At 44.8% G+C, this 72,089-nt stretch overlaps 1 protein-coding gene across 1 annotated transcript; it reads left to right on the top strand.

The window, feature by feature from the left end:
• The first annotated feature begins 25,421 nt into the window (after positions 1-25,421).
• Positions 25,422-63,539, top strand: TMEM26 (transmembrane protein 26). Its single transcript, XM_029061589.1, has 6 exons — positions 25,422-25,612; positions 47,467-47,545; positions 52,441-52,563; positions 54,785-55,005; positions 56,898-56,974; positions 62,862-63,539. The coding sequence occupies exons 1-6, from the start codon at positions 25,422-25,424 to the stop codon at positions 63,275-63,277; spliced, it is 1,107 nt and encodes a 368-aa protein (XP_028917422.1). The 3' UTR covers positions 63,278-63,539.
• The last annotated feature ends 8,550 nt before the right edge of the window (positions 63,540-72,089 follow it).

Raw genomic sequence — 72,089 nt, 5'->3', positions numbered from 1 at the left:
TGCTTTAAAGTAACGGTAAAGAGTTTCTGCTTAGTCCTACCTACCGTTGCCTGTCTTTTAAACATTTTTCTATCAGTCCCACGAATACTAGGCTGTATTTTATTTTGTTCCCTTGTGATTCATCATCTAAATCAATCAACCTATCAGTGGTAAGTTTTGAGCCCTTTCCTGTTCAGAGCACTGTATTCAATGCTTGGAAAAAGTATAATAAACAGAGGATGGTAGGCACGTTCCTTGCCTACAAGCCTAGAGGAGGTGTTTGTATCATGGGAGAAAAGAAAATTATAAGGTCCTTTAGGGCAGGGATCGTGCCTACCAACTCTACTGTGTGGGTAGAGGAAAAAGCAAGATCTGAAAGTTAGAGGACCTGGATTCTAATCCTGTCTATGTCACTTGCCTGCTGTATGATTTTGGGCAAGTCACTTAATTTCTCTGTTCCTCAGTTTCTTCATCAGCAAAATAGGGATTCAGTTTGGGTTCTCCCTCCTATTTAGACTGTGAGCCCCATGTGGAACAGGGACTGTGTCTCATTCATCCATTCATTCAATCATATTTGTTGAGCGCTTACTGTGCGCGGAGCACTGTTCTAAGCACTTGGAAAGTACAATTTGGCAGCAAATAGAGGCAATCCCTACCCAACAATGGGCTCACAGTCTAGAAAGGGGGAGACAGACCACAAAACAAAACAAGCAAACAGGCATCAGTTGTACCTTCCAAGCTCTTAGTTCAGTGCTCTGCACATAGTATGTGCTCAATAAATACTATTGAATGAATGAATAACATCAATATAAATAAAATGATAGATATATACACATCATTAATACAAATAAATAGAAATAATAATAAACATGTCCATATATACACAAGTGCTGTAGGGCAGGGAGGAGGGTAGAGCAGAAGAAGGGAGTCAGAGTGACGGGGAGGGGAGGAGGAGCAGAAGAAAAGGGGACTTAGTCTGATTTAGTTGTCTTGTATGCTCCCGGGCACTTAGTGCAATTCTGGGCACATAGTATACACTAAACAAGTACCACACTTTTGAATTATAATTAGTGAAGGTGACCTGTCTAATCCTTTCCCCCTCCAGCCAAGTAAAACATAGCTGTGTGGTAGGCCCAATATTTTCCATCTATCCTATGAGGCCATGCTTGGGGACGCAAGCAGCCACCTGCAAATTGAATTTGAAATCTCTTGTAATCCACCAGGTAACACTTTCAACTCAACACTAAGAGCAGTATCAGAAATCTTGGTGGCACTTGTCTAGTTTCATTTTAAAATGAAACAGCTTTGAAAAATCCCTTCACACTGTATCTTTTAAAAGACATGAATTGCATAACTACATATCAGAGCAAAAAAACTATCAAAACACTCAATCAGGTAAGGAGGAAGTGTTGATGTAAGCAACAGGGATGGAAGAATTGTCAACGCTTTCCCCACTTTTCCCTGCAGGTCTAGCGCCTCAAGCATTATAATAATAATTATAATGTTGGTATTTGTTAAGCGATTACTATGTGCAGAGCACCGTTCTAACCACTGCGGTAGATACAGGGTAATCAGGTTGTCCCACGTGAGGCTCACAGTCTTCATCCCCATTTGACAGATGAGGTAGCTGAGGCACAGAGAAGTTAATTGACTTGCCCACAGACACAAGTGACAGTGCCAGGATTTGAACCCATGACCTCTGACTCCCAAGCCCGGGCTCTTTCCACTGAGCCACGCTGCTTCTCATTCTGAGGTTTGGCAGGAGTCTGACAAGGGAGAGTCCGGCATGACCTACTACTCCATTTAAATGATGGCAGTGGCTGAAGAATTCTGGTATCACCATTGCCTGTTGGCATAATGATAATAATAATAACTGTGGTATTTATTTAGTTTTCACTATGTGCCAGGCACTGTGCTAAGCACTGGGCTGGATACGAGCAACTCAGGTTGGACAAAGTCCCTATCCCACATGGGGCTCACAGTTGAATCTCCATTTTAGAGATGAGGGAACTGAGCCCCAGAGAAGTGAACTGACTTGCCCAGGGTCACACAGCAGACAAGTGGCAGGATTAGAACCCAGGTTCTTCTGACTCCCAGGCCTGTGCTCTATCCACTAGGCCAAGCTACTCCTCTATCATACAGAACCCCGTCAAGACATTTGGGAGCTCTGGAGGCCATGGGGCTGTCTGATGTCTTGGCAATTCCCACTCCCTCTTTCATTCATTCATTCATTCATTCATTCATTCAATAGCATTTATTGAGCGCTTACTATGTGCAGAGCACTGTACTAAATGCTTGGAATGGACAAATCGGTAACAGATAGAGACAGTCCCTGCCCTTGACGGGCTTACAGTCTAATCGGGGGAGACGGACAGACAAGAACAATGGCAATAAATAGAATCAAGGGGAAGAACATCTCATTAAAGCAATAGCAAATAAATAGAATCAGGGTGATGTACATCTCATTAACAAAATGAATAGGATGATGAAGATATATACAGTTGAGCGGACGAGTACAGTGCTGAGGGGAGGTGACGGGAGAGGGGGAGGAGCAGAGGGAAATGGGGGGGAAGGGGGTTTAGCTGCGGAGAGGTGAAGGGGGGGAGCAGAGGGAAAAGGGGAGCTCAGTCTAGGAAGGCCTCTTGGAGGAGGTGAGCTTTAAGTAGGGTTTTGAAGAGGGGAAGAGAATCAGTTTGGCGGAGGTGAGGAGGGAGGGCGTTCCGGGACCGCGGGAGGACGTGGCCCGGGGGTCGACGGCGGGATAGGCGAGAACGGGGAACGGCGAGGAGGTGGGCGGCAGAGGAGCGGAGCCTACGGGGTGGGCGGTAGAAAGAGAGAAGGGAGGAGAGGTAGGAAGGGGCAAGGTTATGGAGAGCCTTGAAGCCTCTGAGAAGCAATGTGACCTAGTGGCTAGAGCACGGGCCTGGGAATCAGAAGGACCTGGGTTTCACTCCTGCCTCCACCACTTGTCTGTTGTGTGACCCTGGCCAAGTCACTTCACTTTCCTGTGCCTCAGTTACTTCATCTGTAAAATGAGGTTTAAGACTGTGAGGCCTACCTAGGATAGGCACCGTATTCAATCTGATTAGCTTGCATCTACCCCGGCATTTAGAACAGTGCAGGCACATAGTAAGCATCTAACAAATACACCTACAAATTTTCTAGTGCCTAGCCTAGCGCTTACTATGGTGCCTGGCACGTAGTAAGTGCCTAACAAATACTATTAAAAAAAAAGACCAACATGGGATGGAAACTCCACTCTCTGCAGAAGTGAGAAGCAGGATGTTCTAATTGAGAGAGCACAGGCCTGGGAGTCAGAAGGTCCTGGGTTCTAATCCCAGCTCCACCACTTGTCTGCTGTGTGACCTTGGGCAAGTCACAGACTGTGAGCCTGTTGTTGGGCAGGGATCGTCTCTATCTGGTGCCGAATTGTACATTCCAAGTGCTTAGTGCAGTGCTCTGCACACAGTAAGCACTCATAGGTACAACTGAATGAATGAAAGAATTTCTTTTCTCTGGGCCTCAATTACCTCACCTGTAAAATGGGGATTAAGACCGTCAGCCTCATGTGGGACAGGGACTGTGTCCGACCTGATTACCTTGTATTCATTCATTCATTCAATAGTATTTATTGAGCACTTCCTATACGCAGAGCCCTGGACTATCCGCTTGGAATGCACGATTCGGCAACAGATACAGTCCCTGCCCATCGACGGGCTTACGGTCTAATCGGGGGAGACAGACAGACAAAAACAATAGCAATAAATAGAATCAAGAGGATGTGCATCTCGTTAACAAAATAAATAGGCTGATAAAAATATATACAACTGAGCGGACGAGCACCGTGCTGAGAGGAGGGGAAGGGGGAGGGGAAGGAGCAGAGGGAAGGGGAGGGACAAGGGGGCTTAGCTGAGTGGATTGTATCTACAGTAGTGCTTGGCACTTAGTAAGCGCTTAACAAACACCATAATCATTATTATTATTAAGCAGTGGGTGTGTAGAAACTGAGACTCATGCGATCCAAAACCCCACTCGATCAGAAGCCTGATGCCTGGCTAGTCACCCTACAATCACAGCTCAGCGCAGGACAGAAATCTGCCTTGAGAACTTTGGGACACTAAGGAAGCAGCACGGTTTGTTCCTAATGACTGTTCTTAAGTGGCCAAGGGGCGCCAGAACCGCTCTCTCCCACCACTATTTAACTGCGTATCTTATTTCCGTCATGTAATTTCCCAGTCGCCCTCGTATGTAACACTGTTATTCGTTCTTCATTCTCACCGTTCTGGGTATTTGTCTTCCCCCACTAAGATTGTGTGCTCATGATGGGAAATGAACGGTGGCTGAATGGATTATTTTGTATTTATCCCCGTGCATGGAATGAAGTCAATGTTTAAGGAGCGAAGGAGGCAGCCCGGCCTAATGGGAAGAGCACAGGATTTAGAGTCAAGAGATGTAGGTTTTATTTCTGGCTCTGCCAATCAGTGAATCAGTGGTATTTACTGAGCACTTACTATGTACAGAGCACTGCACTAAGTACTCGGGAGAGTACAAACAAGGTATAGTGGATAGAGCACGGGCCTGGGTGTCAGAAGGTCATGGGTTCTAATCCCAGCTCTGCACTTGTCTACTGGAGAAGCAGCATGGCTCAGTGGAAAGAGCCCAGGCTTGCGAGTCGGAGGTCATGGGTTCGAATCCCGGCTCTGCCATTTGTCAGCTGTGTGACTGTGGGCAAGTCACTTCACTTCTCTGTGCCTCAGTTCCCTCATCTGTAAAATGGGGATTAACTGTGAGCCTCACGTGGGACAACCTGATGACCCTGTATCTACCCCAGCGCTTAGAACAGTGCTCTGCACATAGTAAGCGCTTAACAAATACCAACATTATTATTATTATTATTATTACTGGGTGACCTTGGGCAAATCACTTCACTTCTCTGGGCCTCAGTTCCCTCATCTGTAAAATGGGATAAAGATCGAGACCCACAAGGGACAGGGACTGTGTCCAACTCGATTTGCTTGTATCTACTCCGGCATTTAGTACAGTGCCTGGCACATAGTAAGCGCTTAACAAATACCATCACTATTTTCCCCCCTTCAAAGCCCTACTGAAGGCTCACTCCTGCAGGAGGCCTTCCCGGACTAAGCCCCCCTTTTCCTAGGCTAATCCTTTCCCCCTCCAGCAAAGTAAAACACAGCTGTGTGGTAGGCCCAATATTTTCCATCTATCCTATGAGGCCATGCTTGGGGTCGCAAACAGCCACCTGCAAATTGAATTTGAAATCTCTTGGAATCCACCAGGTAATCAGGATTCAAACTCCCTCCCTTTGCTCTACTCTCCCCCCACAGCACTTGTGTATATATGTACGTATTGAAAATTCTATTTATTTGTATTAATGATATGTATAGACCTATAATTCTATTTATTTATATTGATGCTACTGATGCCTCTTTACTTGTTTTGATGCCTGCCTCCCCTCTTCTAGACCGTGAGCCCGCTGTGGGCAGGGATTGTCTCTATTTGTTGCTGAATTATACTTTCCAAGTGCTTAGTACAGTGCTCTGCACACAGTAAGTGGCCAATAAATTTGACTGAATGAATGAATGAATGTGCCAGGCAGTGCTCTGAGCACCGGGGTAGATACAAGATAAGCAGGTTGGACATAGTCTATTTCCCATAAAGCCCTCACAGTCTTATTCACCATTTTACAGAGGCACAGAGAAGATAAGTGACTTGGCCAAGGTCACACAGCAGACAAGTGGCAGAGCCGAGATTAGAATCCGTGTCCTCCTGTCTCCAGGCCTAAACTTTAACCGTTAGGCCATGCTGCTTAAAGAGAGCTTGCTGTGGGCAGGGAATGTGTCTGTTAGATCGTACTCTCCCAAGTGCTTAGTACAGTGCCCTGCACGCAGTAAGCGCTTAATGAATATGATTGATTGGTTGGTAAGTGCTGTGGGGTTGAGAGTGGGATGAATATCAAATGTCCACTGGTTCTAAGCACTGGGGTAGATACAAGGTAACCAGGTTGTCCCATGTGGTTCTCACAGTCTTAATCCCCATTTTACAGATGAGGGAACTGAGGCACAGAGAAGTTAAGTGACTTGCCCAAGGTCACACAGCAGCCAAGTGGCAGAACCAGGATTAGAACTCACGACCTCTGACTCCCAAGCCCGGGCTCTTGCCACTAGGCCATGCTGCCTCTGTGGGAGATGTGGGTAAGAGAAGCAGCGTGGCTCAATGGAAAGAGCCCGGGCTTGGGAGTCGGAGGCTGTGGGTTCTACCCCGGCTCCTCCACTTGTCTGGTGTGTGACCTTGGGCAAGTCACCTAACTTCTCTGTGCCTCAGTTACCTCATCTGTAAAAATGGGGATTAAAAAAAAATGTGAGCCCCATGTGGGACAATCTGATTAGCCTGTATCTACCCCAGTGCTTAGAACACTGCTCTGCACATAGTAAGCGCTTAACAAACACCACAATTATTATAAGGGGTCGGAGGCAAGATGGATGAGACTGGGCACAATGAGTAACCTGAGAGAGGAATGAAGTCCGCAGGCTGGGCTATTGTAGGAGATCAGTGAGCAGCAGCGTGGCTCAGTGGAAAGAGCCCGGGCTTGGGAGTCAGAGCTCGTGGGTTCGAATCCCGGCTCTGCCACCTGTCAGCTGTGTGACTGTGGGCAAGCCACTTAACATCTCTGTGCCTCAGTTCCCTCCTCTGTAAAAGGGGGATGAAGACTGTGAACCTCGCGTGGGACAACCTGATTCCCCTGTATCCCCCTCAGCGCTTAGAACAGTGCTCTGCACCTAGTAAGCGCTTAACAAATACCAACATTATTATCAGTGAGTGGAGGAAGGAGCAGGTGAGCTGACTGAGCGCTTTAAAGCCGACAGTAAGGGGTTTCTGTTAAATGAGGAGGTGAATGGGCAGCAACTGGAGGTTCTTGAAGATGGAAAGACATGGACTTATCGTTTTTTAGAAAAATGGTCTTCCCAGCAAAGTGAAGTTCGATCTGGAGTGGGGAGAGACAGGAGGTAGGGAGGTCAGCTAGGAGACAGATGCAGTAGTCAAGGTGGGATAGGTTAAGTGCCTGGATCAGCCTGGAAGCAGTTTAGATGGAGAGGAAAGAGCAGATTTTGTTTCAAAGATAAAACTGACAGGATCTGGTACATGCTCCTCCCCCTCTCCCTTCCCCTCCCCTCTGCACTGTGCTCATTTGTGCTCTCACCTTGGCTTCACGGACTCTGTCCTCTCCCGGTTCTCCTCTTACCTCTCTGGCCGATCATTCTCGGTCTCCTACGCTGGAGCCTCCTCCCCCTCCCATCCTTTAACTGTTGGAGTTCCTCAAGGGTCAGTTCTTGGCCCTCTTCTGTTCTCCATTTACACTCACTCCCTCGGTGAACTCATCCGCTCTCACGGCTTCGACTACCATCTCTACGCAGATGACACGCAGATCTACATCTCCGCCCCTGTCCTCTCCCCCTCCCTTCGGGCTCGCATCTCCTCCTGCCTCCGGGACGTCTCCACCTGGATGTCGGCCCGCCACCTAAAACTCAACCTGAGCAAGACTGAGCTCCTCATCTTCCCTCCCAAACCCGGTCCTCTCCCAGACTTCTCTATCACCGTGGATAGCACGACCATCCTTCCCGTCTCTCAGGCCCGCAATCTCGGTGTCATCCTTGACTCGTCCCTCTCGTTCACCCCACACATCCTATCCGTTACCAAGACCTGACGGTTTCACCTCTACAATATCGCCAAGATCCACCCTTTCCTCTCCACCCAGACGGCTACCTTACTATTACGGGCTCTCGTTATATCCCGGCTAGACTACTGTGTCAGCCTTCTCTCTGACCTCCCTTCCTCCTCTCTCGCCCCGCTCCGGTCTATTCTTCACTCCGCTGCCCGGCTCATCTTCCCGCAGAAACAATCTGGGCATGTCACTCCCCTTCTTAAACAACTCCAGTGGTTGCCTATCGACCTCCGCTCCAAACAAAAACTCCTCACTCTAGGCTTCGAGGCTCTCCATCACCTTGCCCCTTCCTACCTCTCCTCCCTTCTCTCTTTCTACCGCCCACCCCGCACGCTCCGCTCCTCTGCCGCCCACCTCCTCGCCGTCCCTCGGTCTCGCCTATCCCGCCGTCGACCCCCGGGTCACGTCCTCCCGCGGTCCCGGAACGCCCTCCCTCCTCACCTCCGCCAAACTGATTCTCTTTCCCTCTTCAAAACCCTACTTAAAAATCACCTCCTCCAAGAGGCGTTCCCAGACTGAGCTCCTCATCCCCCTCTACTCCCTCTGCCATCCCCCCTTTACCTCTCCGCAGCTAAAGCCTCATTTTCCCCTTTTCCCTCTGCTCCTCCACCTCTCCCTTCCCATCCCCACAGCACTGTACTTGTCCGCTCAACTGTATATATTTTCGTTACCCTATTTATTTTGTTAATGAATTGTACATCGCCTTGATTCTATTTAGTTGCCATCGGTTTTTACGAGATGTTCTTCCCCTTGACGCTGTTTAGTGCCATTGTTCTTGTCTGTCCGTCTCCCCCGATTAGACTGTAAGCCCGTCAAACGGCAGGGACCGTCTCTATCTGTTGCCGACTTGTTCATCCCAAGTGCTTAGTACAGTGCTCTGCACATAGTAAGCGCTCAATAAATACTATTGAATGAATGAATGAATGAATTTGTGTATATTTTTATTACCGTATTTATTTTGTTAATGAGGTGTACCTCCCCTTGATTCTACTTATCGCGATTGAGTTGTCTTGTTTTTGTCCCCCAATCAGACTGTGAGCCCGTCAATGGGCAGGGATGGTCTCTATCTGTTCCCGAATTGTACATTCCAAGCGCTTAGTCCATTGCTCTGCACATAGTGAGCACTCAATAAATACTAATGAATGAATGAATGAATGAATGAATGACTCTGTGGGAAATAGTCCCTCCTCATATCAGGCAGATGATTGCTCAAAGCCTTATTGAAGGCAAATCTCCTCCCAGATTGCTTCCCTGACTGAGCCATCCTCTCCTCTTCTCCCACCCCCTTCTGCTTCGCCCTGACTTGCTCTCTTCATTCATCCTCCCTCCCGTCCCCACGGCAGATTCGTATATATCCGGAGTTTTTTTATGTATGTAAGTTAATATCATCTTCCTCTAGATTGTGAGCATGCTATGGGCAGGGAATATGTGTCTGTCGTCGTATTGTACTCTCCCAAGTTCTTAGTACAGTGCTTAGTGGTAGGAGGTAGGCAGAGGAACAGGAGAGCGAAGGAATTGAGTTCAGTGGAGTGGGTGGTGTTGAGGACATCGATCTGCCCATCAAGAGCAGGTAGTTTGGGTATGGAGACCAAATGGTTTCTGCCACTTGCCTGCTCTGTGATTTTGGGTAAGTCATTTAACTTCTCTGTGCCTCTGGGTTGTCAACTATATTGTGATGATAGAATGCCAGTTCTCCTTCCGCTTAGACCTTGAGCCCCTTGTGGGATGGGAATTGTGTCCCATTTGACTATTTAATATCTACCCCAGTGCTTGGCATACAAAACAATAAATACCATCATCATCATTATTTCATAAATAATGAATTTAATATGGCTTTTCACATTTTTCCCGAAGCTCTCCCTTCATTTTCCCAGCATAGGCTTCAGAGCCTTTCAATTTGGACCAAGTATCATGTTAAATAATAATAGTAACTGTGATATTTGTTAAGCAGTTATTATGTACCGGGCACGGTACTAAGCACGGGGATAATAGTGTTGGTATTTGTTAAGTGCCTACTACATGCAGAGCACTGTTTTAAGTGCTGGGGTAGATACAGGGGAATGAGGTTGTCCCACGTGAGGCTCAAAGTCTTTACCCCCATTTTACAGATGAGGGAACCGAGGCCCAGAGAAGTGAAGTGACTTGCCCACAGTCGCACAGCTGACAAGGGGCAGAGTCGGGATAGATACAAAGTAGTCAGGTCCCACATGGGTAAGTAGGAGAGGGAACAGGTATTCATTCCCCATTTTGCAGATGAGGGAACTGAGGCACAGAGAAGTTAAATTACTTTCCCAGGTCACACAGCAGGGACATGGCAGAGCTGGAACCCAGGTCTTCTGACTCCCAGCCCAATACTCTTTCCATTTGGCCATGCTGCCTCTTCAAATAAAATAATTATTTATTGTATTTAACAAATTGAACTGGGAATGGAGTGGGAGAGGAAACAGAATTATCAGGAGACTGCTCTGGTACACAAACTCTGATGTTCAATTGTTGTCTGCTTCTGTGTTTGACTTTCCTGTTAGATTGAGAGTTTCTCCTGGAGAAGTGCTGTCTTTGATTTAAGTCTTAAACTGTATTTAATTTAATTTTTATCTTCTGCAGTGCTTGGTATATAGTAGATTTTCCATACATGTTCTTAATTAATCAATTAATTAATTAAACGGCTTAGAAATGAATTGATCTGCTGCTTTACCCTTCAGCTGCTTGAACTAGCTCTCTCATACTTCCTGTCTCCATCTGAAGGATTTCCTCTCCTAAACACCGACAATCTTCATACAAGGACTTGCATTTTTTGATTGCAAACTTCTTATCAGAGAGAAATGTAGCTTTTAGCCTGATGGGAATTTTTCTGCTAAGCCAAGGCAAGGTTAAAAAAAACATTACAAAAAGTCAGATGACTAAAGGTTAGAAAGCAGAGGGAACCTGCGAAGAAGAAAAGAATGAAAAGAAGGTGCACCTAAATGGATGAAGAGGAGAAAAACTGAGAAGATGGAAAAAAAAAATGGTAAGGAAACTAAAGAGTCAGGCTTAGGAAAGTGAAATGAGCACTAAGAAGAAGGAAACCCCTAAGGGGTCGTGCTTATGGAGTCTAATAATAATTATCATAATAATACTCATCATCATCATAGGACTACACATTTAAAGATAAATTGGTAATGCTCCATTTTTTTCAGTAGGCACCTACAATACTGGGTGTAGAGTGTCTTATTTTGACAAGTCTAGACTGTAGACTAGACTGTAAGCCTGCTTATTATGTTGTACTCTACTCCCCCGAGCACTTAGTACAGTGCTCTGCACATAGCAAGCGCTCAGCAAATCTGATTGATTGACAGTTGACCAGGTCAATAAATTATGATTCGGTGAATTACAGGCACGGCAAATGGACTGGAATATGCAAGAACTCACAAAACTGCAAGACGACATCGACTTTATCAGAGAGCTCATGTTGAGTCCATCTAGTTGATGAACGTCCTTATCAGCCGGCAAATATAAATGACTTATGGGAATAATATTTCAAGGCATAATGACACTACTATATCTAGTATTCTTCTAAGATCTGGGTTATTAAATATTAAATATCAAAGCTGTAAATTATAGTAGCAGCTTTATATAACTAAATTAAATTCAAACAAAACCTAATTTCCTTAATCATTGGCAGTAATCCTCCAGGAACATATGCTATTAACTCAACTACAAATGGCACAGAAATTGTATGACTTCAGTTAAGTTATTTGATATCAAATTCTAATCCAGGGCAGACTCCTCTGTAAATCTCCTACGGGGATTTTAATACTTCTGCAATCATATTGGCTTTTCACTGAGTAGCTAATCTTTTTATGGTGGTTTTTTTCACTCCTCCTTCACCCATTTTTCTCCTTTTTCTTTCTCCCTCTTGCGGTATATTCTCAGACACATTTCTAAACGGAATTCTGGTGGGGCTCCTTGGCGATGTATAGTTTGGGTGCTTAAAGTTCTTTATATGTGAAATTTTTTAAGATATTGTCTAACTGATTGACTCTGCCGGGGGACACGCAAACAACTAAGGAGCAATTATTTGTCCATTTAAAACTCCAAACTGCGAAGGTTGCATCTAATCATTACAATTAGCCCTGTTGTATTATGCTTGAAGAGTTTTCAATGTATAAACTAATTGATAGTTTCCTAAATCTGATTGCTGGATACACTGACTACAGTGGGTTTTTTGGGGTTTTTTGGCCAGCATCCAATCAATCTTTGTAAAGGATCCATTCCAGAATGCTTACAGGCATCCCTTTATATTCTTTCGTTTCCCCTACGCATATGTACTTTGTTGTCTCTCTCCCCGACTAGAATGTAAGCTCCCTGTGGGTAGGGATTGTGTCTACCAACTGTACTGTACTCTCCCAAGCGCTTACTACGGGGCTCTGCACACAGTCAGTTCCAAAAATACCACTGATTGATTGACTGAAGGAGGCTTACCCATTGGATTGTAAGTTCCTCAAAGTCAGGGAGCCAATCCTGTCTTTTACTTCATTCATTCACTAATTCAATCATATTTATTGAGTGCTCACTGTGCGCCGAGCACTGTACTAAACACTTAGGACAGTACGATGTAACAATAAACAGACTTACTGCCCTGCCCACAACGAACTTGCAACATTCTGGAGATGAGCTTTGCTTCTATTATAGTCTCTCAAGTTTCTAGTACAAAGGTCTGCACATAATAGGTGACATCTTCCCCCAGAAATTTGCTTCCTGCAGGGCCTGTTTCCTCCACCTTAGTGGACAGGGAAAACCCGAGCAGCAAGAAGGAGTAATCGTCCAACAAACTGACAGAAAGGATCAAATACATTTCATTTATGTAAAGAGAGCTGGAGTGTCATGGCATCATTTAAACATGCTTTGTACCAAAAATAAGCCTGGGTATGAAAATCACTGCTTTAATGCGAGTTGGATTTCTGCTGGGGTTGCTAAGAGAAGACTATGATCAACATCCTGAAAGCATTTTATTCTGCTTTGAAAATCCTAATGAATTGATTCTGCTGGTTTCTTTATACAAAACCGACCCCTGGGAGTATTAAAACAAAATAGTTGAATTTTCAAAGTTTTCTCAATCCTCAGAGTGTCTTGTTAGTTTAGTCTGACTCTGTAGCTTTATATGGGTCTTTAATTATGACTGTGTATGACTTTGGTTCTGGGTATCAAACTCCGTTGCTTCCCCCTGCCTGTACCTTATTTTAGTGTCTGACTTCCCCTCTAGAGTGTAAGCTCCTTGAGGGCAGGATACGCATCTATTAATTATATTGTAATCTCCCAAATTCTCTGCATAAGGTAAATGCTCAATAGATACTACTGATTGATTTTCAAGCAACATGGATGTTGGCTGTTTACCTCAAACTTTTTTCTACGCATGAGGGATTTCTGACCAATCAGAACTCATCCTCTGGCTCCTCTAGGGGATGAAATGATAATAATAATAATAATAATAATAATAATAATAATGGTGTTTCTTAAGCACTTACTATGTGCCAGGCACTGAACTAAGCACTGATACAAGCAAATCAGGTTGAACACAGTCCCCGTCCCACATGGGGTTCCCGGTCTTCATTCCCATTTTACAGATGAGGTAACTGAGGCCCAGAGAAGTGCAGTGACTTGCCCAGGGCCACACAGCAGACAAGTTGCAAAGCTGGGATTATAGAACCCATGACCTTCTGACTCCCAGGCCCATGCTCTATCCACTATGCCAAGGACTGGGGAGAGAAGAGAGTGGTGAGGTTTGGAGAAGAGGAACAGAGGGCCCAGGAAGGGAGCCCTTGAAGGGAGCCTGTCAGCGCTTCATCCGTCTCTGGGTTTCTCCTCCCATCTGGCTCATTGGCCTAGGACAGCAGCCAGATGGACTTAAAGACTGAAAGGAGGTGGGAAACATGACCTCTTGGCTGGGCGGGGGCTACAGGGTTACCAGGGTTATGCCAGAAGTTCTGGGGCTCTGACACAAATTAGGCCTGGGCCGGGAACAAGCTTCTTAATTTCTCCTAGTGACACCAGCTGAAAGTGGAGAATAACCACCAGGTTTTCTTCCCTTGAGAGAAGATGGAGGGCATTAATGAGATCCAGTTTTTGAACGGTAAGGACGAAATATTAGTACAAGCACCTGCTTTACCACTCTTTGCAAATTTTAGGAAGTCTTGGAGTTCTCCAGAAAGAGGCCAACTCGTCTAAAGCTCTTCTAACCTGGAAATGGGTCACGCTGGAGGATGACAAGAGGTTGCGGGGAAGCAGAATAGGCTAGTGGAAAAAGCCCAAGCCCGAGAGTCAAGAAGACAGGTTCTATCCTAGTTCTGCTACTTGCCTTCTGGGTAACCTTAGGTATATCATTTAACTTAGTTCCTCAGTTTCCTCATCTGTAAAATGGAGATTAATTATCTGCTCTCCTTTATACCTGAAAATGTGAGACCTATGAGGGAAAGGACTGTCTGACCTGATTATTTTTATTATTAATCTTATTTATTGAGTGCTTATTTCATGCAAAGCACTGTACAATAAGAGTAGAAAAGTACAGTATAGCATCAGACACATTCCCTGCCCACAAGTTCATCTTTATCTACCCCAGTGCTTTGTACGGTGCTTAACACATAGTAAAGGCTTAACAAATATTACCATTATTAGCATGACTCAGTGGAAAGAGCACGGGCTTAGGAGTCAGAGGTCATGGGTTCTAATCCCAGCTTCTCCACTTGTCAGCTGTGTGACTTTGGGCAAGTCACTTAACTTCTCGGTACCTCAGTTCCCTCATCTGTAAAATGGGGATTACGACTGTGAGCCTCATATAGGACAACCTAATTACTTTGTATCTACCCCAGCGCTTAGAACGGTGCTCGGCACATAGTAAGCGCTTAACAAATACCAACATTATTATTATTGCAGGAAATTATTTCGTATTCATTTGCTCTGTGGTCACGCCTAATGCCTGCTCTGGGCTTCTTAGAGAAATAATTTCTCTTCATTTTTTTCATTTGGGGAGTTAGAGACAAAGCTTTAGAAATGCAGCCAGTTTTATGCCTCCCAAAATATTAACAAATGAAAAATTAGAAAAGCATAATTAAGTAGTAATTATTGCATAGTGCAACTTCAAACAGGCATCTCAGAAACACGGGTAGTTCAAATGCAGGTATTACAGTGTTCTGCACACAATAAGCACTCAATAAATAGGATTGATTGATTGATCCAAAAGGATCTTGTTTACTTCTTCAAAGAGAGGATTTGAAAAATCAATATAGTCTTCTGCTGGTGCTGTGAAGTTTCTCGATCCTTTAAGATTATAATCACCCTCTAAAACATTAATTGTTATTCAGTAAAATGAAAGAATTCTTTTGGTCATGTTTTGTGCAATATCCTCTGCATTGTGAATAATTAAAATAAGAAATCTCTTTAGTTTCTGTGTCAGTGTATTTGATGAACCCAGCACTGGACCCAGCGGAATACATTTTTAGCCAAATTGTTAATAAAAAAGTTAGCTGTTATTTACAGCATGATAGATCATATCCGAAAATGCATAAATATTGGAGAAATGGAAATGTTTTGGTGTTGATTCAAATGACTCTTCATTTAAATCTTCCTGCAGAAAACATCTCCATGAGATGCATTGCAAGATATTTATAATCATAATGACAATAGTCAGGGGCCCTTGAAATATAACCTGTCCACCATGTCAACTATGTAAAAAAGCAATAAAGTGCAAGGGGTAGTTGCCATCTTTAAATTCAATCATTTTGAAAAGAAGAGAAGATTGAAATTTTGCTCACCACAGTAGGCAGTATTAGCTCAGAAAATCCCCCGTCTTTGGCTCTTCTGATTTTTCAGCAATACATCTCATACGGATATAAAATAATTTTACTGCTCATTGCAGTAAATTATTGGATTAATTCATAGAAGTAGATGCCCTCCTCTGCTTCTTATGATGAGTTCCTCAGATAGGGGACATATGAACCATGGCCATCAGAGAGTTACAACAGGGTATTATTAGTTCAGGAATTACGTTCTCATTTGTATCATAGACATGGGTAATAAAAAAAAAAACAGTCGATCAATTAATCAGTCCTAATGATCAAGTACGGTTTGCAGAGTACTATACTGAGTCCTTGGGAATGTATGATAAAGGTAAAAGACATGATATTTGTCCTAAAGAGCTTACAATATAACAGAAAATAATAATAATAATAATAATAATAATGGTGTTTGTTAAGCGCTTACTATGTGCCAAGCACTGTTCTAAGCCCTGGGGTAGATACCAGGTAATCAGGTTGCCCAAATGGGGCTCACAGTCTTAATCCCCGTTTTACAGATGAGGTAACTGAGGCACAGAGAAGTTACGTGGCTTGCCCAGAGTCACGCAATAGATTCAGACTAAACTCCCAGGAGGAAAAGCATAATGGAAAGAAAAGCAGCATGGACTATGGAAAAGAGCAAGGGCCTGGGAGTCAGAGGTCCTGGGTCCTAATCCCAGCTCTGTCACTTGCTTGCCGTGTGACCTTGGGAAAATCACTTAACTTCTCTGTGCCTCAGTTACCTCACCTGTAAAATGGGGATTAAATCCTCCTCCCTCCAATTGAGAGTGTGAGCCCCATCTGGGACACGGGCTGCAACCAAACTGATAAATTGGTATCTATCTCAGTGCTAAAACAGTGCTAGACACATAGTAAGTGCTAAACAAATACCAGTAAAAGGTGGGTAGGTGAATGAGTACACACTTAAAGGATATAGCATGAAAATCACTATTTTCAAAAGGGGTATGAGTAGCTGTGGGTGCAGATGGGCTGGGATGGGAGTTGGAGACAAAAATGAATCAGGATTTTCCTTCTGGAAGAAGTGGAATTTCAGCTGCCCTTCAGTTCGTTGGAAGATCGATATCATGTGGGCAACACATACTAGCTTCTTGACTCAATTTTCTACCTCATCAGGAAACGTGCCCCCTTGGAAGCAGAATTTTCAATAATTCGGTTTTCCCGTTGGAGATCCTAGGTGCGTATAGAGCTCTTGGCAGGTTGAAGTGGATACCAAACCTCAATCTTCTTTAGCCTTTCCTGTGGGCTCATATTGCTTATTCTGAAAAGCAGTTTATAATCATCTGTCTGTCTTCTTGTGTACGTGCTTCTCGAATACCGTCATCCACACTAGGAGTTCGTGCTGACCGATTAAAGGCTGTCGGTGATGCCGTTAGGCTCTTTCCTGGAGCATCAGAATTGTATTCACTGGGTAATGCACGTGAGGCGGGAGCAGGACACCAGGCTATTCAAACAGCCGCTATATGCCGAACTGAAATGGGAAACCACAAAGACAGAGGGACTGTTTGAAAGCACGATAAAGCTAAACCTCCAACTATCTGGTGTTACTATGGAAAGCTGGGAGACGGCAGCCATAGAGAGACCAATCTAGCATCTAGCAGTTAGAAATTGGATGAGTCTTTGATCCAAAGGTTTGGAGAAATTTCTGATGCCAAGAGACAGAAATGCAAACGGCCCGGATAAGAGGCCAATGTCATACACATAACATAGGAGTTTGCTGACTGGGGATCCGTGCTCAGATAGAACCTTTCCATCTGCACGTTACCGCGGAGGGGAGGTAGCAAGGTCTAATGGCAAAGAGCAGGATCCGGCTCAGTCATCCGACCCCTCTCGATTTCAGTTTCTCATTCATTCGTTCATTCATTCCATCGTATTTATTGAGCGCTTACTGTGTGCAGAGCACTATATTGAGCGCTTGGAATGTACAATTCGGCAACAGATAGAGACAGTCGCTGCCCAACAATCTCATTCAGCTTCAGCTGCTCTCACTCTCTCATGGACTATGAACCCTTGGGGGTAGGGGCTGTGTCAGTCTTATTATCTTGCCCCTACCCCAGTCCCTGGCAGAGAGCTTGGCACATATTAAGGACCTAAGTCCCATTATTATTATCTATGAACCCTGAAGGGTAGCTATGTAGATGTAGCTAGCTTGTGGGCAGGGATTCTCTCTCTTTATTGTTGCTATTTATTGTCGAATTGTTCTTTCCAATCACTTAGTATAGTGTCTGCACACAGTAAGTGCTCAGTAAATACAATTGAAGGAATGAATGAATGTAGATGCACATATATCTTTATATATATATATATATATATATGTATATCATCTATATATTGAAAAGCAGCATGGATCAGTGGAAAGAGCCCGGGCTTGGGAGTCAGAGGTTGTGGGTTCTAATTCCGACTCCACCACTTGTCTGCTGTGTGACCTTGGGTAAGTCACTTCACTTCCTCTATGCCTCAGTTAACTCATCTGTAAAATGGGGATTAAAATTGTGAGCCCCACATGGGACAACGTGTTTACCTTGTATCTACCCAGCACTTAGAACAGTGCTTGGCACATAGTAAGCGCTTAACAAATACCAAAATTATTATCATTGTTATTATTATATGTGGGCAGAGTGTAGTATGTCTAGCTGCCATGATCTTGCAGTGGTCAAATAATAACAATAATGATGGGATTTGTTAAACGCTCACTATGTGCCAAGCACTGTTCTAAGCATTGGGGTAGATACAAGGTAATAATAACAATAATGGTATTTGTTAAGCACTTACTATGCGCTGAGCACTGTTGTTCTAAGCGCTGGGGAGGGATACAAGGTAATCAGGTTGTCCCACGTGGGGATCACAGTCTTAATTCCCATTTTACAAATGAGGTAACTAAGACAGAGAGAAGTGAAGTGACTTGCCCAACGTCACACCGCTAAGTGGCAAAGCCAGGGTTAGAACCCACGACCTCTGACTCCCAAGCCTGTGCTCGGTCCACTAAGCCATGCTCCTTCCTATCCACTTCAATGTACAGATATGAGCCATTTTAAGACTAAGACTTAATAAAGACTAAGACTTAACCAGACTGAGCCCTCCCTTTCCCTCTGCTCCTCTTCCCCTCCCCATCTCCCCAACTCCCTCCCTCTGTTCTACCCCCTCCATGCCCCACAGCAGTTGCATATATATGTACATATTTATAATTCTATTACTTTATATTAATGGTGTGTATATATCTATAATTCTATTTATTTATATTGATGCTATTGATGCCTGTTTACTTTTTTGATGTCTGTCTCCCCCCTTCTAGACCGTAAGCCCGTTGTTGTGCAGGGATTGTCTGTCGCTGAATTGTACTTTCCAAGTGCTTAGTACACTGCTCTGCACACAGTAAGCGCTCAATAAATACGACTGAATAAAAAAATTAAGGTAAACATATCTCAGTGTGTATTGGAGACAGAACATAGCCCCCAGAATCGCCACAGACTCACTTTCACGAGCTCTGCCCCCAGTCTTCCCACAGGCCCATCGAATCACCACCCCCCCACCAACTTTGGGGCGACGGGCTTTAGGATAGTCCCCTCTGTGCAGACTGCCACTATCCAATCTGCTAATCGACCCTATCTTCCACAACACCATAATTAGCAAAATAAAGTTCTATAGGACCATATCATCGTCCGTGAAAATCTCTCTATCGCGGTCCCTCCAGACCGTAATGACTCTGCAGGCAGGAAACACTGACTCTGTTGTGCTATACTCTCTCAAGCACATAGTTCAGTGCTCTGCACACAGTAAGCGCTCAATAAATCCCATCGATTGGCATTTCGAATACCATACCTTTAAGGGGCGTTGGCTTCAACAGTTGGCTTGTTTACATGGCCTGCAGTCCTAAATCATTACCTTCACCTCGTACAGGGATTACTCATTCATTCATTCATTCAATAGTATTTATTGAGCGCTTACTATGTGCAGAGCACTGTACTAAGCGCTTGGGATGAACAAGTCAGCAACAGATAGAGACAGTCCCTGCCGTTTGACGGGCTTATAGTCTAATCGGGGGAGACGATTAAATTACAGTTACAAGGATTACAAGGATTACAAGGATTACAAGGATTACAATTACAAGGACGATTACAAGGATACAGGCGCACCAGGGCCTTTGTGTGAAATGGGGAGCAATTCTCTCCCAGTCAGTGGTATTTATCGAGCACTTACTGTGTGCAAAACTCTGCCCTAAGAGCTTGGGAGGGTTCAGCGGAGTTGATAGGCATGACCCCCCAACCCAGGGAGTTTACAACCCAGAGGGGGAAACAGACATTCCTTTCATTCTGAGTTGCCTTGACTGTACCCTGGGAGAAGGAAATCGCTCCGTTGATAACGCGCTTGTTCTGCTTCAGCCCCATTTTAGTCCGTTGTAATAGATAAAATGGATCCCAGACCTCATGTCTGATGACCTACATATGGGAAGCTAAGAACAGATAGTTTTGCCAACTTTGAAGTGAAGCTGCACCCACATGGTTTGTGGTTCAGACCTGGGGATAGTTTTGGAAAAAAAAGAAAATGTCTAGCAGCCTACTTTTATAGGATACCTGAAAAATCCGATTGGAAACAAAAGCCCCATTTCAAAGATTCCCATTTAACAGAGTGCGGCATGTAGGTCTCCAGACACGAGTGGGTCAAGGTGGAAGACCTCGGCACCTCTTTGAATACCGCTTCACAAACATCTGGTTTCTCCGGACCATGTCAGAGGAAGCGGAATTTCTCTGATCCAGGTAAGCAATGGATTACAGGTTTCCTTTCGCCCCAGTGTCGAGATCCAAAACCCGAATCACACCATTAAACATAAAATCCACCCCATCGCATGGCTTTATTAAACGAGCACCGACAGGAGGAAACGCTGTAAACCTCATCCAGGAAGGATGGATGCCAAGAGCAGTACAATTTTCTGGCTTTGACTTTGGTGTCTTTAAATTCTATTCCGTGTGAATGTCAGCAAGTCTCTGAATAGATGTGGAGATTCAAAACTGGGAATACATACAGATGGGGTGTGAAATGCATCAGAGGGTTACTGGATGTTAGTTAGCCACACTTCCTTGTGATCCCTCTGTTTTGATGCAGATGTGCTTTGACCTTTAGAATGGATAACAAAAACGCTCTCCTTTAATACTTCTACAAGCTCTCCCATCTACTTACTACTGTAGTCACGGCTACTTGGCCATAAAATCTTGTTCAGATTGAAACTTGGCATGTGAAATCTCACTTTGGCAGCATATTGGTCATCCGCAATTTGCAAAATAAAATCCACTTACTGGGATAAGCTGCAAGAAGGATAAAAGCATAAATTGAATTGCTTGCTAAAGGTATTTTTGTTTTTGTTTCCGAAAAAGCATCAAGGAAATTACAATATGGAGCATTTCATATTTCTAGTTTGTTTTCATGATACTGTCTTTATTTTTTTAGGGAAAGTTGTTACTGTGTCAATATTGAGGTGAGAATTTAGTCAAAGATTTTGTAGAATATTTTAACAGAGTACATTTATCACTTGCAAAACACTTAATTTGTATAAAGATTTTAATGATCTCATAGGAGTCAGGAAAATTCTATACGAATTCCAACATAAATCGTAAATATTCTTAAATAAGCAATGTAATTAAAATAAATGTGTCTTCTTTGGGTTAGTTTAGTTTAAAATGGCATCCTCCCGGTTACTTTTTGAGCATTTTACTCCTACAGCTTACAACTTTGCAAAATGTGTAATTGTTGGGCTTGATTTTGATGCTTGCTTGCACTTCAAAGAATTTATCAGAATATCGGGGTCTTCCCGCCTCATAAGGTGCATGCAGGTATTGAGAAGAAAATAACACTTTCAAAACCTTTTTTTTTTTTTAAAGCCAGGGTGTGCCTCAATCTGTCTTGGTCCAATATTGGAATTCCTTCTATCTGAATATTAATCAATCAGTGACATTTACTGAGCATTTACTGTATAAAAAACATTGCCTTAAGTGGTAGGGAGAGTACAGTTGAATAGACTTGGTAGACATGATCCTCATCCTTGAGGATCTTACAATCTAGTGTAAAAAATACAGATAGGGGAAGCAAGCGGAGTATCATCGTATAAGTGTTGTAAGGCTGGGAATGAAATGGATATAAAAGTGCATAAGGGGTACAAACCTAAGTACATAGGTGGCTCAGAAGGGAAAGTGAATAGGGTGGAGAAATGGGAGCTGAGTAAATTTTAGGATCTTCCTCTCTTCCTGCCAATCCTCTAGAATGTGAGCTCGTTGTGGACAGGGAATGTGTCTGATGTTATATTGTACCCCCCCCAAGCGCTTAGTACAGTGTTTTGCACACAGTAAGTGCTCAATCAATACCATTAAAAAAATAATAATAATAATAATAACCCAGCAGCCTAATCGGTTTGGCCACCACCTTGGAGAAGGGAGATTTTAGAAGAATTTCTCTCTCTTGAAAAAACGCATTTTACGACAGGAAATACACGCCTTATTTACCTGATGTTTCATTTCATTTAAAATTCTATTACCCCTACGGAGGATAATGCCGACTCTAACCTGATCAGGAGACTGGCTAAACCACTACCTAGTATTTCCCCAGCCAACGTGGAAGAAGAAAAATAAAATGTCATCCGTAATATGAATTTATATGATACTCCTGGTGGGTGGTTAGAGCAGAACTTCCCTCTCAGTCCCCCTACTCCCATCCAAGCAGAGGACACCTGCTTCACCAATAAACAGATCTATATTCTAGGCATTTGGGATCCCCACCCTCAGCTTCACAGCTCTTATGTACTTATCTGTAAATTTTTTTTTTTATATCATCCTTCTCTTCTTGATTATAAGCTGGGAGCAGGGAACGTGTCTACCAACTCTGTTGTACTTTCCAAGTACTTAGTACGGCATTCTGCCCACGGTAAGCACTCTGTAAATTCCACCGGTCGATACTGATCGCTGAGCGTGATCAGTAAGCACTTGGGACAGAGCTGGAAGTCACATTCCCTTCCCACAGGGAGCTCACAGTCGAGAGGGGAGCTTAGAGTTTTGGTCCACTCACTGATGCTGTTCCCCCCGCCTGGATCTCCTTTACTCAACAATTTTGACAGACCACCACGCTCCCTACATTCAAATCCCTCCTAAAACCCCACCTCCTCCACAAACCTTCCCCTAGTAGGTCCAAGTACTACTGTATAAGCCCACCAGGCATCTCCGGCCCTATGCTCTCAACTTGAGCACTTACATGTATATGTTCTTCAATTGTATATCCAATTATTTCCTTTGATATTAGTGAATGGTTTCTTTTTTTCCCCATCACAGTGTAAGTGCCTTGAGGGCAGTCACCTTTGCTGAGCGTCACTTGTTCATTTTGTATTTCAATACTAGCATTTCTTGAGCACCTATTCTGTGCCCCAAATAATAATAATAATGATATTTAATAATAATAATGATCATGGTATTTGTTAAGCGCTTACTATGTCCTGAGCACTGTTCTAAGCTCTGGGACAGATACAGGGTAATCAGATCGTCCCACGTGGGGCTCACACTTTTTAATCCCCATTTTTACAGATGAGGTAACAGGCACAGAGAAGTTAAGTGACTTGACCAAGGTCACACAGCAGACGAGTGGCGGAGCCGGGATTAGAACCCACGACCTCTGACTCCCAAGTCCGTGCTCTTTCCACTGAGCCATGCTGCTTCTCCATCTGTTAAGCGTACAGTAGGTGCCAGGCATTCATTCAGTCGTATTCACTGAGCGATTACCGTGTGCAGAACACTGTACTAAGAGCTTGGAAAGTACAATTCGTCAACAGATGGGGGGCAATCCCTACCCTTCAACCGGCTCACGGTCTATAAGGGGGAGACAGACAACAAAAACAAGTAGATAGACACCAACAGCATCATTCACTGTACTAAGCGCTGACTCTACTAGGCACTTGGTAAAACACAACGGAGTTAGTTGACGTGATACCTGTCCTCAAAGAGCTTACAAACTAGAGAAAATCATACCTTTTCCATGGGCTTCAAAACTCTCCCATGTTTCTCACTCTAAGGACACAGGCAAGGCCAAGAATGCAAAGAAAACACTTGAGAAAACAGCCCCTGCCCCGTCCCCCAAATGGCCTCCAGCTAGATGGGTGCAGGAGAGGCCTGCGCTCTGCATTCCACCCACTCACTCCCTTTCTCTACCCCATCCCCTTCCCCGACAGCACTTGCGTATAAATATGTACATTCATCTATAATTCTGTTTCTATTAATGCCCGTTTACTCGTTTTGATGTGTATCATCTCTCTATAATTCTACTCATTTATATTGATGCCTCTTTACTTGTTTTGGGGCCTATCTTCCCCCTTCTAGACTATAAACCCAGTGTGGGCAGGGATTGTCTCTATGGCTGAATTGTACTTTCCAAGCGCTTAGTACAGTACTCTGCACGTAGTAAGCACTCAAGAAATATGACTGACTGACCGAATGAATAGGATGCTCGCGGAAACTCTTCGGGATGAGCCACTGGATCCCGAATCGCCAGCCCGGAAGCGGAGCCCTCGGTAAGGGAAGCCTCCCTGGCTCCATCCGTTCTTGAGGGCTTGGGAAAGAAAGTCCTGGGGATTTATTTATGTATTTTAATGCCTGTCTCCCCCTCTAGACTGTAAGCTCAGTGTGGGTAAGGAATGTGTCTGGTTAATGTTATATTGTACCCTCCCAAGTGGTTAATACAGTGCTCCGCACATAGTAAGCGCGTAATAAGTAAGATTGAGTGAATGAATAAATGAATGAATGGGTGGTCCCGCGACCAGGACTCCCGGAAGGCGGACAGCCCTGTTTTGGACACCTATGGGGCAACCGGGAGCAAGGAGGCAGGATGGCATAATGACTGGGAGTCGGAAGGTCCTGGGTTCTAATCCCGGCCCTACCGCTTATCTGTTGCACGGCCTGGGTGGCAACTCACTTCGCTGGGCCTCAGTTCCCTCATCTGTAAACTGGTCATTGCGACCGTGGGCCCTACGGGGGACGGGGACTGCGTCCCACCCAATCCGCCGGTATCCGCCCCAGCGCTCAGTCCAGTTCCTGGCACGTAGTAGACGCGTAACAAATACCCAGATTCATTCGTTCGTTCATTCGATGGTATTTATTGAGCGCTCACTACGTGCAGAGCAATGGACTGAGCGCTTGGACTGTCCATTTGGGCAACAGACAGAGACTATCCCCGCCCCACAACGGGCCCCCAGTCCAGACAAGCAGCAGCAGCGTGGTTTGGTGAAAAAAGGCCGGGTTTGGGAGTCAGGGGTCGCGGGTTCTACTCCCGCCTCCGCCACTTGTCAGCTGCGTGACTTGGCGAAGCCCCTTAAACTTCTCCGTGCCTCAGTTTCCTCATCTGGAAAACGGGAGACGAAGACTGGGAGCCCCACGAGGGCCAACCCGATCGCCCTGTATCCCCCCCCCCCCCCAGCGCTCAGAACGGTGCCGGGCCCACAGTAAGCGCCGGACGACCACCGGCATTATCCTTATTAAACACGAGGATGATGAGGGGGTCGGAGGAGGTGGTCCAGGGTGAGTCCCCTCTCCTCCCACGTCCCGCCTCCCTCCCTCCCTCTCTCCATCCATCGGGGCCGGGGGACCGGCCAGCTCCCGGGCAGGTCCCTGCCCGCCGGGGTGGGGGGCGAGGCCGAGGGGAGGAAAGGCGAGGAGGGGTTGAAGAGGGCGAGGAAGTTGGGGGGAGGGAGGGAGGGGCGAGAGGGGGTGGGGAGGGTTCTAGTGTCCCGTGGGTGGGTGCGGGAGGGCAGGGGGCAGGCTAAGGACCGGCCCCTTTGCAGCAGCAGCAGCGGCAGCGGCGGCAGCAGCAGCGGCAGCAGCTGCCCCCGGGCACCGATCGGGGGGTCCGTCATGGGGGCGCTGGTGCTGGTCAACGCGCTGGCCACGCGGCTGCTGTTCGTGCTGCACTCTCTGCTGGCCGTGTGGCGGGTGAGCCGGGCCGGGCTGCGGCCCCGCTGCTGGCTGCTGGCGCTGCTCAACCTGCCCCTCGCCCTGGAGACCGTCCTCACCCTCACCGTCAACCGAGGCCGGGGCTACAGATGGTGAGAGCCGCCCCCATCCCCGGGGGGCGGGCAGGGAGGGAGGGAGGGAGAGAGGCCGCCGGATCCCCGCCTGCCGTTCCTTCCCGTCTGAGGGGGGACGAGGGAAGGCACCGGTTCCCTGCAGAGGGAGGGCGCGGGGGCAGGAGGGCACGGGATCCCCGGGGTGGCATTCCTTCCCGGCTGGGCGGGGGGGGGTGGGGGGGACGAGGGAGGGCACTGGTTCTGGGGGCGCAGGGGAGGGCACCGGTTCCTTGGAGAGGGAGGGCACGGGTTCCCTGGAGAGGGAGGGCACGGGTTCCCTGGAGAGGGAGGGCACGGGTTCCCTGGAGAGGGAGGGCAGGGGTTCCCTGGAGAGGGAGGGCACGGGTTCCCTGGAGAGGGAGGGCAGGGGTTCCCTGGAGAGGGAGGGCAGGGGTTCCCTGGAGAGGGAGGGCACGGGTTCCCTGGAGAGGGAGGGCACGGGTTCCCCGGGTGGCATCGACTGTAAGCCCGTCATTGGGCAGGAATTGTCTCCGTTGCCGGATCGTGCTTAGTACAGTGCTCTGCACATAGTAAGCTCTAAGTAGATACTATTGAATGAACTCCTTCCCGGTTAAGGAGGACGAGGGAAGGCACTGGTTCTGGGGGCGCGGGGGAGGGCAGGGGTTCCCCGGAGAGGGAGGGCGCGGGATCCCCGGGTGGCATTCCTTCCCGGCTAGAGGGGGACAAGAGAAGGCCCTGGTTTGGGGGGCGCGGGGGAGGCCACGGGTTCCTTGCAGAGGAAGGGCACGGGTTCCCCGGGTGGCCGCGGGGGAGGGCACTGGCCCTTGGGCGGGGGGGGCGGCCGGGGCGCAGGGGTGGCCATTGATTCCCGGTTGGGGGGGGGGCAGGGGAGGGCACAGCTTCCTTGGGGAGGGAGGGCGCAAGGGGAGGCCACTGGTGGTCGGGATGGCATTCCTTCCCGGCTGGGGGGGACTAGGAAAGGCACTGGTTCTGGGGCGCAGGGGAGGGCACCGCTTCCCCGGGACCGGGGGGCAAGAGGGAGGGCCCTGGTTCTTTGGAGAGGGAGGGCGCGGGAGAATCCCACCCTGGCAGCAGAAGACGGCTCCGGCTCTTGGGGAGGCGGGGGGGAGGGCATTAATAATAATGATGGGATTTGTTGAGCGCTCACTATGTGCCAAGCGCTGTTCTGAGCGCTGGGGTAGATACGAGGCCATCGGGTTGTCCCACGTTGTCCCAAGTCTTAATCCCCATTTTCCAGATGAGGGAACTGAGGCCCAGAGAAGTTCAGTGACTTGCCCACGGTCACACCGTCGATGTGTGGCAGAGCCGGGATTAGAACCCACGACCTCCGACTCCTAAACCCGGGCTCTTTCCACCGAGCCACGCCAGTTTGGGGGCGGGGGAGGCCGAGGAAGGCACTGGTGATGGGGAGGGGCGGGGGCGCGCAAAGGGAGCCGTCGGTTCCCTGGAGGGAGACACGCATGTCTTGGAAATGATAACAATAATAATAATGAGGGCATTTAAGCGCTTACCACGTGCCAAACGCCGTTCTAAGCGCTGGGGTAGATGCAGGCTAATCAGATTGCCCCACATGGGCTCATCTGTCAAATGGGGATTAAGACTTTGAGCCCCGCGTGGTACAATCTGATGACCTTGTATCTACCCCAGCGCTTAGAACAGTTCTTGGCACATAGTAAGAGCTCAACGTTATTATTATTCTCATTATTAAATTATTATTAATCCCCATCTTACAGAGGAGGTAACTGAAGCAAAGAGCAGTGAAGTGACTTGCCCAAGATCACACGGCAGACAAGTGGTGGAGCTGGGATTAGAACCCATAATCTGATTCCCAACCCCTACTTTTCCCACCTTTCTCATTTCGTTTTTTTGCCCCCGTTGACCTGGGCCAGAGATGTCGGGGCATCTCTCTCGCTCTCGGGAGGCTGGGATGCATCTAGTCCCCAGGACCCCACAGTACCCATTTCCTTTCCCAAATGCTTGCTCCCTTCCCAGCCGTCGGATCCTGCCAGCAGCCCATCTTCGCTGAGAACTGGGGAGAGAAGGAAAGTCCAGCCCTGCTGTAATTGGCAGCCAGCGATGGGATGACTGGACTGTCTGGGTCTCAACCTCCCACTCTTTGCGCCGCTCTTTTGGGAGTTGGTACGACCCCGGGTGGTAGAGGTCATAGAGGAGCGATGTCCCGTGGCTGGGGGGGGGGGGGCCTGCGCCTCTGTGCCGCATTTCCCTTGGATCTGGATCCCCGCTCCCACCTCTGGGCCTAGTGGCTGCCGAATTAGATTCTCTCTGCCATCCTGACTTCCGTCAAGAAACCGGAAATTTAGATGCTGCTAGGGTCTGGATCCAACAGCATTCCTCCCTTGTTTCAACCAGGCACGTCTCCCCTTCGGAGTTCCTGGAATATCAGCGGCGCATAGTAACCCTGCATCCAAATCATATTGATCCCAAATGGTATCGTAAGTTTTTATATATGGGCAATTGCCACGTGACCCTCAGTAGTCCTTCGTTCTTTGATTTTTTTCTAAAGGCAGTTCCCTCCAAGCGTTGGGAAAACGGGAACAATGATGAATCACATTTTGGGGGAGAGGCTAATTTTTTTTTCCATTATCCACATTTTGGAAGAATGCTCCTTGTTTAATGGGTAAGGATTGCCAGTCTTGCTTAGAGGAGATGACACAAAATTTTCACATGGATCATCCCTCAGATATTTGTTCGGTCCAGCACTGGTTTAATGACCGAACAGATGAGACTGTCTTACCCTCAAACATGAACATTCCTACCAGTTGAGTAGTGCAGTAAAAGACTTAATAAATACTATTGCTACAATAGTTCCTTTGGGTCACCTGCCTCTTGGAAATCACAAAATTCAGTGGTCCTGACTGATTTTTTTAGGCTGAGAGAAAAAGTGCCGGAAATGCTTTTTGGCCACTCGCTCTGAAAGATTTATTTAGTTTAATTGAAGAAGGAATACCATGAGGAGCAGCGTGGCTCAGTGGAAAGAGCATGGGCTTTGGAGTCAGAGGTCGTGAGTTCGAATCCCAGATCTGCCACTTGTCAGCTGTGTGACTGTGGGCAAGTCACTTCACTTCTCTGTGCCTCAGTTCCCTCATCTGTAAAATGGGGATGAAGACTGTGAGCCCCACGTGGGACAACCTGATTCCCCTGTGTCTACCCCAGCGCTTAGAACAGTGCTCTGCACATAGTAAGAGCTTAACAAATACCAACATTACTATTATTATTATTATTATTATTATGAGGAAAAGCTATAGCCGTGATCCTGAGCTGGAGAATAGACTGACAGTAAATCTGTTTCCTAAACTATGAGCTATGAATCTTATAATAAAGTTAAAAATCAAAAACGTAAAGCTTGATGAACTTTATATTCATTTATTCATTCAATCGTATTTATTGAGCGCTTACCGCATGCAGAGCACCGCACTCGGTGCTTGGGAAAGTACAACATAGCAATAGAGACAATCCCCTTCCGTTATGAGATCACAGGCTAGCTTTGTCCTTCATACATTAGAAAATGCTACTGAGAGTGAAATTCACCCATAAGTGCCTGTGCGATTGAAGAGGGCAATGGGTAATCCACAGTTATGGCCACATTTTGCACACCCAAAGGCTGACCCTCACGTGCAGTGATTTTTATTGCATTTTTATAGTATTTGTTAATAACAATATTGGTATGTGTTAAGCGCTTACTCTGTTCTAAGCGCTGGGGGGGGGGGGATACAAGGTGATCAGGTTGTCCCTCGTGGGGCTCACAGGCTACATCCCCATTTTACAGATGAGGTAACTGAGGCCCAGAGAAGTGAAGTGACTTGCCCAAAGTCACACAGCTGACAAGTGGCAGATCCGGGATTAGAACCCGTGACCCCTGACTCCCAAGCCTGTGCTCTTTCCGCTGAGCCACGGTTTGTAAAGTGCTTACTATGTACCAGTCACCTTACTAATACAATCTAATCGGATTTAGACACGGTCCAGGTCCCACATGGGGCTTCCGGTCTTAATCCCCATTTTACAGATAAGGTAACTGAAGCACAAAGAAGTTAAGTGACTTCTCCAAGGTCACACAGACGACGAATGATGGAGCCGGGTTTAGAGCTCAGGTCCTTTTGACTCCTAGGCCTTTGCTGTATCCACTAGGCCATTCTACTTCCAGTGCCTGGTACTGCTTTTTATTTTGCCTCTTGGTTTCCCAATTTTTATGGATCCTCTGATCCAATAATGCCTCTCCTAATTGCAGTGTGCCAGGTGGGGTCTATTTTCAGTTACTGATTCCCAGCTTTCAGCTTGGATGCTTCACTATCTGGGCCTTTGTGAGATAGATAGAGCACTTGATCAGTCCTGCGGAAGGTAATCAGATGCTCATCCTGCTCTCTGTAATTTTATTTATTTGTATTTGATGTCTTTCTCTGTGTACTGATGCCTTTCTCCCCTCTCCCCCTCCCCCGCCAGACTGTGAGCTCCTTGTGGGGAGGGATCGGCACAGTTTATTGTTGCATTGTACTTTCCCAAGCACTAAGTACAGTGCTCTGCAGGCAGTAAGCCCTTAATAAATATGATTGAATGAATGAATGCCTCTGCCACCAGTGAAATGGTTCATAAACTCTGCACTTCCAAAACGAAAATCATCATTTCCTAAGTGTCCTCAAAGTAGTTGGTTCTGCCTGGCGTTTTTATCCATAGATAAACAGAGGGGCTGGGAGCAGGGAAGAGTGGATTCTGGATTCTTTGCTGAGAGGAATGCGTGCATTTCCACTGCCCAAGCAGCTTTTTGTCAGTTAGTAAAAGGGATGGTCTATTTCAGTCCAGCCAATCTTCTTCCACTTTGACTTTTATTATCGGCTAGTTCAAAGGTATTTATAGATCCCCCTCCGTGAATAGAATACTGCACCGAACACTTGAGGGAGTACAATAGAATTAGTAGACATGACTCCTGCCCTCAAGGAGTTTACAGACTTCAGACAGGAGGAAGTAATAAAGATATGTAGAAAAATGCTACAAGAAGGTGTGAGTACCAAAGTACTTAGGTGGCTTGAAAATGCTGAAGTCATGGTTGTAGCATTATAAGGCAGGGAAAGTCTTTGTGGAGGTGCTGATTTCAAAAGGGCTTTAGCTATTGGGAGAGCGGTGATATTTTGGATATGAAGGGAGCGGGAATTGGGGGCATGGGGAGAAGGGGTGAGCAAGAGATAGGTGGTGAGAGAGACACAAACAATGAGAAGTGGAATATGCAGTGAAGTGGGAGAAGGGAATGGATAAGTAGGAAGGAAAGAACTGATTGAGTGGCTTAAAACCAGTCAGGAATGTCTCCTTGATGTGAAGAGGAATAAGCAAACACTAGAGACTTTTGATGAGTGGTGAAATGCATACAGAAAGATACATTAGAAAGATGATCCAGACAGCAGAGTGAAGAGTGGGCCGGAAGAGACTGCAGGCAGTGAGATCAGCGAGGAGGCTGATATAGTAGTCAGGTTTAGCTAGTAAAGGGCTTGGACCAGAGTAGTTGTCATTTGGGTAGAGAGGAAGAGGCAGATTCTGGAAATGTTGTAGAGGAGGAACCAATCAAACGTATTTATTGCGTGCTTACTGTGTGCAGAGCGTGGTACTAAGCACTTGGGAGAGTGCAAGAGGATTCGGCAAGTTTGAATAGGAGAGTTGAAAGGGGAATAAAGCAAAGATCATGTCATGGTTATGGTTGGAAAAACGGGCAAAATGGTGTTGTTAACCGTGCTGGAGAAAGTCAGGTAGAGGAGAGTATTTGGGAAAGGGCGTGAAAAGCTTGGTTTTAAACACGTTGAGTTAGAGCTGCTGGTCATTGTGTGTGTGTATGTGTGTAGAAATAGTGTGGATGCAAGTGGAGATGTGAGATGGCTGAAAAGAGAAAAGACAGAACTAGTGAATGTGGATTGAGAAGATCAGGAGATCCACAACAGAGCCTTTAGGAACACACATGGGTAGGGATTGAGAGATAGAAGAAGACCCTGCTGGAGGATTGAGAAGCAAGAGAGGACTAGATCAGAAAACCAAGATTAGTTAGTATTTCCAGGAGAGGGAGTTGCTCACAATGTCAGAGGATTAGGGTGAAGTCCGATTTGGCAAGAAGATCGCTGGTGACTTGGAGAGAGTGTTCTGAATGGAGCAAAAAGGGGTATAAACTGGATTCTAGAAAGTCACAAAGGGAGTTGGAGGAGTGGAAGTGGAGAGATATAGACTGATAGTGCAGTGCGGTCCAGAGAAGGTTTTTTTGGATAGGGGAGATGTGGGCCAGTTTGAAGACAAAAAGAGTCATCAGAGAGTGAGATGTTGAAGATGGTGATCAGGGAAATGAGAAGAATGGGCAGAAGCGCCTTTAAAAGGGATGGGGCGGGAGGTTTAGGGAGAAGATGTAGATTCTGAAAGCACCTGGGTGATCTCTTGAAAGATAGCCAAGAAGCGCGAGAGAGGGAATGAAGGGGTCGGAGGGAATGTAGGAGGGAGATTTGGGGGAGATCTCACCACATGGTTTCAGTTTGGTTAACAAAGTTGGCAAGGTCATTAAGGGTGAGAGAGTGGGGAGATGGGGATTTCAAGAGGGAGTTAAAGATCTGGAACAGTTGGTGTGGGCAGTGGCCATGGGAGTTGCTGAGGGAGGAGAACTGGTTTTGCTGAGCGGATGAGAGAACAGAGTTTTCATAGGTGAGGATGAATTTCAAGAGGCCTCTCATTTTATATAGCAACTGCATTCGTCGGTGCTCTAGAGACTCATAAAAAAAAAAGAACTGGATTTACCCTAGGGAAAGGAAAATAGTGATCGTCGTCCTCCGAAAGGAGGCCTGAAGTGTTTCATGAGAAATAGTGACTTCTGGAATAACCGTACACAATGCATATGCAGAGTGGATTCAGCACATGTAGACTTCAAGGAACAGATGGGCACTTAAAAATGACTTGAAGGTGAAAATGGACTTAGTTACTCTTAATTAGTTATGCTAATGTATAAACTGCAATTAAGCTCCTGCCTTTCTCTCCAAACTGGTTGAAAAAGTTGTCTACACCCACTGCCTTCACTTCCTCTCTTCCAATTCTCTCCTTGACCCCCTCCAATCTGGATTCCACCCACTTGGTTCCACAGAAACTGCCCTAAGGTCACCAGTGACAACCCTCTTGCCAAATCCAATGGCCTCTACTCTAGATTAATCCTTCTCAGTGTCTCAGCTGAGACACCTCGGCTTCACTGACTCTGTCCTCTCCTGATTCTTCTTCTGTCTATCTAGCCACTCATTCTCAGTCTCTTTTGCAGGCTCCTCCTCTCCCTCTCACCCTCTAACTGTGAGAGACTCTCAGGGCTCAGTTCTGGGCCCCTTCCTATTCCCACCCCCTTGGAGAACTCATTCACTCCCACAGCTTCAATTACATTTTCTACACAGATGGTTCCCCAGTCTACCGCTCCAGCTCTGATCTCTCTCCTTCTCTGTTGTCTCCTGTTTCCTCTCGGGTTCAGGACGTCTCTACCCGGATGTTCTGCCGACGACGCAAACTTAATCTGTCCCAAACTGAACTTTTCATCTTCCCAGCCAAACCCTGTCCTCCCCTGTCTTTCCCAGGCTTAGACACCACCGTTCTCCCCGTCTCGCAATGCTATAAATTTGGCATTATCCTCGACTCAATTTTCTCTTTCAACCCACATATTCAATCTGTCACAAGTCTTGTCGGTTCTACCTTCGCAGGCTCCCTAAAATCCACCCTTTCTTCTCCATCCCAACTGCCACTTCACTGATCCAAGCAGTTAGCAAATCCCGTCTTGACTACTACATCAGCCTCCTCGCTGACCTCCCGGCCTTATGTCTCTCCTCACCCCAGTCCAAACTTCACTCTGCTGCCCGGATCATTTTTCTAAAGAAAAACATTCAGCCCACATATCCCCACTCCTCAGGAAACTCCAGTGAATGCCCATCCTGCTCCGCATCAAACAGAAACTCCTTACCATTGGATGTTTAGACTGTGAGCCCGTCATTGGGCAGGGATTGTCTCTTTCTGTTGCCGAATTGTACACTCCTAGGGCTTAGCACAGTGCTCTGCACATAGTAAGCGCTCAATAAATACTGTTGAATGAATGAATTAACTTAAAGAATTCAACCAGGGGCCGCCCCCTTTCTTACCTCTCTGATTTCCTACTACAACCCAAACCACGCCCTTAGCTCCTCCAATGCCGACCTACTCACTGAACCTCGATGTCATCTATCTCAGAACCGACCCTTCGCCCACATCCTCCCCCTGGCCTGAAACTCCCTCCCCCTTGACATCCAACAGACCACCACTCTCCCACCGTCAGAGCCTTATTAAAATCACATCTGCTCCAAGAGACTTTCCTCAACTGAGCCCTCATTTCCCTTATTCCCCTCTCCCTTCTGCATCTCCTGTGTACTTGCCTCTTTACCATTTTGAGCACTGGATTTTTACCCCATCCTCAACCCCAGAGCACTCATGTACATATCCATAATTTATCTTAATTTCTAACTTTCCCTCTAGATTGTAAACTCCCTGTGGGCAGAGAATATGTTCACATGTTGCATTGTACATGTTGCATCTGTTGCCGACTTGTACAATCTGTTGCCGAACTGTACATTCCAAGTGCGTAGTACAGTGCCCTGTACAGAGTAAGCACTCAGTGAATACTATTGAATGAATGAATTGTACTCCACCAAGTACTTACTACAGTGCACTGTGTATGGTAGGTGCTCAATAAGTATCACTAATTGGAAATAATATATTGTAAAAGGGGATATATTGTTATTTGAATGATCGTTCAATAATCACTAATACAAACTGAGAGCATGCTGTTATAAATTTTAAAAAGTGTTTGCAGGACCATGATCGGATATCAAAAAGGATCAATTTACATATGCTCTATTGATCTTGCTTCTTTAAATAAAGCAGAAGCTGTCACTACTTGAATCCTGGCAAAATATTTTGATCGGTTCAGAGACGGTTCTCCCAGTCATCCACTTCCACTGCTCCTCAAGCAGCTATTGGCCGGGAGATCCGGCTTATGGGAAGAGCAGGATCAAGGGGGAGAAGAAAGGAAAAAAAGAAATGGAAAGAGGAAGCGGTGGTTAGGAAGGTGGGAGAGCTCAGTACAGTTAGAGAAGAGCCATAGAGCAGGTATTGGGGGAAAGACTTTTGTAGGGCAAGAATAGAGGTTAGCATAATAGGACCTACTTGGGCCAGTATTAGGTGCTTGAAGAGTACAGCATAAAATGATGATACAGTACTTGCCCCCAAAGAGCTTACTCTCCACTAGGAGTCAGACACAAAAATATTTTCAATGAAACTGATCAAAATAATTAAACTCGTATGTGTGAGTGTATATATACATAGAGAGAGAGAGAGAGAGAGAGAGACCCATGAGTGTTGGAAATAGATATAAATGAATTCACAAATGCTATAATTGGGTGATTGTGCTGGAAAATTCATCAGGGAAGGCTTGCTAAAGGAGGTGGGATTTTAGGATTCGGATTTGGGGAATTATGGAGTTCCAGGTTGGGGGAACAACATGACCAAGGGGGAGTAGACTTGGGAGGAGCAAAGACAGTGGGTTGGAGAATACAGGAAGCAGCATGGCCTAGAGGAAAGAACAAAGGTCTGGGAGTCAGAGGACCTGGGTTTGAATCCTAGCTCCACTACTTGTCTGCTGTGGGAACTTGGGCAAGTCACTTCTCTGTGCCTCAGTTACCTCATCTGTAAAAATAGGGATTAAGACTGTGAGCCCCATGTGGGATCTGATTATCTTGTATCTACCCCAGTACTCAGTAGCAGGTCTGGTACAGAGTAAGTGCTTAACAAATACCATTAAAATAAAATAGCAGGAGAAGAAAGCAAATGGAAAATGGGGCCAGAGGGTGGAGATTCTGGAAGCTGATTATGAGGTGTAACTGGCAAGGGCAGAGACACCCAGATCCTTCCCAGGTATTTATCCTAGTCTTTAACGTTTTGTAAACTGCTTTGCTACCGGTCACAGACTATCCTTCTTCTTTGTTGAATTGCTGGTTAGAATGGACTTTATTTTTTCCTTAAGAAATCACTAACCACATGTCTGATATATAAGAATAAAAGAAAGTAAAAGTCAAATGTGCTATGAATGCAGAGAAGATCTGGAGTATTGAAAAAAGACATTGAAGTAGTTTATATGTGCAAGAGGAATTTACATCTCTTTTCCAGACCACTGGTCCATGAGATCCCTACAGGCCTTTGTGATGATCTGAGATTGGAGATTCTGTTGACCCACAAAGAACTGGATTGACCCCTGGTAGGACAGAATCTCCAAGGGGGCCCAGGACACTGTTGCTTGACTGGGTTGTTTTGGCGTTTGTTGGTTACTTCCAGCCAAATGGCTCCCTGGGGAAGTTTTTTTTGTTTGGTTTTAATGGTATTTGTTAAGTGCTTTCTGTGCGTCAAGCACTGTACTAAGTGCTGGGGTAGTTACAAGATCATCAGATTGGACACAGTCCGTGTCCCAGATGGGGCTCACAGTCTTAATCCCAATTTTACAGATTAGATAACTGAGGCAGGGAGAAGTTGAGTGAGTTGCCCACGGTCATACAGCAGGTGAGTGGAGGAGCAGGAATTAGAACCCAGAACATTAGAACATTAATAATAATGTTGGCATTTGTACAGCACTTACTATGTGCAGAGCACTGTTCTAAGCACTGGGGTAGATACAGGGTGATCAGGTTGTCCTACATGGAGCTCACAATCCCCATTTTACAGATGAGGGAATTGAGGCACAGAGAAGTTGTGACTTGCCCACAGTCACACAGCTGACAAGTGGCAGAGCCGGGATTCTGATTCCCAGGCCCGTGCTCTATCGACTAGGCCATGCCGCTTCCTTTACTCCACCTCCGAACCTCCCCAAATGGGTACACAGGCACCCACACACGCATCCTTTCCCCCCACCCCATCCCACTGCTGTTCTCCAGTTTGGCCCCAAACAAACACTGCCCTGCCCTGATCCTCTCAAATCAGTCTAGCTCCAAGCCAAGCTTCCCCTACTGCAATTGGCTCAGAGGGCAGCTTTGACCTGGGAGGAGAGCTTGGCATAGTGGGAGAAAAGCAACAGTCCTGTCATCGTCAGCTGGATGTACTTGCCAGTGGTCTCTGGCCAGGATAATGGGAATCTCCCTGCCGTTGCCATCTGTCATCCAGGGAGGCCATTCATGTCTTTTTCCCCTCTATTTTCCACACACTCCTCTGCATCCCATTCCCATTTTCCCCCATCTTTTAAAGTTGGGTTCCTGCAGCTCATCCGGGCCAATCCCACACCCGCTCCGGGCCAGTCTCCCCAAAGCCTTTGTCCACTTCCCCATAACACTAATTCTTAAACTTCCCAAACCTACCTAATTGCCTTTTTAAAAGAAAAAAAATTGCCCTACCTTGCCGTCCCCACCTCGCCATGCCTGTCTCTGCCATTTGACTCTTTCCTTCCCCACTCCTTTCCTCTCCTCCCCCTGCCCCAGGGAGCCTGGGATGGAAGGGAAGGACACAGCAGAGACAGGGGAAGGTGCGATGTGATTTGAAAAGCAAAAAGCACACAGACAGGTTTAGGTTTATGAGGCCAGGATTGGATGTATTTGCAGTTCGAGGACCAACATGGGGTGGGGTCAGGAGTGGGAAAAGATGGAGAGCTCCAGAATTAGAAGATTAAAGAATCGAGTTAAGAAATATTATTTTTGAAAACTGGTCAATAGCTAGCAGCAGCAACAGCAGGGAGACTATCATTGTGCTGGCCAGTGACAGCTGGTGAATGCATCTTTCGGGCACTTTTTTTTTTTAAAATGGTATTTCTTAAAGCGTAGGACTAAGCACCGGGGTAGATACAAAATAATCAGATTGGACACAGCCCATGTCCCCTATGGGGCTCACTCTTAATCCCTATTTTACAGATGAGGTAACTGATGCACAGATAAGTTAGGTGGCTTGCCCAAGGTGACACAGTAGACAAGTGGCAGAGCCGAGATGAGAACCCAGGTCCTCTGCCTCCCAACCCCGTGCTCTTTCCACTAGCCAGCACTGCTTCCTTTGAAGCTGTACTTCCTCAACCTCTCTAGTCCCAACACTGTTTTCTAGTTTGGTCCTGACCCAGGTGCTGGGACCCTAATTCTGGCCCTGGACCCATGTTGAGGTCAGAAACTTGGCGGAGGAGAGGATGGGCATGGGGTATGTGAATTTAAACCCTGAAAATGAAACCCCAGAATATTGTACTCAAACCAAGAAGGCTTCCACTAATTTTTCCTTTGACAAGGAAGAGTGGAATTGTGGATGCTCAACTCAGCTGGCTAGGAGCAAGCAGCATTTCACCTTGCCAGCTGGAGATTCATTATCCTGGGATCCTATAGGATAGAAAGCCGGAAGTCGACGGCGTAACTTGGGAAGTTCAAGAAAGTTATGAGAGCACGTTTTGCTTTTGCATCTTCCGTTTGTATCCTGCTCCGTTATATTTCTAAGATATACGTTTATATCAGAGCCATATTTTTCTTGTTTTCTTTTTCTGTTGTCTGGGCAAAAACCCAAGGAATCTGTGATATACCATTTAAGTAAAGTCAAATAGAAGACAATATTTCAGTTCTTAGGCAGCCAGTAATGGTAAAGTATTTCTCGGGGGGATCGAGAAATTACCAAGATTGTGACAGATTTGAAGCCTGTTCTTTTGAAAGCATATAGCATCTGAGAATGTACAGTAATCTAACTCAATTTTATGGGCAACAGTGCAGAATTCCAAGTGCCGGTGCTTTCTACATGCCAAAAAGCCCCCAGATTACCACCACTGTTGAAATTCCTCCTCTTTCCAAACCCTTCTCTGTTCCCTTTTTTAAACATCATTTATTTTTAATCAAGGTCCAAGGAGTAGAAAGACACAACAGAGAAACCAAGTATTCATCAACTGTTTAGTCTTTTAGATTGTATCGCTTGTCTACATGACAAGCCAGGAAGTGGAGTGGGAAATGGTAAGGGCCAAATACTATCAAATGGTTTTGAAACTGCTGTAAAAACTGTCCCTCTGGGTACCCCCTGCCCCTGCCAAACATTCGCTCCTTGGAATTCTTGGACCCTCCTGCTCTGACTTCCTCGTAATGACAGTTGAGTCAGCAGAAGTTTCCTCAGGATCACGGGGGAACAACGTTTTAATAAGGTGACTGTTGAAAGTGATACCAATTTTCCAAAACAGGTTTAGGCACCCTGAGAATGTTGGTCTTTTCCTGGAGAGGCTGGTACTTCAGACTGTAAGAAAGGAGATTTGCAGCATCCTCCCACCCTTAGTAATTTGAGATTGCAGACGTGACAGCAACTATTTAGGCCAAAATCATATCTCCCTCCCACTCAGTCAAGTGCACTTACTGAGTGCTCACCGTGTGCAGAACACTTTACTGAGCGCTTGGGAGAGATTAACCTAACAATATAACAGATGCATTCCCTGCCCATTCCTACTTGAAGAAAACACCATTGATTGTAAAGTTCCCCTATGGTGGGGCGGGGGAGTGTGTGGAAAAGGCCAATGTGGGATCCACAGTCCTGACCACAATTTGCACAAAAAAAAGACAGTCCCTTGTTGTGTTGTTCTGTTTAAAATTCACGTGCTTGGCCGTTTTCTCTTTCATCTCCTCGTCTCTCATTCCATATGGAGCTTTGGCTTGGAGAGTCAGTCCTTTCATGACAGCAGTGGGTCTCACTGGTCTACCCTCCAAATTTGATTCCCCATTTTCAGCTGGAACTCAGCACTGCCTGGCTCGAACAGGGTGGTGGTCCGGGCTGTGTTTCCAGTGCTGTCGGTCAACGGTCCGGTGGGGTGTGAGGCCAAGACTTTCACTGTAAGCTCTGAGATCAGGGATCATGTGTGAGAAGCAGCGAGACCTAGTGGATAGAGCACGAGCCAGGAATCTGAAGGACCTGGGTTCTAATCCCGCCTCCCCCACTTGCCTGCTGTGTGACCTCGGACAAGTCACTTCACTTCTCTGGGCCTCAGTTCCCTCATTTGTCAAATGGGGATTAAGACTGTGAGACCTATGTGGGGCAGAAACTGTGTGCAACCTGATTACCTTGTCTCTATTCCAGCGCTTAGTATAGTGCTTGGCACATAGTAAGCACTTAACAAAAACCCAGTTATTATTTTAATTACCTCCACTCCTATTTTATTCTCCCAAGTGTTTAGTACAGTGCTCTGCAAACAGTAAACACTCAATAAACGCCACTGATAGATCAAGTTTGGTCCAGTGGAATTTACAAATGCCAGCCAATCCAGTATCTCTCCTCCTTGTACAGGACAAGTGTTTTCACAAAGATACTGAGCTAAATTTTCAGTTCTAAATCCTAGCTTCTAGCTTTTGGTTTTCTTGTTTGTTTGTTTGTTTTTAAGGCATTTGTTAGGAGCTTACTATGTGCCGGCACTGTACTAAGCACTGGAGTAGATACAAGTTATTCAGGTCGAACACAGTCCGTGTCCTGCGTGGGGCTCACAGTCCCTCCTCCTCTAGATTGTAAACTCATCCTCTAGACTGTTAAGCTCGTTTTGGGCAGGGAAAGCATCTGTTAATTCTGCTGTATCGTACTCTCCCAAGAGCTCAGTACAATGCTCTGCACATAGTAAGCACACAGTAAATACCATTGATTGATTGACTGATTTACAGATGAGGTAACCGGCCCAGAGAAATTAAGCGCCTTGCCCAAGAACACACAGCAGAAAAGTGGCAGAGCAAGAATTAGAACCAATGACCTTCTGACTCCCAGGCCCATGCTCTATCCACTAATAATAATAAAAATAATAAGAATTGTGGTATTTATTAAGTGGTCACCATGTGCCAGGCACTGTACTAAGTGTTGGGGTGGATACAAGCAAATCAGGTTGGACAAAGTCTCTGTACCACATGGGGCTTGCAATCTCAATCCTCATTTTACAGATGAGGTAACTGAGACCTAGAAAAGTGAAGTGACTTGCCCGAGGTCACACAGTAGACAAGTGGCAGAGCTGGGATTAAAACCTTCTGACTCTCAGGCCCGTGCTCTATTTACTAGGCCATGCCGCTTCTCAGGCCACGCTGCTTCAGTCTCACTCTCCCTTTTTCTCCTCATCAACCTGGAGATGCCCCAGAAGAATGCAAGGAGTAACACAGATCAACCAGTGGTATTTATGGAGTGGGAAGGTTTCAGAAAATGGCATCTGTGACAGATCAGGTTCCAGGCCACACTAAAAGCCTACAGAGCTGAAGTGTGGCAAACTTTCTCTACTGCTGTGAGATCTGACCCACAGATCAGTGTGTCACATTAGCCTCACATATGGATCACACTCAATACCAACTGGCAAGCCAGTCGGTCAGTCGTATTTATTGAGCACTTACTGTGTGCAGACCGCTGTACTAAGCACTTGGGAGAGTACAATATAACAGTAAACTGTACATTCCCTGCCCAGACAAGATCACAAACAATGAAGTTGTGAAACGTGGTCAGTCTTGTAGCATCGAAGCTTTTGTTCACCTTAACAGGCATGCTGGGTGGAAAACATAAAGAGACGGAGTGACAGCAGACTACTCAACTAACTGCTGTGTGGAGAGATGAAATTCAACATCAAGAACAAGGAAGACAGAGGAGATGTTTTAGGTTTTGGGAAAAACAAAGGGTTAGACAATGCTGCATCCCAGCTGTGAACTGGGAGTTAATCGCTGAGGTTCCATGATATACTGCCATAAAAATAAGAATGGAACTTTTTGAGCCAAAGTTTCATAAAAATGAGAAAAAAAGAGGAAGAAGAGAAAACAGCTCTAAGCGCTGCAGACTTTAAAACCTAACACTTGACGGGATAGCCTTTTTACTCAAAGTTGAATATCACCACCGGCAGTATTTTTTTAAAAATATAATGGAAAATGATATACACATATCTGTCACCTGTCTATCCATATATATGTATTTATATGTCAGTCATTCATCTGATATAGACACACACTCACCCCACTTTCAGATGCCCAGCACTCTATTAAGGACTCGTGAGAGTAGAACAGAAGCTAGAAGGATACTCCCCTGCTCAAGGAACTTAAAATTTAATGGGAGTCATATACAATTATTTTTTTTTTTTTACTAGTGGGAGCCAGAGGGGTAGAGAACAAAGATAAATCAGGAAGTAGTAAAAATAGTAGTAAATATGTATCAGGATGAGATAGCTAAATAAATGACTGTTCAGAAAATGTATAAATATGCATATGTTCATAAGTGCTGAAAAGAAGAATCAAATGCATAAATATTAAGGGTGTACGTTGGGCTGGGATGACCCTGTTTTGTGAATCAAACAGGGGAAAATTCCTGGAAGAGATGGGTTTTTTGATGGTGAAAGGGGCTTGTTTTTTAAATGGTATTTAAGTGCTTACTATGTACCAAGCACTGTATTAAGCACTGGGGTAGTTTCAAAATAATTGGGTTGGACACATTCCCTGTACTAAATAGGGTTTATAGTCATAATCCCCATTTTGTAAATGAGGTACATGAGGTACAGAGAAGCTAAGTGACTTTCCATAGGTCACACAGCAGACAAGTAGGACAGCTGGGATTAGAATACAGGTCTTTTGACTCCCAGGCCCATGCTCTTTTCACTAGGCCATACTGCTTCTCTGTTGGACTCAAAACTAAGCCTTTCAAGTTTTGTGCTTTTATTGTTTCATCTTTCCTTATATGTCTGTCAATCAATCAAAACTGTGTTCAAAACACTGTACTAAGCACTTGGGAAAGTATAATGCAACAGAGTTGGCCGATACGATCCCTGCCTACAAGGAGTTTACAATCTGTAGTCTGTCATCGACCCAACCCCTTATTCTTAGACTGCACACTCCTTGAGGGCTAGGGATGTGACTAATTCTCACCTATGCATTTTTCCAGGGTTTATTACAGTGTTTTGCACACAGCAGACTCTTAATAATTATTACTACTACCGCTTGGCTTTCATTTGTTTCTTCTTTCTCTGTCCAGAAGGTTATTCTCGATGAAGCTGCAACGCCCACTTGAATGGCTTAGCTTTTTAGCACATCAAGGGTTTGTTCTCCCCCTGAGCATCTTGTCTTCCACCCTGGAGGTCCCTCTGAAGTCAATTTGACAGGAGTATTAGGCCCCAAGTGTGTAACTTTTTTGGTATTAAAGAAAACCACAGGTTGTTGCCTTTTTAATTAGTTTTTTTTTTTTAGCAAGGCTTTGAAAGAGGGATAAAAATAGATCATTTAAAGGGCAGACAGTTAAAAGTCACAAAATACCAGAATAAGCATAGCCTTTATTCCTTCAACATTCTCATACTTCCTGGTGATGTGGACCACCTACCGCATTATCTTTATCTATTTAGTTTGTTACGATATTTATTAAGCACTTACTAGGGGCCATGTTTTTGCTAGGCACTGGAGTAGATACATATATAACAGAGCAATCAATCATATTGAGCGCTTACTGTGTAAAGAACACCGTACTAACTATGTGGAAGAGTACACTAGTAAAGAGTTGGTAGACATGTTCCCTGCCCACAGGGAGTTTACAGTCCCATCCCACTTGGGGCTCACAGTCTGGGTGGGCTGTGGTGGTTGGGGAGATAGATTAAAAACTATGGTAAAAATAGTTTGCAAACAACAAGAAGAACAGAGCCAACAATAATAACTAGTGGGCACTGTGCTGCATCCTGGAGTAGACACAGGAGAATCAGATCAGACCTAATTCCTGTCAGTACTGGACTCACTCTATAAGGAAGAGGGAAAACCGGCACTTCATTCCCCTTTTAGAGATGAGGAAATGGAGGCACAGAGAAAAGTTAAATGACTTGCCCAAGATCATACAAACAGGCCAGTGGCAGAGTCAGAATTAGAACCCAGTTCTCCTGTGCCACCTCCTTTCTCCTCCTTTCCAGTAGGCCACAGTGCTTCTCAAACCAAGACAAAAGTATCCAGATATGCAATAACAATCACAATGGCACTTATTAAGTGCTTACTATGTGCCAGGCCCTGTACTAAGCACTGGGGTGGATACGGACAAATCGCGTCGGACAGAGTAGGTGTCCCACATGGGACTCACAGTCCCAAACCCACTTGTACAGATGAGGTAACTGAGGCCCGGAGAAGGGAAGTGACTTGCCCGAGGTCACACAGCTGACAAGTGGCGGAGCTGACCGTCTGACTCCCAGCCCCGTGCTCCAACCACTACGCCATGCTGCTTCTATACTATGCCATATGAGCAGTTCCTGAAGCGTGGAATCCCCAGCCTCCCCACTGCTCTGGGAAAATGATTGTTCATTATGATCCTGCAGCTGCTGTTTTCCCGCCAGACTTATAACACAGTCAGGGTTTGATTGGACATCCAAAATTTCAGGCCAACCAGTATCTGTCAGGCAACTTAATAACGGTACTTGTTAAGTGCTTACTATGTGCCAAGCACTGTTTTAAGAGCTGGGGTAGATACAAGTCTATCAGGTTGGACACAGTCCCTTTCCCACATGGGGCTCAGTCTTAATCCCCATTTTACAGATGAGGTAACTGAAGCCCATAGAAGTTAGTGACTTACTCAAGATCACATAGCAGACATGTGCAGCGGCAGAATTAGAACCCAGGTCCTTCCCTAGTAGAGATGGAGCAGAAGAGTTACGTGTGGAGAGACAGTTGGGGGACTTTGGGGTGGGAGGGAAGAGAACCCCACAAAGTAGAAGGGTCAGGAGAGGCTGTTCACCAGGTTTTCTGCTTCTCTCTTGCTATGCTAACCTGGGTCAGCCTGCATCTACCACACGTCTCTCAGATGGACTGCTACTGTTCCCAAATAATAATTATTATACTAATAATGGTATTTTTAAGCACTTACTGGGTGTCAAGCTCTGTTCTCAGCACTGGAGTTAATATAAGATAATTAGGTTGGACGAAGTCCCTGTCCCACATTGAGCTCCCACTCTTAATCCCCATTTTACAGATGAGGCACAGAGAAATGAAGGCACTTGCCCCAGATCACGCAGCAGACAAGTGGCAGAGTAGTGACTGGAACCGAGGTCCTTCCCAGGCCCACGCTCTATCTGCTAGGCCACGCTTCTTCCCTGCTTCCCTTACAATTTGTCTTTAGAATCTTCCAATCTGATCACCTTCATATAGGGCCTTAATCCTGGGGTTGCTGGGGCATTCCGTAACAATAATAATAATAATAATTATGGTATTTGTTCAGCACTTACTTTGTGCCAAGCGCTGCTCTAAGCGCCGGGGGAGATACAAGGTAATCAGGTTGTCCCACGTGGGACAACAGTCGTAATCCCCATTTTATAGATGAGGTCACTGAGGCACAGAGACAAAGTCGCACAGCTGATAAGTGATGGAGCCGGAATTCGAACCCATGACCTCTGACTCCCAAGTCTGTCCTCTTTCCACTAAGCCACGCTGCTTCTCTAGGCCATCTAGTTCCAGGACTGTAGGGGGGGAATATTTGTCCTTAAAGAGATGAGATACACCTACATTTGAGAAAGAGTGCAGTATCACGTGACCAATACTCCAGCCTCCTCTTAGTCCCCACTACTTCTGTCTCCGTCCAGTTCACGTCTGACCAAGACTGGTGTCCAGCGGGACGTACCATTGCCAGCCAGGGTGTCGACATTGTCCTAGGTGCTTCTCTTTTTTCTCCTCTTCCCCATCTCCTTCCATCTATGGTGCTGAGTTGCTGATTAGATTGCAACTTTCTGGCCCTGCCTGTGGATCGGTGTCAGCCTTGCAGTGGTTGGTTGAAGAGTCCATAGGAGACTGTCGACAGGGTGTAGGGCTGATCTGCCGCAGAGTATAAGAAGCTCAGAAGAGAAGCGAGGCCGTTCACGCGAACATGTGTGTACCAACCCTCCCCTCCCACACGCACACACAATTTTTTATTCTGTGGTGCAGAAACAGGATGTAGGGGAGGGTGAGCCATCTCAGCTTCTCAGAGCGAGTTCATCTCAGGTCACAAAAGTTCTTCAGAATGCAGAAGCAGCCCGGGGTGGCTTTCGAACACCATGTACCAACCCCAGCATGCCTAGTGGATAGAGCGCAGCCTCAGAAGTCAGAAGGACCTTGATACCAATCCCCGTTCTGGCACTTGTCTGCGGTGTGACCTTAGGCAAATCAATTAATTTCTCTGTGCCTGAATTACCTTATCTATATAATGGGTATTAAAACCATGAGTCCCATGTGGGAAAACTGTGTCCTACCTGATTACTTGGTACCTACCCCAGTGGTTAGTACAGTGCCTGGTGCATAATAAGCACTTAAAAGGACCATTTTAAAAAAAAAGCAAACCTTGTGGTGAGTCAAAGTTGAACAGTCAGTGAGAGTGAGAGTAAACTGCCATTAGCTTGTCCACGACGCCAGAATCACCAGGGAATGACATATTAACCCTGCCTTAAGACAGTTAAAAATGGTTTTTATTTTTTCTTACAAGCCGCTTCTCTCAAAAATGATTCCAGAATGCTCTGCAACCTGTCCAAAGAGAAGAACTTTAAAAAGTCCTCTCTCTCCTGGAAGGTGATCAGTCTGAAGTGTATTTGCCTGGCTATGACTAAATGAAATCACAAAGCAGAAGAATCATCAACAGTTGACATGTCCAAATAGACCCTCGTATATTCCAACCGTCCCCTAAACCTAAAATGTACTTCCTTTTCCAACTTTCCAAGGGAAATATTCTCTCAGGTTTCCCCTGATATAGACAGTGAAAGAATCACTCTTTTTATTCCCTTTGATGTTTGATTAAAGGAGATCTTCATCCGTGAGTAGTTTCACCACCAATCACTAATGCTGACCGTATCCAGTCATTTGGCTCTCAGTGTATCAAAAATGAAGTGTTAATTTTCAACCCTTGGTGTGGAGTCCCAGGGAACAGAAGAGTCACCAGTCAAAAAAGTCACAGAAAAATTAAAAAATGTTAGACTGTCAAACAAGTGCTAACCTAACCAAACAGTCCTTTGTTAGGTTTAGGACACATTCCCTCCCCAAATTGTGATAAAATCCATTTCTACAGAGATTTATCTTAAAGAATTTTTCGGTATGGGAATATATTTCTTAGCTTTCTTTAAGGATGTTTCTAACCTTAACGTGCTCTGCAGTTTTTTTTACAAACACGTTCCTGTATCTGAGGGTGTGACTGAAAGGCTCTGAAAAACTTGAATTACACTGAACAACGTGGAATGAGAAAAATGGTACTTAGAGAAATTTAGGTCTGCTTTTCTCTGTTTAAGAATTTTAAAGGATGTTTCAGATATAAAACTGTTGAATAATGTATGCAAAGATGCATGTGAAGAATATCAATGATTTAACCAGAATTTAAAAATCCTCTTCAGCCATTTGTTGTTTATTTGTTTATATTTCCTTTTTTTCATCTTAGACAATGCAAACAAGACTACTTAGCAACACTTTTATTTTATTAAATTTTATTTTTGAATGTTCATGGACCAACAGTATGTTGTTTAAGCTCAAAATATTTCAGGTCAAAGTGTAAATAAATAACCAAGCATAATATTATTGAAATCTTTCCAAAAAAAAAGTGGGAAAGCATTGCAATTAATGTGTTTAGGTTTTATAAAGCTTTCTAGAACCAAAATCCAAGTTTTGTGCCTAAAACTAGTTGGCAATATCCCATTGAACCATATTAAAATTAACATCTATTAATTGCATTAGAAATTCAGTGAGAATGCCAGCTGCTAATGTCTTTTACAGTTACTTTGTTTTTCTATCATCCATATGGCAGAAATCACATAACACTTTTTTTCCCACTGAATAAAAACAACTCACATAGGAAGGTTTTGTTTAAAATGGTTATGTGCTGCTTTTTATGTTACTGTAAACTGAATTGCTTTCTTTTCTTCCCAGGTTTTCACCAGCTATATTTTTATATCTGATTAGCATTGTCCCATCGCTATGGCTCCTTGAACTACATGATGAGACACAGGTATTTCCTTTAGGAAATTATAAACAGAGGTGGAATTTTTACCTGTAAAACCTCCCGGATCAAATGGGACAGTTGCTTTTAGAACTAAGATGGTCTCACTGGAAGTACATGGAAATATGAGCATCCATAGTAATGGTGTGTTGGGTGCTCTATTCACTACAGATGTTTCAGGTGTCTTGATGAAAAGATCTGATTATTATTAATATTCCTAAGACCTTCAGTACTACAAAGGAGAGGAAACAGATATATGGCTTCAGCCTCACGCTTGTATTTTCACCTTTTCCAAACAGCATTTGCTCTGAAAGAGCATTCATATTCTCTAAGATTTAGTAAGGTGCATTTACTGTCTTCCTGTTTGGCCAAATCTTTCATTCATTCATTCAATCGCATTTATTGAGCTCTTACAGTGTGCAGAGCACTGTACTAAGCGCCTGAGAGCTCACCTTCTCCAAGAGGCCTTCCCAGACTGAGCTTCCCCTTTTCCCTCTGCTCCCTCTCTGACCCCCTTCACCTCCCCTCAGGCAAGCCCCCTTTCCCCCGCTTTCCCTCTGCTTCTCCCCCTCTCCCTTCCCCTCCCCTCAGCACTGTGCTCATCTTTATCACCCTATTTATTTTGTTAATGAAGTGTACATCCCCTTGATTCTATTTATTGCTGTTGTTTCTGTCTCCCCCGACTAGACTGTGAGCCCATCGATGGGCAGGGATTGTCTCTATCTGTTGCCGAATTGTACATTCCAAGTGCTTAGTACAGTGCTCTGCACATAGTAAGCGCTCAATAAATACTATTGAATAAATGAAACACACACATTCCCTGCTCACAGTGAGTTTGAGTGACTATACAAAAACATACCCACGGGAAGAAAGCTCAGGAGACTTTTGTAATATTTAACTCTACTATATGATTATGAAACAATACAATCAAAGGTATTTATTGAGCACCTATTGTGTACAGGACACTGAACAAAGTGCTTGGGAGATTACAATATATCAGAGTTGGTTGGTAAACACATTCCCTGCCCACAAGGAGCTTATAGTCCTGAGGGATCTCTGGTGGGTTTCCCAGAATAATGTGTGGTATTTAAGTGCTTACAAAATGCCTAGCTCTGTACTAAGTACAGAAATAGTTACAAGAGAATTCATCGGTCAATTGTATTTACTGAGCACTTACAGAGCACTGTACTAAGCACTCGGGAGAGTACAATATAATGGAGCTGGTAGACAAGTTCCCTGCCCACAGATTCCACATGGGACCCACAGTCTAAGTAGGAGGGAGAACAGGTATTGAATCCACATTTTGCAGATAAGGAAACCGAGGCACAGAAAAGCGAAGTGCCTTGTCCAAAGTCACAGAGCAGACAAGTGGCAGAGCTGGGATTAGAAACGACATCCTCTGACTCCCAGGCCCGTGCTCTTTCTACTACTAGGCCATGCTGCTTCTCTATATTAAAAAAGACTGCTTTTGTAATCTAGACATTTTCTGTGTCCTAGTAATTTTAAGAAATGCTCAGAATTCAACTGGACTGGACTGAAAAGACAAAGGGGTGAAATAATCTGATCCCCTTTGAATTTTGGGGGAGAAAATGTACTATTTAGCATTGTAACATCATTTTGCACAAGAATTATAATACCTGATCCAAGACAGATTTTACATTTCTGGGCCCTGAATTCTAGGCAACCTTGTCCTTCCTCCCTTGTCTTCCTCTTTCCCTTCCTTTCTCCCACCACCACTATGGCATAAATTGTAAAAATTGTTAGACCTACTGTGAGGAGCTTCCTTTCCTGACACAGTACTATGGAGCGTGGACTGGATCCAATCTCCCACAAAGTCTCCAATCAATCAAATTGTGGACCAAATGTATGAATCTTTTATAAAACTGCTCTACCACCTACCACCTTTTCCATTCCACTTAAGCCCATCAATGGGCAGGGATTGTCTCTATCTGTTGCCAAACTGCACATTCCAAGTGCTTAATACAGTGCTCTGCACATAGTAAGCGCTCAATAAATACTATTGAATGAATGAATTCTACTACGACCTTCTAGACTATAAGTTCGTTGTGGGCCTGGAATGTGTTTGCCAAACTCTATTGCACAGATAATTGTGGTATTTGTTGAGCACTTACGTTGGGCCAGGCACTGTAATAGGTGCTGGGGTAGATAATAAAAATAATAATCATCATAGTGATAGTATTTGTTAAGTGCTTACTATGTGACAAGCACTGTTCTAAGTGCTGGGGGAGATACAAGGTAATCAGGTTGTCACACGTGGGACTCACAGTCCTAATCCCCATTTTACAGATGAGATAACTGAGGCACAGAGAAGTGAAGTGACTTTGCAAAGTCACACAGCTGACAGGTGGCGGGGCCAGGATTAGAACCCATGACCTCTGACCCAAGTCCGTGCTCTTTCCACTGAGCCACACTGCTTCTCTTAAGATGAAAGATGATCTGACTGGACCCAGGATCTGTCCCACAAAGGACTCACAGTCTTATTCTTCATTTTATAGATGAGGTAACTAAGGCACGGAGAAGTGAAGCGAGTTGCCCAAGGTCACATAGCAGATAAGTGGCAGAGCCAGGATTAGAACCCAGGTCTTTCTGACTCCCAGGCCTGGGCTCTATCCACTAGGCCATGCTACTTCTTGCATTGTACTCTCCCAGACTCTTAGTACAGTGCTTGGCCCATAGTAAGCGGTCGATAAATACCACTCATTTATGCCATGTAGCAGAGTATTCTGCAGGGCCAAAAAAAAAAAGGTAGGTGCACAAATTCTGTAGTTAGAATCCAAGATGGTTTCCCAAGAACTTTAGCACAAACTGAAAAACGATGAAGCGAAAATGAATGGGTTAAGCGGTATCAATCAGGTCTAGCAGAAAGGTAGCCCTGTCAAAATCTCTTAGGTCACACCGCTGACTCCTCCTGTTATGTTTTTGAAAAGAATGAAATGAAATATTAGATGTTTATGGATTGTTCGCGGTACAGATTTTAAAATCACATCAGGTTTTCCATTTCTAAATTTACAGTCTGTGGCACAGCCTGCTATAGGAAAAGGCAGAGTGTAAGCTTGCTGTTAACCAGGACATTACTTAGTTGGAGTACCAAAACTACCATGCAAAGAGGATTTGTTTACTTAGTTCCAGGACTCAGTTTTTTTTAATCTTCGTTACCTTTGCTTGGAGCCTTATGTGCTCCAAAAAGAGTGCAAACAGATGTCTTTTTGCTCCAGAGGGATATGGTACGTGCCTATCTTTCCTAATTATTCCTGACATCCCTCCCACCCCCCTTATACTCCGCATTTCCTTGGAGGTTAAAAATAAATAGCCTCCTGACAGCCTTTCTTTTTCAATCCTCATAAGATGATGAATGAAGCATTCAGTATAATTAAGAAAAATGGACTTTCTGCAACATTGGAAGATAATTTTTGTAAATAATTCCTCCCTAAATTCAAAGATATATTAAATGTATACATATGTGGGCTTATGTACAAAAATATATTCATCTGGCAAAAGGATCCAACCAGCCTATAGAACTTTCACTGGGCTTACACTTATTTTCCCAAACCGCCAGTTCCCTTTTCTAGTTTTGTTACTCTTATCCGCTCCCCTTACCACTAACAAGTGTTCAGGATTTCTCCAAAGTTACAAATTTCCTTGAAAGTTTAATAAAAGGGTAATAGAAATGATGATGATGGTATTTGTTTAAGCACTTACTATGTGCCAAGAACTGTTCTAAGCGCTGGGGTAGATACAAGGTAATCAGCTTGTCCCACGTGGGGCTCACAGTCTTAATCCCCATTTTACAGATGAGATAACTGAGGCACAGAGAAGTTAAGTGATTTGCCAAGGTCACACAGCACACAAGTGGCACAGCTGGGATTAGAACCCACATCCTCTGGCTCCCAGGACTGTGATCTTTCCATTAAGCCACACTGCATTCTTTAATGTATTTTCAGTACTACTATTTTCCAGAATGATTTAATATTAATCATGCATGAAAAATGGCACAGTTGAAGGAGGGATAGCGATACACTCATTTGACCTTGAAGTAAAACAAGCAACAAATTTTACGTTATCAGGACTCAATCAAGAAGCCCTTATTAAAAAGCAAGTTTATTTGACTCTTCTACTTCTTCTTCCTTTAACTTAATTTCCATTTCTTGTCATGATCATAACCTCTGAAGACCTGATCTGGAATTTAAGTTTCCTTTAGAATCAGTAGAACATTATAAGGGTGAGGTGGCATCCTAGAGTGAAAGTGATATTAAAATACACTGTGTCTGGGTGGATAAAATCCATCAGACAACTGAATGGAAAAAACCCACGAAAAAATGTGACCTTAGTGGCTCAATCCCAGTGGGTGACCTTAAGGAAAGTGGCCTGGAGGGGCCATTGCCTTAATTCAGCTCATTTTGCTTTGAGTCCATTCATTTGGATTTATGAAGACATAAGAACTATATTATTTTCTCAGGCGTGCCTCTTGATTAAATCGTGACTATATGGTATCAGGATCAGTCTGGAGATTGGGTTTTGAAGTGGAGAAGGAGGTGGTCAATCAGATAGTATTGGGGTTTGAGAATTTTTGAGAGAGGGTTAGGGGTGGCAGAAGAGCATGCCTCTCTAAATTATTGGCATCAAAACAATACCTAAGGTATCTGTAATGCATCAAGATTGCCAACTGCTCAAAAAAAAAAAGGCTATTGAATCCATTTTTTAATTGAAAAAAAATCTATTGAATTAAATTTAGGAATTAAGAGAATGTAGGCAGGATAACTATACTGTAAAAGTTCTCCCTCTCAGGGAAGAAACCTTGAATGCAAAAATAAAACTGCCATCCAAAAGGGCTCAAGTAACACTTTTGGTCATTCTGATATGGTTTTTGTTTGGTTTTTTTTTAGAATTGTACCAGTCTGTCTAGCCTTACCAAAATATTATCCCAGAATATCAGTGTCGAAGAAGACTTGAATCAAACCCAAGTAGGAGATAGCAAACACCAAAGGGCCGATCAACTCATTGAAACGGTGAGACCCTCGTCCCTAGCGGGTTGAAAGTAGTGATGTTGTTTATTGAGAACTTATTGTACTTAAACCACTGTATTAAGTGCTGGGAGAGAATACACAGGTGTGGAAATTAGACCCAGTAGCTGTCCCTGTCCCTCAGAGAGTTAGACTAAGCAGTGATTAAAATCCAGGAAACATCACAAGACATACTGTCAACTACTCTGATTTTTTTTTAAGTTGATCCTGCACAGGTAGTCCTCATTTAAGAGGCCGTGTATAGAGTCCAATTGTGATGTAAATAGGGACCAACTTTCTCATAGGAACAGTGTTCTAAATGGGGGGTGTGATCAAAATAGATCATGTATTCAGAAATCAAAATCACCCAGAACTATTTAGCGAATTTAATTGTACTCAAAGACAGCATTCAGCGTGGCTCAGTAGAAAGAGCCTGGGCTTGGGAGTCGGAAGTCATGGGTTCGAATCCCGGCTCTACTTGTCAGCTGTGTGACTGTGGGCAAGTCACTTAATTCTCGGTGCCTCAGTTACCTCATCTGTCAAATGGGAATTAACTGTGAGCCTCATGTGGACAACCTGATTATCCTGTATCTACCCCAGCGCTTAGAACAGTGTTCTGCACATAGTAAGCACTTAACAAATACCAACATTATTATTATGCTGGGCTGCACCACTCAATCTCCAACGCTTTCTTGCCCCATATGAATTTGGATGGGCTGTGTATCACCTGTCAGGGTTGTCAGAGACCAAACCTCTTCCCCTGTAGGCAGCAGGGCAGGGAGAATGGACCTCCACAGACAACATACACGAGATAATGATAACAATAATAATAAAGGTATTCATTAAGTGCTTACTGTGTGCCAGGCACCTTACAAAGCACTGGAGTGGATACAAACAAAATCGGTTGGACACAGTCCCTGTCTCATGTGGGACTCAATCTCAATCCCCATTTTACAGATGAGGTAACTGAGGCCCAGAGAAGTGAAGTGACTTGCCCAAGGTCACAGCAGACCAGTGGCGGATTCAGGATTAGAACCCATGACCTTCTGACTCCCAGGCCTATGCTCTATCCACCCCGCAATGTTGCCATATGCTACTGGAGACTTGGAAAAAAAAAAATAGGTCACCAACTCCCTGCACCGCACAATGCAGACATGCCATCATTAGAATGTTAAAATGCAGAGTGTAGGTCTAAACAAATCAGAAATATTTAGAGGTAATGTTTCCATGGCAACCAAAACATTACTCCTTTGAATCTGAATCCTTTGCTGCATGACCGTGATACACTGGTCATCGGGAAACAGTCTGCAGCAAATGTTTGCATAGATAATAGTGAAATTGCGGAGTGCGGGGTTGGTTTTTTTGGGTTTTTTTAACTAGTATTTGTCAAGCGCTTACTATGTGCCAGACTAAGTGCTGGGGTATAAACAAGCCATTTAGGTTGGACACATTTCATGTACCGCATGGAATTTACAGTCACTTTACAGATGAGGTAACTGAGGTATAGAGATGTTAAGTGACTTGTCTAAGGTCACACAGCAGACCTGTGGCAGAGGCAGGATTAGAACCCAGGTTCTTTGGTTCCCAGACCCTCTTCACACTAGGTCACACACTGCTTCTTACCTAAAAAAGTAGTTTTTTATATCAAGTAGGATGAGGCTCAACGGTGAATTTGTACTTGAAATTACTAGTTACAAAGTAGGGAAAGAGGAGAAATTAGGAAACATGCTTAACGTTTTGGCCCCTGTAACATCTCCTGAGCTGAATTGGTATTCTTCTGGAATGTCGGTCAGTCAGTCGTATTTATTAAGCACTTACTGTGTGCAGAGCACTGTACTAAGTGCTTGGGAGAGTACAATAATAAAGAGACACACTCCCTGCCCACAACGAGCTCACGGCCTAGAGGGGAAGATGGTGGAGTTCTATTTAAGCAATGAGTTTTCAGAATTTGAGCTATGAATGAGGTTAAAAGCTAATAATAGTAATAATAATAATGATAGTATTTGTTAGTGCTTACTATGTGCCAGGCACCGGGTACAAGCAGATTGAGTTGGACACAGTCCCTGTCCCATGTGGGGCTCAAGATTTCAATCCCCATTTTACAGAGGAGATAACTGAGGCCCAGGGAAGTAAAGTGATTAAAAGCATTAGTACATGGCATGTGGAAACAAGTTCCTCCACGAGAACGCAACTAATAAGAGTTCTTTGTCTATGGGGGGGGCGACAGGCTAAGGTGTTTGTTAGCAACTTATCGGCTGTTTGCGAGCCAGTTTGGACCCTAGGTCTCCACCAGACCTTTCTGCTGCTGCTAATCATCGGAAGATGGCTGCTGCCAATTGGGGGAGGAATCACCCGAGACCAACTGTCCCAGCTTCTCCTCATGTTTGTGGGAACCGCCGCGGATATACTCGAATTCACCAGTGAGACCCTGGAAGAAGAAACCGTGAGGTAGGCCTGGGTCCCCTTCCTTCAGGATGCCTGCTTATCCTTTTGAAGTTGCGCAATGGGGATGAATGTAGGCCTAAATTCACAAACCCTCGATTCCAGAAGCCACTCACTGCTCAGAGATGCACTAGGCAATAGGTTTTGTTTTGCGAAATTGTATTTTTAGTCGCATTCGCTCAGGGTGCCCACAGGCTTTTCCGAATAGGTACCTGTAAATTAAAATTTATTAAGTTGGTGCTGTGTGTTTTTTGCCACAAGCAAATAAACTCAGGATCCACAGTCATATCAGTTTATGGAACCATTTTCTCGCCACTGGGATTTGTCTCAGAGCTTGGATTTCTGCACTTTAAGCTTGGGTTATTTTGCACAGTATTATCGAAATGAAATTGCAGTGAGACTGATTTTTAATGTTGCAATTTATTTTATGCTGTGCCTTTCAAACAATCAAACATAAAATGGAACATTATACTGGAACTTATTGAGCGAACTTGATACTATCTCATTTACCATCTCATAACATTACCTGTGCAAGCAAACTCATTTTTTCCCATAAATACTTATTTTCCCACAGCTTATTCAATTGGTATTCTGTTCTTCGAACAACCCAAAACACCAAAACAGAGGTGATTCATCTTCTTCAGCATTTGCTTGTAGATTTATAGGTGATGAGAGAGATGTAGTGGAGGCCTCTTTTTACAAAGACCACCCTTTCCTCCCCAGAAATCTGATGCCTTGTACGTCCACTCGATTGATACAATTTTGGGCCGCTTTTTTTTTTTTAAATGTTACTCCTTAAGTGCTTACTACGTGCCAGGGACTGTATTAAGCACCGGGGTAGATATAGACGATTAGACACAGTTCCTCAGGGGGTTCAGTCTTAATCCCCATTTTACAGATGAGGTAGCTGAGGCACAGAGAAGTTAAGTGACTTGCCAAAGGTCACACAGCAGACAAGTGACAGAGCTAATATTAGAAGGCAGGTCCTTCTGACTCCCAGGCCCGTTTTCTATCCACAAGGTCATGCTGCTTTGCCTCAATTCTTATCCCGCTCTCCCTTTCCTAACCCCTTGGACTTACGGCCCTGCAGAATTAAGGGGTGTATAGAGTCACAATCAGTGGTATTTATTCCCCTAAACTCAGCTGTCATTCAGTTGGGCTCTAGCCAGTTATGAAGCACAGACAAGGCACAATCTCTGGCATATCTACATGTCTTTGCATCTCTCCTGCCTACATGATCTCAGCCTAAATATTTTTTCAACCTCTGTGCTGAACTGCGACCCAAAAATACTAATATCAGATGTCCTTAAGGTTGGCTGGCCAATGAATCCAATGTCAACAGTGCTATAGAGAACACGGTCCCGGGAGTCCGAAATCCTGGGTTCAAACTCCGGGCTCCACCACTTGTCTGCTATTTGACCTTGAGCAAGTCTCTTAACTTCTCTGTGCTTCAGTTCCCTCGTCTGTAAAAATGGGGATTAAATCCTACTCCTTCCTACCTGGACTGTGATCCCCGTGAGGGCAAGGGACTGTGTCCAAACTGATAACCTCACAGATACCCCAGTGCTTACAACACAGTAAGGGTTTAACAAACACCATTATTACTGTTGTTATATCATGAAGATTATTGTTAGTAATTATTTCATGAAAAATTTCACTCCACCTTTAGTCTTGCCCTTTGTGAGCCCAGCCAAAAGGTATAACAGACCAAACCTGTTTAACCGGCCCAGAGGGAAATCCGCAGCACCCGTCTTCCAGATGGAAAGAGTCCCTCCGGGTGCTGTACTGTATGTCACTACAGTCTGGGGGTTTCAGTGGCCTCCAGAAGGACAGGGACCCCTTTTCTGACTGTTTCACCCCGTTCCACTAAATGGACTAAACATTGTATTTTGTCCCAGGAATAACCCAGTGCTGGTTTATGCCATTCTTACCATCTGGACCTGGAGCATGCTGCAATTTCCTCTCGATCTGGCAGGTCAGTGTCCTGACATTTGGTCAAGCCAGGGACAATCCGTGGAGCTGTTCTGGGAATTGGGGTTTATCCTACTGCAGGTCTATGAATCCCAAGATCAGGACTGACTACGGGTCCTGGAATCCTTGGGACCTATGGGAGCATGGGTTAGGAGACAGGAAAATGTTATGGCAGTAATAAGTGGTGGTGGTGGTGGTATATAGTGAGCGCCTTTTTGGTGCAGTGCATTTTACTAGGCACTTTGAAGTATAGAATAAAAAAAAGTGATACACTCCTCTCCCACAAGTTGCTTACCCCCTAACAAATATTTAAATTAAAATGGACAAAAGAATTGAACAATGACCTCTTGCTATATTCTCTTCAGGGGCTCAAGTCAATCAATTATTGGCTTTTATTAAGTGCTTAATGTGCGCAGAGCACTGAACTAAGGATTAAGGAGAGTACATACCTGCCCTCAAGGAACTTACAAGGAAGGCAAATACTAAAATAAATCAGAGGTCAGGGGAGTAGTGGCATATAAAGATATCTAAGAGCTGAGATGGTGGGGGACAGGTTACCACAGCAATCTTGGGGGTGCCAGAGTTGTGAAGTTTATGGTGGAAAATGCTAGCCCGCTCTTAGAGAGCTCTCCGACAACTCTTCCCCAGTCTGAGAGGGCCACGACCAAGCCCTGCTGTCCTCAGGCCTTCACCCGCCTGCTCGCCACATCTTGTGGTTTCTAGCCTTGCTAAGAACATTTTGATTTAAGAAAGTAGTTCTGTAAACTTTCAAGGGTGATAATGTTCAGCAGCTGTCTGAGAAACGAAGCCCAAATGTTACTTCTGACTGAAGCCCTGTTGTGTTTTCCAACAATCAGCTTCAGTTCATTTGGCCCTGTCTACGTTGTTCACCCATATCAAAGCAATCACCGAATGTTTGCTGACTTCATGAGGAGTCTCTTTGTGTGAGAGGTTCTAACGGGAGACCCTGATATTAAAAAAAAGGATCATTTCCCACCCATGACCCTGAATTAAATTTACATTTTGTAAGTTTGAACAAAAAGGTTCATCTGTTGGATTATATCCTCTTTTGTATATTAAAAAGATCCATAATTGTATCCAGTCTTTCCTTTATACCAGTGAAACAAAAAACTACAAGGGCTGAATAAAATAACAATGCCATTTCATTGGAAATGTTTTTCCCATTAACAGCTGTTTACTGTGAACAAACTTTGAAATCAGATGTTGTTGCACATGCAAAATATCTTTGTATCACTTGAGGCCAAAACACAGAGAAGGCCATGGCGGAAGATGGAAGCCCAGGCTGGAACAAGGGTTCTTTTCCTGCCATTGGCCCAGGTTTGTTTTGTGATATTAGGGAGATAAATCACTTACTCTCCCTGGGTTTCAATGCATCGATCCATAGAAAGGAGGAACTAAATTCTATGTACCTATTGAGAAAGAATAATAATAATAATAGTAAAAATGATGGGTTTTGTTGAGCGCTTTCTATATGTCAAGCAATGTTTTAAGTGCTGGAGCAGTCCCTCTCCCACATAGGGCTCACAATCTTAATGCCCATTTAACAGATGAGGTAACCGAAGCCCAGAGAAGTCAAGTGACTTGCCCAAGGTCACACCGCAGACAAGTGGCAGAACTGGAGTTAGAACCCTTGACTCCCTGGTCCGTGTTCTATCCACAACCTCTTGCCGCTTCTCTCATGGTACCCTCTGTTAATCAATCAATGATATTTATTGAGCCCTCACTATGTGGAGAGAACTGTACTGAGCTCTTGGGAGAGTTAAGTACGACAGAATTAGCAGACACATTCCACTGTTAAGGCTTTTGACTCCCCAGAAGAAGGTAGTGAGCAAAAACTGAGTATAATGGAGCTCAGTTTCCTTTGGCCCTAAACCTTGCTCTCAGGTGAGCAGGAAGCAGACAGTTTTGAAGTTCCATGAAGATAGCCTGGTAATTGAGTTTGTATTGGAGGGTTGGGGTATAAAAATAGCCTCTCTTTGTGGAACAGTTACCCACTATGTGCTGTAATAGGCAAACGACCCTTGGCCAGGATCTTGGCCCCAGGTGAAAGGGAGTTCGGATAGGGCACGGTCACAATAATAATGGTGCTATTTGTTAGGTTCTTACTCGGTGCCTAACACCATGCTAAGCATTGGGGTAGATAAAAGATAATACGGTTGGACGAAGTCCCTGTCCCACATGGGGCTCATAGTGTAAGGGGGTGGGAGGGCATCAGTGGTCTGCACACAGTAAGTGCAGAAAGAGTACAACTGATTGATAGGTATTTAATCTCTATTTTACAAAGGAGGAAATGGGCACAGAAATGTGAAGTGACTTACACAGCAGGCAAGTTGTGGAGCTGAGATTGAGATCCAGGGCTCTGACCCCCAGGCTGGTCCTTGTTCAGCCAGCAGCACAGGTTGGACTGTGCTGCTCACAAGTATCGTGACTGGGGTAATAATAATAATGTTGGTATTTGTTAAGCGCTTACTATGTGCAGAGCACTGTTCTAAGCGCTGGGGGAGATACAGGGTCATCGGGTAGTCCCACGTGAGGCTCACAGTTAATCCCCCTTTTACAGATGAGGTAACTGAGGCACAGAGAAGTAAAGTGACTCGCCCACAGTCACACAGCTGACAAGTGGCAGAGCCGGGAGTCGAACCCATGACCTATGACTCTGAAGCCCAGGCTCTTTCCACTGAGCCACGCTGCTTCCCCAGCCACGCTGCTTCCCCCACAGCTATGCAAGGAAGGATAAAGGGGGCAATCCCTCCCTCTATGTTCAGGAAAGTTCCATGATTACATTCTTCTAAAACCAAAAGTGAAGGCAAGATCCATAATATAGTAATAAAATGGGATAGTGTGAGTTAGTGGTAAGATCCTAAGTCAGACGATGTAGGTTTTAGCTTCAACTCTACCACTTATTTGCTCTGTTAACTTCAGGAGGGATAAAATGAGGGTGATAATATCCACCCCATCTTTACTTCCCAGGGATATTGTGAAAGTTAATAGGACAACAGCTGGGAAAGTGCTTTGGATAAAGCACCATTATAAATTCAAGAGACTAATGTCAAACTTGATTCTGTGTAGGAAGAGTGAGATGTTTTAAGTTGGGAAGAGGAGAGAATGCATCTGGATCTTCCAGCAAATACACAATATGTGGACTTCATTCCACATTTGAGGGCATAGAATATTTGGGCAGAGGGCAAATACTACTCATGATTCAGCCAAGATTGCAACAACAGCAGGGAAGGAGCATGGCCCAGTGGAAAGAACACAGGCCTGAATGTCACAGAACCTGGATTCTAATCCCAGTTCCTGCCACTGGCCTATGTGACCTTGCCAAGTCACTTAATTTCCCACTGCCTCAGTTTCCTCATCTATGAAATGGGGCTTTAGTACCCATTCTCTCTCCTACTTAAACTGTAAGCCCAATGAGGTACAGAGACTGTGTCCAATCTGATTATCTTGGATTTATTTCAGCATTTAGAACAGTGCTTGACACTTAAGTGCTTAATACCACCACTAAAGACCACCACTGCTCCTCTGCTCCCCAAAACCACCTCTCCACTGTGGATCTGAGTCATCTTGGGATGGAACAGTGGAGAGAGTTGTGTGAGCAGCTATTGTCCAGGTAGTTCTGTGCTCAGAGGAGGTGGGATGGAAGTAGCATTCCCTTTCTATGGCTCCTGAGGTATTTTGCTACATGCTTGGGAGCCCATCTGGGAAAGGTAAGATCACAGTGATGATGATGATGATGATGATTACAATTGTTGTTGTAGGATGACAGAGACACTCCATTTCTGAATAAATACTGGCCAGTTTCATCAGTGTGGGCATAGTTGGCAATGTACATCCATCTCCACCTGAGTAAACTCGTTATGGGCGGAGAAGGTGTCTAATTCATGCAGGAAGGCCTAGTGGCAAGAGCACGGTCTTGGAAGTCAGAGGATGTGGGTTCTAATCCCAGCTTTACCACTTGTCTGCCGTGAGACCTTAGGCGAGGCACTTTGCTTCTCTGGGCCTGAGTTACCTCATCTGTAAAATGAGGATTAAAACTGTGAGCCCCATGTGGGACAAGGACAGTGTTCAACCCGATGACCTTGTATTTATCCCAGTGCTTAAAACAGTGCTTAGCATATAGTAAGCACTTAAATACCATAATTATTACTATCATTACTTTCCCAAGCACTTAGAATAGTGCTCTGCATACAGTAAACTCTCAACTAATACCATTAGTTGACTGATTACTATGTGCAAAACACGTACTAAGAGCTTGGGAGAGCACACCATCATGCTAATAGTATTAGCAGACATGTTCCCTGTGAGAACGTCATTCTCACTCGGAGAACCCATTGTGAGACACTCCCCAAGAGCAGGAGCCTCCCCCACATTCATTCAATTGTATTTATTGAGTGCTTACTGTGGGCAGAGCACTGCATTAAGTGCCTGGGAATGTACAACACAGCAACAAACAATGACATTCCCTGCCCACAGTGAGTCTGCAATCCAGTGGCGGGGACAAACATTGATAAAATAAATAAAATGACGGATATGTACATAAGTGCTGTAGGGGTGTGGGGGGAAGGGGATGAGCAAAGGGAGCAAGTCCGGGCAACACAGAAGGGAGTGGGAGATGAGGAAAAGTGGGGATTAGTCTGAGAAGACCTCTTGGAGGAGATGTGCCTTCAATTGGGCTTTGAAGCAGGGGAGAGTAACTGCCTGTCAGATTTGAGGAGAGAGGGCATTGCAGGCCAGGGGCAGGATGTGGGTTTGGGGTCAGAGGCAAGACAGGTGAGATTGAGGCACAGTGAGAAGGTTCACACTGGAGGAGTGAAGTCTCTGGGGCTGGGTTGTAGAAGAAGTGAAGCCAAGTGAGGTAGGAGAGGGCAAGGTGATGGAGTGCTTTTAAAGCCAATGGTGAAATGGAGGTGGTTGGGCAACCACCACTAAATGAGTTTGTTAAGGTGGTGGGGTGACATATCCTGAACGTTTCTGTAGAGAAATGATCCGGGCAGCAGAATGAATTATGGACTAGAGTGGGGAGAGACAGGAGTGGCGGGTGCAGCAATCCAGGTGGGATGGGATGAGTGATTGTATTAAAGTGGTAGCAATTTGGATGGAGAGGAAAGAGCGGATTTTAGCGATGTTGGGAAGGTGGGACCGAAAGGATTTGGTATCTGTGAGTTGAATGAGAGAGAGGAGTGAAGGATATTCATTCATTCAATCGTATTTATTGAGCACTTACTGTGTGCCGAGCACTGTACTGAGCACTTGGAAAGTACATTCCGCAACAAAGACAATCCCTGCCCAACAATGGGCTCACAGTCTAGAAGGGGGGAGACAGACAACACAACAAGTAGACGGGCATCAGTAGAATTATAGATACACATCATTAATAAAATAGAAAAATATGTACAAATATACACAAGTGCTACAGGGAAGGGGATAGGGCAGAGGGAAGGAGTTGGTGCAGTGGAAAGGGGAGGAGCAGAGAAAAAGGGAAGCTCAGTCTGGGATAACACTAAGGTTATGGGCCCGGAAGATGGGAAGGATGGTGGTGCGTCTCTGTTGTTGAATTGTACTTTCCAAACACTTAATACAGTGTTCTGCACACAGTAAGTGCTCTGTAAGTACGATTGAATGAATGAGTGAATAAAGATAAGGATTTTTGTTTTGGACATGTTAAGTCCTGCCTCGCCTCAGCATTGCCTCCCCAGACACTAAGCTCGTTAGGGGCAGGGAATGTGTCTGTTTATTGTTGTATTGAACTCTCCCAAGAGCTTAGTACAGCGCTCTGCACACAGCAAGTAATAAATACGATTGAATTGAATGAATCCATATCTCGATTCCATGAAGAGGCATTCACATATCTTGACTTGTATTTGCAGTCCAGCATATCAGCTGCCCATCATTCATGACACCCAATACAGTGCCCAGCCTACTCCTCTGCCGATACAGTGCAGACCTGTGGAACATTGGAATCAGTCTCTTCATACAAGACGGCCCCTTCTTGATCGTCCGCTTGATACTGATGAGCTATTTTAAAGTGATCAACCAGATGCTGGTGTTCTTCGCGGCCAAGAATTTCCTAGTTGTGGCCCTGCAGCTCTACCGGCTGACCGTGTTGGTGCTAGGGGTGTATACTTTCTTGAGACACAAGTCAGCAGGTCCGAAAGAAGGCGACGACAACCGTTGGGGCCAATCCACCGATAGCGGGCTCCCACCCAGTACCCCGCTTGGCAACTCAAAGATGGACACCACGATTCCTCTCGAGGACTCTCCGACCATCTCTGGATGCCCTTGAGCTCACGAGTTATTTGTTCTCTGCAGTAAGCTGCGTCCTCCTGTTTTAGAATCCCTCCAGGAGGGATCTCTATGCAAGCTGGCTGCTCTTGGGGTTTTGACTCACTCCCTCCCCACTTCAGCACCGACAATTTGAAGTAAGAAATTCAAGAAAAGCACCTGATCCAAAGGCAGAGTGAAAAACATTTTTCTCGCTGAAAGGAAGGAGATTTGATTAAGTTACCGCTCTTCTCTATTACATATTGATATAATGGAACCAGGAAGCAATAACTCAATTGTATGTTTTGGTTACCACTTTGTTTGGTGCTTGGGTGAAATATGCATTTAGAAGGTTTGGAATAGAAAAATCCAGTGTTAGAGCAGTTACTTGAAGACGTTCAACCTTGAACCTTGTCTCCATTGGTCAACTGTTAGCCTATATATGTGCCTCTATGTCACTGTGACATCAAAAAATTATACATTCAGTGAATGCAGAGCAATTGAAAAAAAAAGTGCCTTCAATGCTACCTCACCGTGGGCTGGATGCGGTTAAAATGTTCTGCCCACATCCTCCACTTATGGAAAGCTTGGAAAATGGCCACTCTAGGCTTTCCTAGACCAAAGTTTTCATTTCTCTGGGACCAGACTGTCTTTTCAATTAGGGTCTTGAGCAGAGAATTTTAGCAGACTACAATTCATGATAGTTAAGAACCTTTTTGTCTTTTTGACAGTCACTTTTTATAGAGTCTATTCTGACAGCAGACGTGCTGTTAATCATATTTATTAAGTGCTTGCTGAGTATAGGGCACTGTACTAAGCTCTTGGGAGAGTACAACACAACAGTATAGCAGACAAATTCTCTGCCCATAATGAGCTTACAGTCTAGAGGGTTTTACGAACACTTTCGAAGCGAAGAATGTTTATTCAAAAGTGGATGCCGGCTTTACCTAAACTCTGAGGTTAGCAGGTAGGGAATATTTGTCCTAATCCCTCTTTACTGCTCCTTCATGGAAGAGCATGAGGGAACCCTGAGATAATGAATAGTTGACTTCAGGCCAATCTACCCTGCCATTTCTCTCTGTTGTGGTAAATAGTGGAGAATAGGGATTTGCCACACTCAGTTTTCCTATAATTCAGAAATTACACTAAGGAAAACCCACTGCCAGGCATATAACCCTTTCTTTCAACACGGCATTGTGTTCCATTCAAATAAACACATGTTGGAAGAATGTTTCCTAATAACATTCTCTCCCAGAGTATGTAGTGAAAACATATGTACTTTCTGCCCAACCTTAAATGATCTATATGTTCATTTACAGCTGGCATGTGTGTCCGATGGTCCCTGCAGCTCGTCGCTACCTCTTCTGCTGCAAACCGTCTTCGATTCTGGAAAAACCGGTCATGGCAGAGAAGAGAGTTTTGCCCTCTGTGTTTTCACAACGAATAAGCTTCCCTTCACCAGTGTGGAAGCAGCCAGTGCTTCCTTTCAAAACCCATATCATTTTAAACTAGGAAAACATGGATGATTCAGACCCATTTTCAATTGTTGGCTTACATTTTAAATGTCTCCCCTTCATGTGGATTTTTCTTTTTTTTTTTTTTTTTTTTAAATCGAAGTCATTTTTGTCCTGACCAGTGAAATGAATGGATGCATTTATAACCTTCCATCATATCGCTAAGAAAATTAAGACTAGGTAATGATATTTTATATGAATGTAAAGGTCTTGTCTGAATTTCCAAAGGCAGGAAATTTAAAGTGAATAATGAGATGTCTTTTGCAAATGGAAATGAAAAAATCACTTCCTTTTAGAAAAATACTCCATAAACTTTGAAGTAGGAGCTGTTTTTTCTCTCTTTCCATTTTTTGATGGGATTATCGTTACATGCTTTAACAAATTTCTTCCAGGAAATTACATCTTCCATGATATTACAAAATTCAGGGCCAGGCTTGTTTTTATAAATGAGTTTTTAGTGCCAATAATTTATACTACAAATTATCACTCTTCCAAGAAAGTCAGACACAGCTGCCTGGGATGGTGGCTAATGTGGTTTTCTAAAGTCAGTTCAAAGGGGATAAAGGCAAAGAGCTACTCCAGTCACTCAGAGACACAAGAGTAGTGAAACCAGACAGAAGCTATGCTGAAATAGCCCAGGAAGATCTTCTGTATATAAAGGGTGGGTCCCTATCTGACTCTCAACCTTCTCATTCCTTCCTCTCTGGGAAGATTTCAGAAGAAGAGAGTATAAAGGTCTAATGAAGTGAGAAACACTGGGCTGGTGTAGTTTTATTTGTGCTAGGAGATGACTTTTTTTTATTAATATGGTATTTGTTAGGTGCTTGCTCTGTGTCAAATACTCTTCATTCATTCAGTCATATTTATTGAGCGCTTACTGCTGACAGAGTACTGTACTAAGCATTTGGAAAGTACAATTCAGGAACAGAGACAATCCCTACCCAACGGGATCACAGTTCTACATGCTGGGGTAGATACAAGTTAATTTACGTTGGACACAGTCCCTGTCCCACATGAGGCTTACAGGCTAAGTTGGAGGGAGAACAGGAGAATTGAGGCACAGCGAAGTGAAGTGACTTGTCCAAGGTCACACTACAAGCAATTGTCAGAACTGGGATTAGAATGTAGGCCCTCTGACTTCCGAGCCCGTGCTCTTTCCATTAGGCCATGCTGCTTCTCGACAGCTTTACTGCCCTGATTCATTCATTTAATAGTATTTATTGAGCACTTACTATGTGCAGAGCACTGTACTAAGCATTTGGAATGTACCCAACGAAGGTGACTGTGGGGGCCCAGTAGAGAATGCCCCTGATCCCAGAGCTTTCTTTTCTATCAAGGGTGAATGCCAGGTCACTGTCCCTTCTTCCCAGTACCCCTGCTTTCCACATTGTTGAACCTCCCAGGGACAGTACAGACAAGGAATTCCAATATATGCTCATTTGGAATTCCGCTCCCTCTCCCGCCGCCCAACAAGTTCAAAGTGAAATCAATGTCTACTCTAGATGTGGTGGGGCACTGAAACTTATTAATTGTAATACTTGTTAACCACTTACTATGTGCTTATTGCTGTACTAAGCACTGGGGTTCTACATGCTGGGGTAGATACAAGTTAATTTACGTTGGACACAGTCCCTGTCCCACATGAGGCTTGCAGGCTAAGTTGGAGGGAGAACAGGAGAATTGAGGCACACAAGCTAGTCAGATTGAATGGAGTCCTTGTCCCAGATGGGGCTCACAGTCTAATGGAAAGGAAATTAATTTTTTATTTTGATTCTTGGACACTTTCCACTCTCTTGTGTAGAAACAGCTTGAAGCCTCTCGGGGCAGGGGGCAAGTGGACTTGTCGTCCTCAACAAAAAGCTTGTGCTTTATGTGGTCCCTTACAACAGATTCCCTTTTCCCTAGGGGACATGTTGAACCAGTATCTTGGGTATAGAAACCCATCGCTCGCTAATATCTTCTCATTCATACAAGTTGCAGGTGATAATATCTGTGTGTTTGTTCTCATCTACTTTAAATATTCTGGTTTCATTTTTATTCCTGCAATAACAGGTGAAGGCTTTTATTTAAACTTGCCGCAGATTTTATGGCCTTGTAACTTTCCAATCTTCCTAGAGAAATGCAGTTTCATGAGGGTGTCAGCAAATAGCATAACGTGTTCTTTTCACCCATGATTTAGCTATCACTTCAGAGTATCAAATTACCTGCTGAGCTTCTAGTCTGTGGCAGTTCTATTGGCGGCTGGGGCTCCGGCATATGTGCTTGCTATTAAATGTCACGGTTCTCTACTAGACTTTTCATCTTGTACCAACCCACTTTTTTTTTTTTTTTTAAGAGCCCTCAGGGAGGGAGAGAGCCATGGGGTTAGTATGCTGAGGGAACTATCCTTGTAATAATGTTGGTATTTTGTTAAGCGCTTACTATGTGCAGAGCACTGTTCTAAGGGCTGGGAGGGATACAGGGTAATCGGGTTGTCCCACGTGAGGCTCACAGTTAATCCCCATTTTACAGACGAGGGAACTGAGGCACAGAGAAGTTAAGTGAGTTGCCCACAGTCACACAGCTGACATATGGCAGAGCTGGGATTCGAACCCATGACCTCTGGTTCCCAAGCCCAGGCTCTTTCCACTGAGCCACGCTGCTTGTACCACCAGGGAGTTTGGTACTGTCTGGTCCAGGCTATATACTTATAAAGAAATGGTTCACTGACATGATTTCTCCCTTTCCTGCACCAGTGCTCACCAGGAGTTTCACCTGCAGGTTGTCACCACTGGTTGCCTCCTGTTCATTCATTCAATCCTATTTATTAAGTCCTTACTTTGTGCAAAGCACTAAACTGAGTGCAATATAACAACCTACAGATACATTTCCTGCCCACACTGAGCTTACAGTCTAAAGGATCAGAGCAAGATATTTCTGCTATTAACTGAAGCAACACTCCAGCTGGGGGATGCAGCAGAGGTCTGGAAAGGCACCAATGAAATAACCATTCTATATAGAAATATGTTTCTCATAGTGAATACTGAAGTCACATTCTGAGCCTTCTGATTTCTGGTGAAAATCAGGGAAATGGAGGATGTTTACGATTTCACAGCCTTTTACAGAGTTTTTGGCTCCCTGAAGGTGAGTCTAAGAAAGCCTGACAATATTTTTACACGTTGAAGTAGTCTACCTTTTATATTTTTTCATGATATTTGTTACCTCTGTGTGTCAAGCACTGTTCTAAGCGCTGGGATAGATACAAATCAATGAGGTCAGGCACAGTCCCTGTCCCTTTGGACTCATAGTCGAAATAGAAGGGAGAACAGGTATTGAATCCCCATTTTACAGTTGAGGAAACTGAAGCCTAGAGAAGTTAAGTGACTTGCACGAGGTCATACAGCAAGCAACTGGTGGAGCCAAGATTAAAACCCAGTTCTTCTGAGTCACAGGTCCATGCTCTCTCCTTTAGACCATGTTGTTTCCCATAAATCTCCAGAGATTTACGTACTTTTTATTTTGTACTCTCCCAAGCACTTAGCACAGTGCTTTGCACACAGTAGGCACTCAGTAAATGATTAATTGACTCTTACCACGTAAAACATTATTTTTTACAAAGCAAATAGCAAGCATTAAATGTGAATGAATCCAGAAAAAATTTCCAAGACTATTTTTTCCACCTAGAACATTTATCTAGAAATCTCATGGGGAGACAGGGGAGGGTTAAACATATTTTTACTAGTTTCTACTGTGACTGACCATTGTAGGTTTCATATATTAAAAGTATTTTGCACAAAACCTAACTCTTTGTAAAGTCTTTTTCTCTTTGTTTCCTTGTTTCCTGAGACACAAGCCCCAAGGTTGTAAGGAAATGTGGATTGTTGATCTGATTTGCACTTTCTCTTGTGTCTGCATTGAACTCTCAGAATTGTTTTCCTTAGGACTGGACAACTTGAATAACTTTTTTTGCAAAAATAAAGTATGGTTCCTGTTACTTCCTTCCTCCTTCCCTTTTAGTTTCTTTCCTCCAAAGAAAGAGGAAGAGCAAAATTAGATGAAAAGAGGAGGCCCCTAGAGTTTCTGAGATAATCTCCCAATTCAGCTAGACAGTTTTGTGTCACTGACTGTAGATGGAATTGTGACTACCTGAGGGTTAATCTTTATACCACATTCAAGGCCAAGCCCAGTCCTTTTGGGTGAATTGAATCCTTCATGTTTTGGCCAACACAATAACTAATTAGAAATTTAGTCCTGACCCCTACGGTGCCCTAAAGATGAATGTACTGACTAATTGGAGCCATCTCAGACTTATTCCATCCTATTTTTTGAGCGCTTATTGCGTGCAGAGCACTGTACTAAGTGCTTGGGAGAGCACTACAACAATAGACCGATACATTCCCCGCCCACAATGAGCTCACAGTCAAGATGTGTGGGGAGACAGTCATTAATATAAGTTACAGATGTGTACAAAAGGGCTGTGGGGCTGGGAGGCAGGGAAGAGCAAAGGGAACAAGTCAGGGCAATGCAGAAGGGAGGGAGAGAAGAGAAAAGCCGGGCTTAGTCAGGGAAGACCTCTTGGAGGTGATGTGCCTTCAAAAAGGCTTTGAAGAGAGAGAGAGTAGTTAGTTGTCTGTTACATTTGAGGTGGGAGGGCATTGCAGGCCAGTAGGCAAGAAGTTGATGGTGAGGTGTTTTATGTCCCAACCATCCAATCCTCTCCACCCCAGGTCCATTAGTCATCCCCAAACCAGGCCCGGCCATCCCCAAGGCCATCTCATCCCAAAGTCTCCCCTTACCCCCTCTTGCCCTACATATGCCCTCCATGCCCAACCTGAAAAAGCAAGGGCAGATTTCAGCCTCTAGCCCCTCCTCCCTCAGACTCTCCCCCACTAGCCCCAGGATAATAGCAATATCAGAAACATCAACAGAGCCCCCACACAATCGTCACCACCCCAACCCCTCCCCATTTTCCCTACTGCCCCATATCCACGCAATGCACAACTCGAACACATCATTATCAGTGTCTCAACTCATCTTCATCAAGCTCCCCAGCACCTCTCCCTTGACCCCTCAACCCTCACCCCCGCATTTGAGAAAAAGTATTTTTAAATCATTTCTGAAATCCTGTAACCAACACTTCCTCCAACCCCCCTCCACCCCACCAGCCCTACCCTGATAACCCTGATTCTTCCACCATCATCCTCTTTGTTGCAGTCATCACCAACACAACAGGCATCAACAACTCCAGCAATCCCAATCCCAGACCCACCCTAAAAAAAAGAGAGGGGGTAGTTGAACCACCAGAGCCCCCTACTCACCAAATCCCAGGGCAGATTATGCTCTACCTCCTTTCCCCCCTTGCAACCTGGGGCAGACCACCATTCTTCATCCCCTCCCAGGAGATTTATAGAGGACAGGGAGGGGCCCAGCACCCTCTGGGGCCTTAAAGGGGCAGTGCCTGCTGGCCGGGCTGGCTCACAACCCTGGATACACCTGAGTGTTGTTCAACCTACTGCCCTGACTTCTATTAATTCTATTGTGCTCTCCCAAGCCCTTAGTGGAATGCTCTCATTATGGTCAGGGGATATGTTAATTCCCTGTCCCAAGCATTTAATACGGTGCTTTGCACTCAGTGAGCACTCGATAAATCTGATTAAATGAGTGACTGATTGGTTAATTGACTGTTTTAAAGACAGTGATGAAGACCTGTTTTGGTTCGAGGCAGAGGTGGAGGGTCTAATGATAACCTCACTGCGCCTCCATCTCATCTATCTTGCTCCCTTTGTTCTTCCCCTGTCACAGCCCCACAACATTTATGCATATATCTATAATTGATTTATTTATATGAATGTCTGTCTTTCCCACCAGCCCCCAAACTGTAAGCTCATTCTGGACAGGAAATAAATTCAATGGAATAAATGAATGAATGACTGAATACTCTGCACACAATCCATGCTCAATAATAATAATAATAATATTAATAATAATGATAACTGTGGTATTTCTTAAGTCTTTGTGTGTCCCAGGCACTGTAGTTAGCACTAGGGTGAATACAAGCAAATCAGACTGATAGAGTCCCTGTCCCACATGGGCTCACAGTCTGAATCCACATTTTACAAGTGAGGTAACTGAGACCAGAGAAGTAAAGTGACTTTTCCAAGGTCACATAACAGACAAGTGATGGAGCTAGGATTAGAACCCAGGACTTCTGACTCCCAGGCCGGGTTCTATCCAATACTCCATGCTGTTTCCCATAAATACTGGGGATCGGAGAATGGGTCCCCAGATGCGAAGTGCACCTCTGGGCCCCGGCCCACAGATGCCCAAAGCTTCTCTCAAAGTTTTCACATAAACTTGGTAAGTGGCAGTTGGGTGCTGACTGGAAAGCTGGCTGGTATCTTAGATGTATAACTGCCCTAACATTTTTTTACCAGCATACAGAATGAGAAGCAGCATGGCTTCGTGGAAAGAGCACGGGCTTTGGAGTCAGAGGTCGTGGGTTCAAATCCAGCCTCTGCCATTTGTCCGCTGTGTGACCTTGGGCAAATCGCTTAACTTCTCTGAGCTTCAGTTACCTTATCTGTAAAATGGGGATTGAGACTGTGAGCCCCATGGGGGACAATCTGATTACCTTGTATCTACCCCAGCACTTAGAACAGTACTTGGTACATAGTAAGAGCCTAACAAATACTGTAATTATTATTATTATTATTATGCAGTTTCATATGAAATGTCTAGATGTGGCCTGAGGCAGCAGATTTTGTCACTTCTGTTGGAGCCTTCTTAGAATCCTGAATAGCTTCAAGACGTGAGATGTGACTGGCTCTGATGGTCTGACTGCCCCATCTCCTTCTCCAACCTCCTGGTCACAGTTTTTTGGGATAGCACACACACCTGGGAGTCAGAAGATGACAGGTTCTAATCCTGGTTCCACCACTTGTCTGCTGTGGGACCTTCGGCAAGTCACTTCATTTCTCTAGGCCTCTCTTACCTCATCTGTAAAATGGGGATTGAGACTGTGAGCCCCATGTGGGACAGGGACCGTGTCCAACCTGATTAGCTGGTACCTACCCAAGTGCTTAGAACAAAATAGAAAGTGCATAACATATACCATTATTAGTATTATTATTTTATCCACCTCACTTACCCCCTGCATTCTGTCTCTTCCCACTCCAGTTCTCCCTTCACTCCGTGGTCAAGATCATTTTTCTCAGAGAAAGTTCAATCTATGTCTCTTCATACCTCAAGAACCGCTGATGGTTGCCCATCCACCTCCACATCGAACAGAAATGTCTTACCATAGGCTTTAAATGTCCCCTCCTACCTTACCTCGCTGATTTC

This window comes from Ornithorhynchus anatinus, chromosome 3, assembly GCF_004115215.2.
Source record: "Ornithorhynchus anatinus isolate Pmale09 chromosome 3, mOrnAna1.pri.v4, whole genome shotgun sequence".
Classification (NCBI taxonomy): domain Eukaryota; kingdom Metazoa; phylum Chordata; class Mammalia; order Monotremata; family Ornithorhynchidae; genus Ornithorhynchus; species Ornithorhynchus anatinus.
Note: the sequence above shows the minus strand (reverse complement) of the source record. Positions and strands in the feature narration are given on the sequence as shown.

What these genes read in the sequence shown, in the direction of transcription:
- TMEM26 (XM_029061589.1), top strand. Translation starts at nt 25,422, where the DNA reads ATGGGGGCGCTGGTGCTGGTCAACGCGCTGGCCACGCGGCTGCTGTTC. An exon ending in CTGGAAGAAGAAACCGTGAG is followed by an intron (nt 55,006 to 56,897) that starts GTAGGCCTGGGT and finishes ATTTTGTCCCAG; the next exon opens with GAATAACCCAGTGCTGGTTT. An exon ending in ATTTCCTCTCGATCTGGCAG is followed by an intron (nt 56,975 to 62,861) that starts GTCAGTGTCCTG and finishes TTGTATTTGCAG; the next exon opens with TCCAGCATATCAGCTGCCCA.